Genomic DNA, 68184 nt, shown 5'->3' on the forward strand with positions numbered 1-68184 from the left:
AAGACCCTTTACTTGTCTCTTGTTTCTATCAGTTCCCTGGGAACTTAGGGGAGAGGATATGAACATGGAGAAGAAAAGAGTCACTCGTGGTGCCCCTGGCACCTGATGCCCCTGGTGATAACCGTCTTGTCTACACAGCTCTGGGCTCAGAGATGACTCAGCTCTGTGACAGCCCCGGGGTCTCCTTTCTAGGGAGGACAGAGATGGCTCATTGCTGGTATTTCACAAGTGAAGTATGTGATGAGTTCACGGTGAGTGATCTCTGGCCAGTGTCCAAATGTGAAAGGCAGAATGGAGGTGGAAAGTAGCCATTTATTAAGCTTGATTACCTTGGGGATTTGTAATGGCTATTTCTGGGTCTGGAGTGATCTCCCAGTTCTTTGCATGGCTGGCTCCTTCTAAACATTCAGCATCATCTCAAATGTCTCCCCTCAGGGAGGCCTTTCCTGGCCACTCCAGTCTCCCAGCACAGATTATGATCCACTGATAAGACCATAGACATTGAATTCATTTGCCCACATGTTTTTCATGGGCATCTTGAGAGCTTGAGAGTGTCCCCAACTTATCGATGAGGAAACTGAGGGTTAAATGTCTCCCTGGAGGCCACAGGGCCTGTGAGTAGCTGAGCCAAGAGTTGAATCCAGGTCTGTCCAACTGCTAATTCCAGCTGCTCCTTAGTCCTAGGCTTGGGGGACCAATAAGTGATGCAGAGAAGAGGGTGGGGGATGGAGGGAAAAATTAAGAAAGGATCTCATCTATGAGGAAATATTCATTCTTCTAGTGAATACTTCTTCAAGGTGTTGTAAGCCTAGTGTGGAAAATGTTCGCTGTGTAGACAGAGACTGGAATAAAGGAACACAGTGTGGACTATGCTGGGATCACAGATGCTGGACCCAGGGGAAGGTGGCCCAAAGCCTAGTTCATGATCCTTTGCAGGATCCAGACCTTGGGAGCTTGTCCACCCAGAAGGCCAGCTTTTTTTTTTTTTTTTTTTGGAATAGGCTAGCAGGGGCCTTGTAGTCCAGGAATCAAAATATCAGAAAAGAAATGTGACCAGACTATAAGAGACATGCTCCCAGAGCCCTGGGAAGCCGATGCCTAATGTTGCCTTGGGTAGAAAGTTAGGAAGGCTTCCTGGTGGAGGTGCAACTGAGTTGCATCTCAATAGATCAAAGGACTTTTCTGTGTGGGTGGTGGGGAAGAGGGAATGCCCATCAAAGAGGGAAGCACTGGTGTAGTACTGGACTCCAGGAATTGTCAGTCACCTGGCAAGCTTAGCCCTAAGGGACATATAATATCAGTCAGTCTAAGCAGTATGAGCAGTACTAGCAATGCACAGCTTACAAATAAGAACCTTTAATTTCTCTGGTCGTCCAGTGATTAAGTCTGCGCTGCCACTGCAATGGATGGGGCTGTGATCCCTGGTCAGGGAACTGAGATTCTGCATGCTTCATGGTGGGGACAAAGAAAGAAATCTCTCCATCCATCACAAGTCATTGAGGGCTCTGATTGGACATTTCTTCTCCTAGAGATGTAGAATAATAGAGGCTTCACCATCTGCAGTGTCACACTGGTTGCTGAGGCATGGGGCAGGGCACATGCTAATTCATGCAGTGACTATTGTGAATGAAGTGTTGTCTACTATATCAGTAAACAAAGGATGTTACAGTTATCCCGCTGTCACATTACAGCCACTCCCAATGGTCAGTCCAGAGGCATTCAGGATGGCAAAAGGATGCCCTCCATCAAGTCCTCAGCTACTGAAGTCACTCCACTTCCCCACCAATTGTATATCTAGAAGGGACTCAGGATGAGAAGAAAGTGGATACTTGTCCTAGATAACTAAATGAAGTGAAGTGAAAGTTGCTCAGTTGTGTCCAACTCTTTGCGACCCCATGGATTATACAGTTCATGGAATTCTCCAGGCCAGAGTACCAGAGTGGGTAGCCTTTCCCTTCTCCATGAGATCTTCCCTACCCAGGAATCGAACCGGGGTCTTCTGCATTGACGGCGGATTCTTTACCAAGTGAGCTATGAGGGAAGCCCTGTGGTACATATCAAAGAAATGATTTCAGTGAGGCCAGGCTCTTGCATCTTCCCATACATTGAAACACTCCTAAATTCCTTAACTTGAGATATTTGGCCTCCTTTAATTAAAAGTAATCTTTCGATGTTCCAACTGTCTGGTTTTTATTGGGAAGCTCCTGTATATTCTGGCTCCTCATTTATGTCTTCAGAGAAATCCCTTAGAGCTATCTGAGAGGCTGCTTCTGGGCTTGAAGTCCTCAGAAATTTTATAGAATAAAACAAGATTCTCAGCTTTTATGTTGTGCATTTTTTTCAGTCAATATTATCAAAGCATTTTCCAGCAGTGAGATGTGTCACTGCTCCCTGCATTATGTTGATGTAAACAAGCACAGGGCCACAGTGAATTCTGATGGAGTATGGAAGTGTAAGCCAGCATGAGTTTAGGACGAAGACTTGATAATCTGGACAAGAGCACCAATGATACACAGGACAGTGTAGAAGAGGGGAACCAAGACCAGGTCCCAGGGTGGGTTGGGGTGGGCTTGAAGTTCAAACCCACATTCAGGAGTATGGGTTTTATCCTCCAGGTGATGGGGATCTTTGAGTAGGTGAGTGAGACGTTAGACTGCGAGAATAAAGGAGAACAAAGGACACTGAGGCTAAAGCATAAGAAGGATACAAGCGATTAAAGATGTAAAGGGGAATGAAGTACATTTAAAGAATCTAGAAGCTGTAGAGAGGCTAGAGAAGACCCTTTGGACACTGAGTGAAGGTCCTGACCCCTAGCTTCCAATCATTCCTTTAGACGGGAAGTGGGAATGTGGACTAGTGCGACTGAACTGAACTAACTGAACGGGGACTGTGGACAGATATGTTGGAGGGCTTTTTAACACTGGAAAATCAAGATTTTGGTGGGGGCGTGAGAACCAGTCTTTTGTTGTTGTTTTTGTTGTTGTTATTGTTATTGTTCAGTTGCTCAGTTGGGTCCAACTCTTTGCAACTCCACAGACGGCAGCATGCCAGGCTTCCCTGTCCTTCACCATCTTCCGGAGCTTGCTCAAACTCACGTCCATTGAGTCAGTATTGGCATCCAACCATCTCATTCTCTGTCATCTCTTTCTCCTTCTGTCTTCAATCTTTCCCAGCATCAGAGTTTTCTAATGAGTCGGCTCTTTGCATCAAAAGTTTTTCATGATAAAAAAAAGTACCCTATGGCAAATTTTCAGAGTAGAACAAGGAAAAGGTTAAATGGGATATAGGGAGATTTCACTCCAATTTGATAATAACTTCTGTCATTAACTTACAATTGTTATTAAAATTGTTGCCAACACCTTGCACAGACTGGGCTTTGTGTGTGATATTCAAAAATGTTAATTTCTTTCCTGTTCTCAGGGCCTAGGGAAGAAGGAATAAAAAGGTAATACTGCAGGCTAGGACAGGGTGGTAGTCTAAAGCTGTGTGGCTTTCTCAAACAACCTTGAAGAAAGTGCCCATTCCTGCTGGTGTTTTGAATTCAGTTCAGTCACTCAGTCGTGTCTGACTCTTTGCGACCCCAGCATGCCAGGACTGCAGCATGCCAGGCTTCCCTGTCCATCATCAACTCCCGGAGCTCACTCAAATTCATGTCCATTGAGTTCATCTTCTGTCATCCCCTTCTCCTCCTGCCTTCTATCTTTCCCAAATCATGGTCTTTTCCAATGAATTGGTTCTTCACATCAAGTGGCCAAAGTATTGGAGCTCCAGATTCAGCATCAGTCCCTCCAATGAATATTCAGGATCGATTTCCCTTAGGATTGACTGGGATTATCTCCTTTCAGTCCAAGGGACTCTCAAGAGTCTTCTCCAACTACACAGTTCGAAAGCATTAATTCTTTGGTGCTCAGCCTTCTTTATGGTCCAACTCGTACATTCATACACTACTGGATGCCGCGGCCAGCACAAGCAAGAGTCGTACCTGCACAGGGAGAGAACGGAGCGTCCCCGCTAAGAAAATAAGAGACAGACAAAAGATGGGGTTGAGAGGATCAGACCAAAATGGCTGATACCTTGCTTTATTGTGCTGCGGTATATATAGGGTAAAGTACGTAAGTCTGACTTAAGGCACTCACAAGGTTGTTTTTTAATCTCAGGATACAATCACCAGACCCTTACCATTGTATATAGAACACAATCAGAATATCTATCTTCTATGAAGTATACACAATAAGATAATCTATCTTCTATGAAATGTTGCCGAAACCAAACATCTTGGAGCCTTAAGGGTTACAAAAGTTCTTGAGGGTGGCGGGACAGGGAGCTTAGGCACATGTCCTAGGGCCCGGCATACCTGCCAGGGAGCTCCCAAGACTTAACCCTTCACGGGTCGTCCCCCGCAACTCCCCTCTCTTTATTTTTTTAAAAGCTCCATAAGATGTTGGTGTTGCAACATGTTTTTATGTATTAAAACTCTCATATGTAGAAATTCTTTAACAATACTACGAATAAGGCAAGGAGCTAAACAAATTATGATAAGCACAACAGTCAGAACCGCGCCCATAGCAATTATACTTTGCCACAGTGAATGAAGGCTAGGAAAGTTAGAAAATAAATTTTGTAAAAAATTATCGACGGTATCAGCTATATTCAAAGTAGCCTTTGGAGAATTTTCGATGTCAAGAATTTCATTATGCAATTGTAAAAGATCTAAAGAAACATTAGTATTAAACCAAATTCCTTGCAGATGTTTTTTCACCTTATCCCACGGAAAGTCAGAAGTATTATAAAGCTTTTTTGTAACACAAATCCATTTATAATTAGCATGGCATTGAATTTTCATGCGAAAATTAATGCTGTGAACTTGTTCTCCTAGAACTCTAACTACATCATATAAAGCGGATAATCTATCTTCTATTTTTTTATCTATATCTTCTTGAGTTCCCATTACTTTAGTAACATTATATGACAAGGAATCTACAGTATGAGCAGCTTGAATGGATTGTGCTAAAGATACAGAAGCAGTAACAGCAGTTGCTATAAGGGTGATTAAAGACACTATACCCAGAATAATCAGGCTCAGACCTCTTTTAGGACGGCTAAGAGCCGTATTAATGCGTTGTAACAATTCTAAAGCAGTTTCATCATACCATTCTTCAGTTATTTCAACAGGTAACATTACAAAAGCAGGTTGTTTTACTATTATAACTTGTTCTCCTTTGGCTACACCTCTAATGCAATTAGTAAGTATGCAATTAGAACAATTTAAATGATAAATATTCAATGGCAGTGTTATTTCCATATGGCCTTGTATCAACATGAATGGGTAAGGAACACAAGCTCGGGGATATAAAAATCCTGTAACTCCCACATCACCATATTTGCTTCCACTAATATTGGGCTGTAAATATAGGCTATTGCCATGACCAAAAGCAGCCAAAAGTTTCCACAGTTCAGTTTGAAATATAGGAGCAGTGTTTACAGAGAGAATGGGTGGATGCTGTCCTCGATATTCGGGGAAATCAGGTGTTCCTCCAGGTGCCCAGTCCCATAAAAGGGTGGTATCGGCATTGTTGATGTTGTACACTGATGCGACCCGTGCTCGACATAGAGTCCAAGGAGTGTCTATTCCTATGCCGATGCTTAGATGTTTGTCACAAAACGGAATGTCGAGAGGTCCGGTTCCATTACGGTATGATCTCTTTCCGGTTTTTTCATCAATGCCTGAAATAGTCACTCGAGGATAGGATATATCAGCTGACACCTGTATACAATGAGGATGCTGTGATTGATAAGAAAAGCACATAGGGTATTGAGTAGTAAGACCATAAAAGGAGATATTGGCTTGCTGAGGAGAAATGTGAATATCTGATTTTCCTCCTAAAATACTTGTATCATTAACATATACAGGTACTGTTTCTTTATCCCATCCTAAGGATTGAATCATAGGCGGATCAGGAATGTATGCCCAAAAAGCCGCAGCCGCCCCGTTTTGTATCCGCTGTAACAATAATAATAACATGATCAGTATTTTTGCAGGCGTCACTGGAGGTTGTACATGAGCCTCATTCCAAGCATATCGCATCAGCGCCTCAATTTGCCTCTGAGTAGGCAGCTCACTCGTGGGCTCGCTCAGTGTCATGCGTTGCATTTGATGTGTCAGGGAGTTCCTCTGCCGCGCGTACCAGCCTTTCCGGAATCCAGCGCGGCGCTTCGGCATCCTGTGGAAAAACACAAACATGCCCTCGTCCCCATATTAGTACAGGGTCTGGCCCATACCACAGATTGGTAAGTGGATCCTTCCATCGTACAAGCGGTTTTTTGCATGAGGATCGTTCTCCCCAAAAACGCTGGGCTGCTGAATTGCCTTCTGCGTCTAAAGTTAAAAAATTTAAAACATAAAGAGCATGGTTTAAGGCGTTATGCGGTGAGGGGCTATACAGTTCATTCCCCTTTTTTTGTTTTAATAATTGATGTTTAAGGCGTTGATGGGCTCGTTTCACAATACCTTGTCCCTGTGGATTATAAGGAATTCCTGTTTTATGATGAATTTGGAAAGAAAGACAAAAACGTTGAAAAGAACGGCTAGTATAACCAGGTCCATTATCTGTTTTAAGGGTTTGTGGGATTCCTGAAGTAGAAAAGCAAAACAGCAAATGTTGAATACAGTGACGTGTTGATTCTCCAGTGTGAAGGGAAGCCATGAGAAAATTGGAAAAAGTGTCAATAGAGACATGAACATATTTAAGACGCCCAAATTGAGGAATGTGAGTAACATCTGTTTGCCAGAGGTGATTAGGGCGTAAACCTCGAGGGTTGACACCATATTGAGGAAGAACAAAGAATTGAGGACAAGTAGAGCAAGATTTAACAATTTGCCGTGCAGCTTCACGGGAAATTTTAAATTGCAACCGTAAAGAATGACTATTTTGGTGATGTAAATCATGGGATTTTCGGGCTGCATCAATAGCTGATTGAAAAAACACTTGTTTAGTAAGAACGTCCGCAGTGTGATTGCCTTGTACCAGGGCACCAGGAAGGGTGGAATGTGCACGAATATGTCCAAAGAAACAGAGGTGTTGGCGGCAATGGAGAACCTGTTGAATCAATGTAAATAAGTTAAGAACTTCAGGAGAGGTGGTGCCGATAATTGGAACAGTTTCAATCATCTGTAAGGCACCGACCACATAGGAGCTGTCTGTAAATAAATTGAAGGAAGTAGGTACAGTTAGCAACGCTTGGTGGACTGCAAATAATTCCACAACTTGAGCAGAAGAAAAACTGGTTTGTGCGTAATAGGTTTGATGGTTAATGATTAAAGCTGCAGTTCCATTAGAAGATCCATCTGTAAATATAAGTGTTGCTTCGGGAACAGGTTGTCGGCGAACTATTTTTGGAAAAATAAAGGCATGAGAGCTAGCAAACTGTAACAATTTATCAGAAGGGTAATGATGAGTAATCTTTCCCGGGTAATTTGCAAAAGCTATAGACCAATTATCTGAAAATTGAAAAAGCCAATCTTGTTGTTCTAAAGCATAAGGAACACAAATGAAGGGGGGTTCCATACCAAAATATTGGATGGCCTCGTGACGTCCCTTTGCTACAATTTTTGCAACAAGTTCATAGTAAGGGAGCAGATGTTTAGTTGGAGTAGCAGACAAATATATCCATCGCAAAGGTTTATCTTGATAGAGAACCCCTGTGGGTGCTCGGGGGGTAGGAAGTATATACAAACCCCATGATCGTTGGTAATCACAATAAGTAATCTGTTGTTGTCTAATAGCTTCTTCTATTGATTGTAAAGCAGTTCGTCCTTCTAAAGAAAGTGTTCGGGGTGACGCAGGATCAGAGTCACCTTTAAGGATGTCAAATAATGGCTGCAAGGTATAAGTGGGTAATTTTAAATAAGGACGTATCCAATTAATGTCTCCTAAAAGTTTTTGAAAGTCATTTAGAGTCTTTAAATGGTCAGTCTGTAATTTTACTAATTGGGTATTATAAACGCGAGGGTATAAGGAGAAACCCAAATAATTATAAGGAAAATGAGTCTGAATTTTTTCATCAGCAATAACAAGACCATTAAGGCTTAAATGTTGTTTTAGAATCGAAAAAGCTTGATACAATAGATGTTCGTCAGCATGAGCTAGTAATATATCATCCATATAATGAACCAAATATAGCTGAGGAAAACGTTGACGAACCGGAGCTATTGCTGTAGCAACAAATTTTTGGCACAGCGTAGGGCTATTAGTCATTCCTTGCGGGAGAACTCTCCATTGATAGCGTTGCATAGGCTCTTTAAAATTAACAGAGGGTAAACTGAAAGCAAATCTTTTGCAATCTTGGGGTGCAAGAGGAATAGTGTAAAAACAATCTTTTAAATCTATAACAATGATATAGGATTTATCAGGTATAGCAGAAGGAGTGGGCAACCCAGGCGGCAATGGTGAATGGAGCGGTAGGACCGTAATGTGAGCAAGCAATCTTTAACTCTTTCAGTTGTTTAAAAGGCAGTGATTTATAATAACGCTGGTTGTTATTTTCAAAGACAGGAAAAGCAAGAGAAAAATCAGAGACAACCTCACCAAGTCGCTGTGCCTGTCTCAATGCCTTTTGCAGCGGAGACATGTTCTCAGACGGTGGAGGGGGCCCTGGAGGGGGATGGAGACCAGCCACAACAGAAGGAGCATAAGCAGGGGGAAGAGGCGGAGCAGAAGGAGATTTGGCATTGTTACTAGGAAGCTTGATTCCTGCGTTCTGTAAAGCAATAGTGAGGTTTTTAAAACATTCAACCAATTCATCTTTAGATGTTAACGCCCCTTTTTCTTGTGCTAAAAAACCCCAATCTTCTTGATGGTATTTAGCAGCTTCTTCGTCTAATTCTGCCTCATCTGTGGATGAAAGTAAATCATCATTATCCGAAGGACGCAATAAGTTAGAAAACGGAGGGTCGCTTTCAACCCCCTCGGGAACAGCATACCTGGGTTCCGAATCAGGAACATGGAGAGGATCTTCTTCCTGTTTTAATAAATTTCCTAAACGTTTTAATTCATCATTATCAAAGTCCAGGCAGTCACGAATTAGTGTCCAAAAGGATAAAGTTTCGACAGGGATTTTTTCAGGGCCATGTAACGTATAATGAGTCCGAATTTGTTCCCCTACCTTCTTCCATGTCTCTAAATTTACTGTACCTTCTCTGGGGAACCAAGGGCAAACTTCCTTGATGAATGAAAGAAAATTGATTAATTTAGGTTTAGAAACAGTAATTCCCCTATGTTTTAACATTACAGATAACATATGCACAAACAACTGACGACTATGCGTCTGTCCCATATTTATACTCTCAACTATATACCTTACTACTCCTCCTCAAATTAATTCACTTGTTTACTCATATACTTACTCTTTTCATTTAATAAGAGTAGTGGCGAGGAAAACTGTCGAGCTCGAGCCCCACGTTGGGTGCCACCTGCCGCAGCCAGCACAAGCAAGAGTCGCACCTGCACAGGGAGAGAACGGAGCGTCCCCGCTAAGAAAATAAGAGAGAGACAAAAGATGGGGTTGAGAGGATCAGACCAAAATGGCTGATACCTTGCTTTATTGTGCTGCGGTATATATAGGGTAAAGTACGTGACTTAAGGCACTCACAAGGTTGTTTTTTAATCTCAGGATACAATCACCAGACCCTTACCATTGTATATAGAACACAATCAGAATATCTATCTTCTATGAAGTATACACAATAAGATAATCTATCTTCTATGAAATGTTGCCGAAACCAAACATCTTGGAGCCTTAAGGGTTACAAAAGTTCTTGAGGGTGGCGGGACAGGGAGCTTAGGCACATGTCCTAGGGCCCGGCATACCTGCCAGGGAGCTCCCAAGACTTAACCCTTCACGGGTCGTCCCCCGCAACTGGAAAAACCATAGGTTTGACAAGATGGACTTTTGTCTGCAAAGCGATGTCTCTGCTTTTTAATATGCCGTCTAGATTGGCCATAGATTTTCTTCCAACTAGCAAGCATCTTTTAATTTCAAGGCTACAGTCACCATCTGCCGTGATTTGGGAGCCCAAGAAAAGAAAGTCTGTCACTGTTTCCATTGTTTCCCCATCTATTTGCCATGCAGTGATGGGACTGGATGCCAGGATCTTAGTTGTTCAAATGTTGAGTTTTAAGCCAGCTTTTACACTCTCTTCTTTCACTTTCATCAAGAGACTCTTCAGATTTTCTTTGCTTTCTGCCATAAAGGTGGTGTCATCTGCATATGTGAGGTTATTGGTATTCTCCCAGCAATCTTGATCTCAGCTTGTGCTTCATCCAACCTGGCATTTCACATGATGTACTCTGCATATAAGTTAAATAAGCAGGGTGACAATACACAGCCTTGATGTACTCCTTTTCCAATTTGAAACCAGTCTCTTGTTCCATGTCTGGTTTAACTGTTGCTTCTTGACCTGCATATAGATTTCTCAGGAGGCTGGTAAAGTGGTCTGGTATTCCATCTGTGTTTCCAAGGCAAAGTTAAATGAAGTTAAAAGGAGAGATGGACAAAGGAGTAAGTGCCTGGATGGGAAGGAGGAGGAACCTCTCTCTAGGAAAAGAAGGGTGGTCCCGGCTGAGGCTGGTTCTCCTTTTCTCACATCTGCATGAAGGAGCAGAATTTCTGACTGCAGGTCAGTTGTACTGTAATGTGATCACTGAACATGAGGCCTTCAGAGGATCTAGGGTGGTTCCCTAGGGTTGATCTTACTCCACTTGGGTCTTGGGAGGGGAAACTCCCAAGAGGGCACTGGCATGTCATCAGTGGGCAGTGCGAGGATATGAGGGTGACTCCACAGTGTCTGCACAAGCAACACCCCCTTTCATTTTCCTTTTGACACCACAGTAGTCAAAATCTCAAAGGATACTATCGAGGAGTATAAAGAGTGGGATGTAAGTTTTTCCTGGCTTTGAAGGAAGACAATATTGAACTTAAAGACAAAGGTAGGTGATACTTATGTAAGAGACAGGTGGGCTCCGGGTTAGACATTTACAATCAGCCTCCTGTTTTCCCTCTGAAATGGGAGTAATAACAGAAACGGAGTAAAGAGCCAGTGTTTGTCTCTCGTAAACACCTGAAGATAATAGTCATGGCAAGGGCAAACAGGGGCAAAATGCTGTTTGAGTAAAGGATTAAGGGATCTCCCTCCCCAATCTTTTGGGACAAGGGAGACACTACACATGGGCATAACATTTCCTTGTGGGTCAAAAGTTAGGGATAATGCTGTTACTGAGTCCAAGCTCGCTCTGCTCACCACACATCAGGTCAATGAATCTGAAAGACATTGTGTTGAGACAAGGAAAGTGACTTTATTCAGAAAGCCAGCTGACCAAGATGGCAGACTAGCATCTTAAAATAACCATGGTATCAGGGTCTGGATGCTGATCAGATAAGAGAGAAAGAAGCAATGGGGAACTAAAGTCAAAAAGCAGAATAGAGAGGGAGAGGCAGTGGGGAAGTAAAGTGAAAGGGTCTTCAGTGTTGCAAAGCATTTCCAAAAGAATGGCCAGCCTTTGGAAGACTCCTTCCAAAGAGGTCTTAATCTTAATCTTAATCCAAAGGGGTGTGTTAATCTTTTCTATTCATAGGTATGTATGCATGCATGCTAAATCACTTCAGTCGTGTCCAACTCTGTGGACTGTAGCCTGCCAGGCTCCTCTGTCCATGGGGATTCTCCAGGCAAGATACTGGAGTGGGTTGCCATTCCCTTCTCCAGGGCATCTTCCCAACCCAGATATTGAACCTTCATCTTTTATATCTCCTGCATTGGTAGACGGGTTCTTTACCACTAGCGCCACCTGGGGGAGTCATTCACAAGTGGGTAGGAAAAAATTATCTCTCTATGAGCTGAACAAAGGCACTTTAGTTTACAGTCGAGCAGAGGGGCAGGGTCCTCTGGCTCAAGCTATTAAGTATGATTATAATAACAAAAGCAACGAAAAGCAAGTCAAAGAAACAGTTTCCAACATGGAGTCAGAATTGGCTTCCTTCCTGCAGCAATGCCTCACATGCTAGCAAAGTAATGTTTAAAATTCTCCAAGCCAGGCTTCAACAGTATGTGAACCAAGAACTTACAGATGTTCAAGCTGGATTTAGAAAAGGCAGAGGAATCAGAGATCAAACTGCCAACATCTGTTGGATCATAAGAAAAGCAAGAGAGTTCCAGAAAAACATCTACTTCTGCTTTATTGAGTACGCCAAAGCCTTTAACTGTGTGTACCAAAACAATCTGTGGAAAATTCTTCAAGAGATGAGAATACCAGACCACCTTACCTGCCTCCTGAGAAATCTGTATGCAGGTCAAGAAGCAACAGTTAGAACCAGACATGGAAAAACGGACCGGGTCCAAATTGGGAAAGGAGTATGTAAAGGCTGTGTATTGTCACCCTGCTTATTTAACTTCTATGCAGAGTACATCATGCAAAATGCCAGGCTGGATGAAGCACAAGCTGGAATCAAGATTGCCAGGAGAATATCAATAACCTCAGATACGCAGGTGACACTCCCCTTATGGCAGGAAGTGAAGAGGAACTGAAGAGCCTCTTGATGAAAGGATAGTGAAAAACTTGATGAGAGGAGAGTGAAAAAAACTGGCTTAAAGCTCAACATTCAGAAAACTAAAATCACGGCATCCAGTCCCATCACTTTGAAAGGCTGTTGTTGAATTATGACGCCAGGATTCTTGGCCCCTGGAGTAGAAGAATTTATCCGGGGCCAGAGATGAGGCTTGATCGCTCAGAGCTTTTGTGTAATAAAGTTTTATTAAAGTATAAAGGAGATAGAGAAAGCTTCTGACATAGGCATCAGAAAGGGGCAGAAAGAGTACCCCCCGCTAGTCTTCAGCTGGATGTTATATAGTCACCAGCAGTCTGTTAATGAAAGAAAGGAATGTCTCAAAACTCAGAATGGCACCAGGCCCCTCACCCATAAGATGTATTTTCGGATAATCTTGGCACCAAATGGTTTATCTTGGGCCATAAAAGGATTAACTTGAATCTTGAAGAAGGGCAGAGTACCATACAAATAGTTTCATTTACATAGATTAGAGGAACAATACCTGAGTATAACATACTGATTTATCAAGTAGATTCTGAGCCCAAAAGGGAACCGACTTGAAGACAGAGTTTGGGGTAAATGCATAGTACATTAGCATAACTTAAGATAAACATTTCCATAAGAAAAAGGTAATGGTTAACTTCAAGTGAAACCAGGGGTCATTATAGCAACACAGAATTTTAAGAGAAACCTCCTTTTAAATCTGTATAGAGAAGGAAAAAACATCGCTAGTTTGTCTCCTCCTGCCACTTAAGAGAGATAAAAATGTCTGACATTTGCAGACTATTTCCTCGGTTTGGAGACCCCTGGCCTTCCTGCCTGTTACCCTCTCAACTTCATGGCAAATAAATGGGGAAACAATGGAAATGTTGGGGGAGTATGTAGTTTCCTTGGTTCTGTCTTGTCATAACAAAGATTTGAAATGGCAGACAGTGTTATAGCTCAGTTTCAGTTCAGTTTCATTTGGCAAATAAAGGACAGTGTACCCTTAAGCTGCGAGGGCAGGCTGACCCCAAAGAAAGGCCTCAATCCGTCTTGGCTTCCTCCTTTTGTACATTTGTCTCCTCCCCACCTTGAGCCTGCCCAGTGAAAATTGGGCTAGCCAAGAAGGGAGAGTATTTGTTTCACCTGAAGTTCTCACTCCAGTCCACAGATTTTCTTTTGTTCCTTTTTGTGGGCTTTTCCTTTTATTTGTCTTTTAGCCAGCCTTATTTTGGACTCCTTTTTCCTATTCTAACTACCTAACACTCCCCCCTCAAGAGATAGGAGGCCCAATTCTTTGGAAATAGGGACATCGAGGTCTCTCCCTGGCTACTTCCTGCTGAGCTGGGATGGCGAGGGGCACTGGGCCTCCCCCTCTTGCTAGTCTCAAGCCTCAGAGTCCTTATAGTGGTATCCATCTAAAGGTGATTGATATTTTCCAGGATTGGGTGTAGTTTTATATATCCTTGTTGAACCGGCACTGCATGTTGTAGCTTGTTGACCTGGGAAGAGACAAAATGGGTTAGACAAACGATAATACATGGAACAATCATAAGCAGCATCAATATGGTAATAACAGGGATTAGTAGGGGCATTCAGTTCAGTTCAGTTCAGTTCAGTCACTCAGTCGTGTCCGACTCTGTGCGACCGCATGAATTGCAGCAGGCTAGGCCTCCCTGTCCATCACCAACTCCCGGAGTTCACTCAAACTCACGTCCATCGAGTCGGTGATGCCATCCAGCCATCTCATCCTCTGTCATCCCCTTCTCCTCCTGCCCCCAATCCCTCCCAGCATTAGAGTTTTTCCAGTGAGTCAACTCTTCACATGAGATGGCCAAAGTATTGGAGCTTCAGCTTTAGCATCATTCCTTCCAAAGAAAACCCAGGGCTGATCTCCTTTAGGATGGACTGGTTGGATCTCCTTGCAGCCCAAGGGACTCTCAAGAGTCTTCTCCAACACCACAGTTCAAAAGCATCAATTCTTCTGCACTCAGGTTTCTTCACAGCCCATTTCTCACATCCATATATGAGTACTGGAAAAACTATAGCCTTGACTAGACGGACCTTTTTTGGCAAAATAGTGTCTCTGCTTTTGAATATGCTGTCTAGGTTGGTCATAACTTTTCTTCCTAGGAGTAAGTGTCTTCTAATTTCATGGCTGCAATCACATCTTCAGTGATTTTGGAGCATTAGACAACTCTAAATCCCTCCTTGCCAAGAGAAAGATTACAGCCACCCCAAGAACTCTCAAGCTCATTTTGTGAAATCATGTAGCATATTGATGTTTTTCTTGAGGACTGTGAAACTTTCTTTAACTTGACTGGAGGTATTTACCCAGAAACAACACATCTCATTCAAGATGGCTCAAGTCCCTCCTTGTTCGGGGATCAGGGGATCTATCGCCTGTCTATTTTGGAGTACAATCCCTGCCAAGCTGTGTTGGCTCTTTAGAGCTATCCTGAGAAATTTTATCCCTGGAAACTTAATTTTGGGGGTGTTCATTAAAATAGCACTCATTTATAGTCCTGAATAGGTAGCTGAGGTCCCCTAGGGCTCACAGATGTATTGAGTGTACTCTTCTGTTTTCTTCTATGCTTGACTCATGAGTAGTGAATCCAGGAGTCATGTCCTTGTAGCTTGACTGCTGTGAGGATAGAAAGTATTACAGTATATAAAGTATTCCCTGTGGGCTGGAGTTGAGCCTATGGGAACCCATATTTCCAGGCTTTAATTAGGACTTGAGTCCCTGGAGCATACAATGGTGGCTCTTTAGAATCTTTTAGGTCCTGGTTGACAGTCCACAAGCATATATCTTGTTGGAATTGCCCAATGGCCATGGTATAAGACTAGAGGGTCTGAGGGGTGGTCCTAAGATGGCAGTGAAATAGGACTGGGAGACGACTTTCTCCCCTACAAATTCATTGAAAGAACGTTTGAACGCTGAGAAAATTCCACAAAACAACTTCTTATTGCTGGCAGAGGACATCAGGCACACAGAAAGGCAGCCCATTGTCTTCAAAAGGAGGTAGGAAAAAATATAAAAGATAAAAAGAGAGACAAAAGAGGTAGGGATGGAGATCCGTCCTGGAAAGGGAGTCTTAAAACAGAGAGAAGTTTCCAAACACCTGGAAACACTCTCACTGGTGGGTCTGTGGCGAGCTTTGGAACCTCAGAGGGCAACATAACCACGAGGAAAAATAAATAAATAATTGATTAATTAAAAACCACAGATTACATGCCTAACAGCAACTCCCAGCTGAGAAGCAGCTCAGATGCTCTCACTGTCACTAGTAAGCGGGGACTGGACAGGGAGGCGCGAACTCCATTGCTTAGGGTAAGGACCAGGCCTGAATGCCCCAAGGGCAATCTGAGGGAACTACCTTGAGATAGCAAACCAGATTGTGGGATAGCTATCCTGCAAAAAGCCCTAACCTAAGAAACTTGCAGGCCCACTCACAGAACAAAGGACTGAGCAGAGCTAGCCGCTGCAGATTGACCCATCCCCCACGGAAGACAGGCAGGTGAGGGCAGCCAGAGCTGGAAGGGGGCAATCGTAGCCCCAGAGAGGCATCCTCTACCAAACTTCAAGCAGGCTTCATTGCTAACCAAGACTCCTTATGGTGGAAATAAATGAAGCAGAGAGGAAAACATAATTAAAACAAATGAGGACAACTTCAGAGACCTCTGAGTCAATGTTAAATGCCCCAACATTCGAATCATAGGAGTCCCAGAAGCAGAATACAAAAAGAAAGGCCATGAGAAAATACTTGAGGAGATAATAGTTGAAAACTTCCCTAAAATGGGGAAAGAAATAGTGACCCAAGTCCAAGAAACCCAGAGTTTCCCAACCAAACAGGATAAACCAAAGGTGAAACACCCCAAGACACATATTAATCAAATTAACAAAGAACAAATATTAAAAGCAGCAAGGGAAAAACAACAAATAACACACAAAGGATTCCCATAAGGAAAACAGCTGATCTTTCAATAGAAACTCTTCAGGCCAGAAAGAAATGGCTGCTGCTGCTGGCAAGTCACTTCAGCTTCAGTCACATCCGATTCTGTGCTACCCCATAGATGGCAGCCCAACAGGCTCCCCCATCCCTGGGATTCTCCATGCAAGAACACTGGAGTGGGTTACCATTTCCTCCTCCAATGCATGAAAGTGAAAAGTGAAAGTGAAGTCATTCAGTCCTGTCTGACTCTTAGCGACCCCATGGACTCCAGCCTACCAGTCTCTTCTGGCCATGGGATTTTCCAGGCAAGAGAACTGGAGTAGAGTGCCATTGCCTTCTCCAGAAGGGAATGGCAGGACATGCTTAAAGTGATGAAAGAAAAAAACCTACAGTGCAGATTACTGTACCTAGCAAGGATCTCATTCAAATATGAAGGAGAAATCAAAAGCTTTACAGACAAGCAAAAGCTGAGAGGATTCATCACCACCAAACCAGATCTTCGACAAACGCGAAAGGATCTTCTCTAGACAGGAAACACAGAAAGGGTGTATAAACTCAAACCCAAAACAACAAATTAAATGGCAACAGAATCATACTTATCAATAATTACCTTAAATGTAAATGGGTTGAATGCCCCAACCAAAAGACAAAGACTGGCTGAATGGATATAAAAACTAGACCCCTATATATGTTGTCTACAAGAGACCCACCTCGAAACAAGGACACATTCAGATTGAAAGTTAAGGGCTGGGAAAAGATATTCCATGCAAATAGAGACTGAAAGAAGCAGGAGTAGCAATACTCATGTCAGATAAAATAGACTTTAAAATAAAGGGCATGAAAAAAGACAAAGAAGAACAATACATAGTGATCAAAGGATCAATCCAAGAAGAACATACAAAATTTTTAAATATTATACACCCAAGATAACAGAAGCAGAAGATATTAAGAAGAGGTGGCAAGAATACATGGAAGAACTGTACAAAAAAGATCTTCACGACCCAGATAATCATGATGATGTGATCACTAATCTAGAGCCAGACATCTTAGAATGTGAAGTCAAGTGGGCCTTAGAAAGCATCACTGAGAACAAAGCTAGTGGAGGTGATGGAATTCCAGTTGAGCTGTTTCAAATCCTGAAATATGATGCTGTGAAAGTGCTGCAATCAATAGGCCAGCAAGTTTGGAAAACTCAGCAGTGGCCACAGGACTGGAAAAGGTCAGTTTTCATTCCAATCCCAAAGAAAGGCAATGCCGAAGAACGCTCAAACTACCACACAATTGCACTCATCTTACATGCTAGTAAAGTAATGCTCAAAATTCTCCAAGCCAGACTTCAGCAATACGTGACTGTGAACTCCATGATGTTCAAGCTGGTTTTAGAAAAGGCAGAGGAACCAGAGATCAAATTGCCAACATCCACTGGATCATGGAAAAAGCAAGAGAGTTCCAGAAAACATCTATTTCTGCTTTATTGACTATGCCAAAGTCTTTGACTGTGTGGATCACAATAAACTGTGGAAAATTCTGAAAGAGATGGGAACACCAGACCACCTGACCTGCTTCTTGAGAAATCTGTATGCAGCTCAGGAAGCAACAGTTAGACCTGGCATGGAACAACAGACTGGTTCCAAATAGGAAAAGGAGTACGTCAAGGCTGTATATTGTCACCCTGCTTATTTAACTTCTATGCAGAGTACATCATGTGAAACGCTGGACTGGAAGAAACACAAGCTGGAATCAAGATTGCCAGGAGAAATATCAATCACCTCAGATATGCAGATGACACCACCCTTATGGCAGAAAGTGAAGAGGAACTCAAAAGCCTCTTGATGAAAGTGAAAGAGAAGAGTGAAAAAGTTGACTTAAAGCTCAACATTCAGAAAACAAAGATCATGGCATCTGGTCCCATCACTTCATGGGAAATAGATGGAGAAACAGTAGAAACAGTGTGAGACTTTATTTTTCTGGGCTCCAAAATCACTGCAGATGGTGACTGCAGCCATGAAATTAAAAGACGCTTACTCCTTGGAAGAAAAGTTATGACCAACCTAGATAGTATATTCAAAAGCAGAGACGTTACTTTGCTGACTAAGGTCCGTCTAGTCAAGGCTATGGTTTTTCCTGTGGTGATGTATGGATGTGAGAGTTGGACTGTGAAGAAGGCTGAGCGCTGAAGAATTGATCCTTTTGAACTGTGATGTAGGAGAAGACTCTTGAGAGTCCCTTGGACTGCAAGGAGATCTAACCAGTCCATTCTGAAGATCAGCCCTGGGATTTCTTTGGAAGGAATGATGCTAAAGCTGAAGCTTCAGTACTTTGGCCACCTCATGCAAAGAGTTGACTCATTGGAAAAGACTCTGATGCTGGAGGGATTGGGGGCAGGAGGAGAAGGGGACGACCCAGGATGAGATGGCTGGATGGCATCACGGACTAGATGGACATGAGTCTGAGTGAACTCCGGGAGTTGGTGATGGACAGGGAGGCCTGGCATGCTGCGATTCATGGGGTTGCAAAGAGTTGGACACGACTGAGCGACTGAACTGAACTTAAAATAGGAGCACCGTAATATGTAAGACAAATGCGAACAAGTATGAAAGGGGAAATTAACAATAACACAGTAATAGTGGGAGACTTTAATACCCCACTCACATCTATGGATAGATCAACTAAACAGAAAATTAACAAGGAAACACAAACTTTAAATGATAAAATAGACCAGTTAGACCTAATTGATATCTATAGGACATTTCACCCCAGAAGAATGAATTTCACCTTTTTCTCAAGTGCACACGGAACCTTCTCCAGGACAGATCACATCCTGGGGCATAAATCTAGCTTTGGTAAATTCAAAAAAATTGAAATCTTTCCGAGCATCTTTTCTGACCACAATGCAGTAAGATTAGATCTCAATTACAGGAGAAAAACTATTAAAAATTGCAACATATGGAGGCTGAACAACATGCTGCTGAATAATCAACAAATCACAGAAGAAATCAAGAAAGAAATCAAAATATGCATAGAAATGAATGAAAATGAAAACACAACAACCCCAATCCTATGGGACACTGTAAAAGCAGTGCTAAGGGGAAAGTTCATAGCATTACATGCTTACCTCAAGAAACAAGAAAAAGTCAAATAAATAACTTAACTCTACACCCAAAGCAACTAGAAAAGGAAGAAAATAAGAACCCCAGGGTTATTAGAAGGGAAAAATCTTAAAATTTTGGGCACAAATAAATGCAAAAGAAACAAAAGAGACCATAGCAAAAATCAACAAAGCCAAAAGCTGGTTCTTTAAGAAGATAAATAAAATCGACAAACCATTAGCCAGACTCATCAAGAAACAAAGGGAGAAGAACCAAATCAACAAAATTAGAAATGGAAAGATGACAACAGACAACACAGAAATACAAAGGATCGTAAGAGACTACTATCAGCAAATATAAGTCAATAAAGTGGACAACTTGGAAGAAACGGACAAATTCTTAGAAAAGTACAACTTTCCAAAACTGAACCAGGAAGAAATAGAAAATCTTAACACACCCATCACAAGCACGGAAATTGAAACTATAATCAGAAATCTTCCAGCAAACAAAAGCCCAGGTCCAGATGGCTTCACAGCTGAATTCTACCAAAAATTTAGAGAAGAGCTAACACCTATCCTACTCAAACTCTTCCAGAAATTTGCAGAGGAAGGTAGACTTCCAAACTCATTCTATGAGGCCACCATCACCCTAATACCAACACCTTACAAAGATGCCACGAAAAAGGAAAACTACAGGCCAATATCACTGATGAACATAGATGCAAAAATCCTTAACCAAATTCTAGCAAACAGAATCCAGCAACATATTTAAAACTCATACATCATGACCAAGTGGGCTTTATCCTAAGGATGCAAAGGTCCTTCAATATCTGCAAATCAATCAATGTAATACACAACATTAACAGATTGAAAGATTAAAAACTATATGATTATCTCAATAGATGCAGAGAAAGCCTTTGACAAAATTCAATATCCATTTATGATAAAACCCTCAACATAATCAAAACTTTATATGACAAATCCACAGCAAACATTGTCCTCAATGGTGAAAAATTGAATTCATTTCCCCTAAAGTCAGGAACAAGACAAGGGTGCCCACTCTCACCACTACTGTTCAACATAGTTTTGGAAGTTTGGGCTACAGCAATCAGAGCAGAAAAAATAAAAGGAATCCAGACTGGAAAAGAAGAAGTAAAGCTCTCACTGTTTGCAGATGACATGATCCTCTACATAGAAAACCTTGAAGACTCCACCAGAAAATTACTAGAGGTAACCAATGAATATAGCAAAGTGAAAGTGAAAGTGAAGTCGCTCAGTCCTCTTCAACTCTTTGCGACCCCGTGGACTGTAGCCCTCCAGGCTCCTCTATCCATGAGATTCTCCAGGCAAGAACACTGGAGTGGGTTGCCATTTCCTTCTCCAAGTTGCAGGATATAAAATTAACACAGAGAAATCCCTTTCATTCCTATACACTAACAATGAGAAAACAGAAAGAGAAATTAAGGAAACAATTCCATTCACCATTGCAATGAAAAGAAACAAAAGACCTATGTATAGAAAACTATAAAACACTGATGAAAGAAATCAAAGAGGACACAAAAAGATGAAGAAATACACCATGTTCATGGATCAGAAGAATCAATATAGTTAAAATGAGTATACTACCCAAAGCAATCTATAGATTCAATGCAATCCCTATCAAGCTACCAACAGTATTTTTCACAGAGCTAGAACAAATAATTTCCGAATTTGTATGGAAATACAAAAACATCTCGAATAGCCAAAGTAATCTTGAGAAAGAAGAATGGAACTGGAGGAATTAACCTGCCTGACTTCAGGCTCTACTACAAAGCTACAGTCAAGACAGTATGACACTGCCACAAAGACAGAAATATAGATCAATAGAACAAAATAGAAAGCCCAGAGATAAATCCATGCACCTATGGAAACCTTATCTTTGACAAAGGAGGCAAGAATATACAATGGAGAAAAGACCGTCTCTTTAACAAGTGGTGCTGGGAAAACTGGTCAACCACTTGTAAAAGAATGAAACTAGAACACTTTCTAACACCATACACAAAAATAAACTCAAAATGGATTAAAGATCTAAATGTAAGACCAGAAACTATAAAACTCCTAGAGGAAAACATAGGCAAAACACTCTCCAACATAAGTCATAGCAGGAGCCTCTATGATCCACCTCCCAGAGTGTTGGAAATAAAAGCAAAAATAAACAAATGGAACCTAATAAAAATTAAAAGCTTTTACACAACGAAGGAAACTATAAGCAAAGTGAAAAGATAGCCTTCATAATGGAAGGAAATAATAGCAAATGAAGCAACTGACAAACAACTAATCTCAAAAATATACAAACTGCTACTCCAGCTCAATTCCAGAAAAATAAACTACCTAATCAAAAAATGGGCCCAAAAATTAAACAGACATTTCTCCAAAGAAGACATACAGATGGCTAACAAACACATGAAAAGATGCTAAACATCACTCATTATCAGAGAAATGCAAATCAAAACCACAATGAGGTACCATTTCATGCCAGTCAGAATGGCTGCTATCCAAAAGTCTACAAGCAGTATATGCTGGAGAGGTTGTGGAGAAAGGGAACCCTCTTACACTGTTGGTGGGAATGCAACCTAGTACAGCCACTATGGAGAACAGTGTGGAGATTCCTTTAAAAACTGGAAATAGAACTGCCATACGACCCAGCAATCCCACTGCTTGGCATACACACCAAGGAAACCAGAATTGAAAGAGACACATGTACCCCAATGTTCATCACAGCACTGTTTACAGTAGCTAGGACATGGAAGCAACCTAGATGTCCATTGGAGACGAATGGATAAGAAAGCTATGGTACTTATACACAATGGAATATTACTCAGCTATTGAAAAGAATGAACTTGAATCAGCTCTAATGAGGTGGATGAAACTGGAGCCAATTATACAGAGTAAAGTATTTCAGAAAGAAAAACACCAATATAAGGCATATATATGGAATTTAGAAAGACGGTAACAACGACCCTATATTTGAGACAGCAAAAGAGAGACAGATGTAAAGAACAGACTTTTGGACTCTGTGGGAGAAGGCGAGGGTGGGATGATTTGAGAGAATTGCACTGAAACATGTATATTACCATATGTGAAGTAGATCGCCAGTCCAGGTTTGGTGCATGAGACAGGGTGCTCAGGGCCAGTGCACTGGGATGACCCTGAGGGATGGTGTGGGAAGAGAGGTGGGAGGGGTTTTTAGGATGGGGAACATATGTACACCCATGACTGATTCATGTCAATGTATGGCAAAAACCACTACAATATTGTAAACTAATTAACCTCCAATTAAAATAAATAAATGTAAAATGTTTTAAATCTGCTGTTGTATTTTAGTTCTTCTGTTCTTGTCCTTTTTTACCCCCTACACACTATATTTCTTTTATTACTTGTTTTAAATGACTGAATTATGATGTGTCTGGTGTAGTTTTCATATTTCTTGTGCTTTAGTTGGTTGAGTTTTTCTATATGTGGGTTTAAAGCTTTCATCAATTTTGGAAACTTTTCAGCCAATAGTTCCTCAGCTATTTTCTCTGTTCTCTTGTCTCTCACTTCTTTGGGGACTTCAGTTACATAAATTGTAGTAATCTTAAAGTTACCAGACCACCTGACCTGCCTCTTGAGAAATCTGTATGCAGGTCAGGAAGCAACAGTTAGAACTGGACATGGAACAACAAACTGGTTCCAAATAGGAAAAGGAGTACGTCAAGGCTGTATATTATCACCCTGCTTATTTAACTTCTATGCAGAGTACATCATGAGAAACACTGGACTGGAAGAAACAAAAGCTGGAATCAAGATTGCCAGGAGAAATATCAATAACCTCAGATATGCAGATGACACCACCCTTTTGGCAGAAAGTGAAGAGGAACTAAAAAGACTCTTGATGAAAGTGAAAGTAGAGAGTGAAAAAGTTGGCCTTAAGCTCAACATTCAGAAAACGAAGATCATGGCATCTGGTCCCATCACTTCATGGGAAATAGATGGGAAACAGTAGAAACAGTGTCAGACTTTATTTTTGGCGGCTCCAAAATCACTGCAGATGGTGACTGCAGCCATGAAATTAAAAGATGCTTACTCCTTGGAAGAAAAGTTATGACCAATCTAGAGAGCATATTCAAAAGTAGAGACATTACTTTGCCGACTAAGGTCCGTCTAGTCAAGGCTATGGTTTTTCGAGTGGTCATGTATGGATGTGAGAGTTGGACTGTGAAGAAAGCTGAGCGCTGAAGAATTGATGCTTTTGAACTGTGGTGTTAGAGAAGACTCTTGAGAGTCCCTTGGACTGCAAGGAGATCCAACCAGTCCGTTCTGAAGGAGATCAGCCCTGGGATTTCTTTTGGAAGGAATGATGCTAAAGCTGAAGCTCCAGTACTTTGGACACCTCATGCGAACAGTTCTCATTGGAAAAGACTGATGCTGGGAGGGATTGGGGGCAGGAGGAGAAGGGGACGACCCAGGATGAGATGGCTGGATGGCATCACCGACTCGAAGGACGTGAGTCTGAGTGAACTCCAGCAGTTGGTGATGGACAGAGAGGCCTGGCGTGGTGCGATTCATGGGGTCGCAAAGAGTCAGACACTACTGAGCGACTGAACTGAACTGAACTGAAAGTTGCTTCAAAGCTCTCTGATGCTGTTTATTTTTTCCCCCACAGTTTATTTTCTTTTTTTTTAAGTTATGAGTGTTTTGCATAGTTTCAGTTGCTATTTCTTCAATTTCACTGATTTTTTTTTCTTTTGTTGTATCTAATTTACTATTATATCCATCCAATATACCTTTTATCCATTTCTAGGTGTTTGATGTGGATCCTTTTATATTTTCCATGACTTTACTTAACATGCTCAATATTCTTTAGCTTCTTGAGTATATCCGCCGTGGTTGTAGTAACCATTTCAAAGTCTTTGCCTGTTAATTCTGTCATCTGTTTTTGTGTGTGTGTTTCTACTGATTGATTTTTCCCCCTCACTGTGGAACATATTTTCCTGCTTCTTTGTACATCTGGAAATTTTTAATTGAATGTAGATTCTTAACTGTCTGAGCCACCAGGGAAGCCAAATTGGATGTCTGATGCTGTAAATTTAACCCTGTTGAGTGCTGAATATTTTTATATTTTTTAAAATATTCTTGCATTGTTTTGGGACATTGTTAAGTTACTTGAAAGCAGTTTGATCCTTTGAAGCCTTGCTGTTCAGCTTTGTTAGCTGAGATCATATCAGCCTTTAGGCCATAGTTCATTTTCCGCACTACCACAGCAGTACCCTCTTCAATGCCCTATTCATGTCATCTGAATTAGGAGGTAACTCTACTCCAGTAGGTGAGGACACAAATTAATCTTGGCTCAGTTTGAAGGTCAAGCATTGTTCTCTAAACCTGATCAGTATTGTCAACATTCAGCAGAAACTTGGAGGGGGTTGTCATGAAGATTTCCAGAGTTCTCTCTGTGTAGCTCTACCCTGTGACCTCTGGCTACCCAGGCCCAACTCTCTCTTCCCAACTTGGGAAGACTGTTGGGCTCTGGTTGGATACCCTGTCCCTATGCCATGTCCTGGAAATTCTGTCTAGAGTTGAAACAATCATAGAATTCACCTACAATAGGATCCCCTACACACACACCAGAAATTAATCTTCTACTGCCTGATGTCCAATGTCTGAACACTGCTTCATTTATTGTGTCTTGTTTGCAGTTGTTTGAGGCAGGAGAGTAAATCTGGTTCCTGCTCCTCTAAGTATGCTAAAACATGAAGGTCCCCCTTGCTGTCAGCACTCGCTGAGCACCTCATGCATACTAGGCATTGACCTCAGTGCAAGGATGCTGACATACATGAGACATGCACTGGGTCCCTGGGGATTCCTCAGTCTTGCTGGAGAAATACAATGATTCCTATGTAGTAATTTTCACGTGGTGCTTACAGAGCACCATTGAAGAGGAGGATGAAGACTTTCAGAGAAGGAGCAAGTAACACTTTCCAGATATCTGACAATAGGGTCAGTAGGCATTTTTCAGGTTGGAGAAGGTGTGGGGAAGAAATTGTAGCCCAGGTAGAAGAAATGGTAAGAGCAAAAACAGAGCAGCAGAGTGGTGAGCTCCCAGAGGGCAGGATCCCCATTATATTGATCTTCATAGATGTGAAATATTTGTCAGGTGATTGGAAGTATGTTGTTTGTTCTGGGAATCAGTAGAACAGAGTGCTGGTGGAGTCCACAGCTCATAGGAGAGTGAAGGGAGATTTCCATGAAAGAATCGGCTCTAGGTACACTGCTGCAGAGTTTTGAATGTCAAACCAAGGAATACAAGATTGAATGTGATACTAAACACTGGGTTTTTTTAAAAATATTTTTCAGCAGTGTATGAGAGCTCTGACTGACTGTGGTCTCTGGATATTTCTGAGGAGTGTGGAAGAGGGCTGGAGAAGGCTGAATCTGATAAAAGCAAGTGGGCAGCTGCTGGAGAGCCTGGCTTCTGGTGGATATTCTGCACTAGGAGTCCAGAGGTCACTTCAGCTCTAATACAGAACTACCCCCTCTCACCTGTGTGGTAAGGGCCTTTGTAGATTTCTGCCTAAGTCATGAGATTTGAGGAGGTTCTGCTCTGGTTTTCTCCTTTTCTGTGGCTACACTGTTGCCCCAACATGCCCACTTCTCCTGTACCTACAAGTTTATAGGGTCAGACATTACTAGCAGGTGTAGGATCTGGAGCTGCCCCCACTCTATAGCAGCCTAGGATGACCCCAGGTCAGCAAGAAGAGCAGTCTCATGATCCTGAACTTTGAACAGATACACTTGAGTGACCCTATACAGACTCCTGTTATTTGTCCTGACTGTGTCTTTAACTCGACCTTTGTATTGATTTTTCCTTAAGGAAGGTTGAATCTGTTTCCTCAACTTGGTCTGCAGATGAGAAAGTATGGTGTGGGGTGGAGACTGCCAGCTGCAGAGTGATATCCTTTTTGAGTCATCTCAACAGTTGGGATGGAATAAAAAGAAATGAAAGTTCCACATGTAATAGCTTAAGATGGTTTTCAAGTCAGAGTCAGAGGCCAGACAATGAAGAGACTTCTCTTAAGTGGTGGAATTGCATTTTGCTCTCAGGAAGTTTCAGGGAGGGCTACATGTTAGAGGACCTGTTTCTTGGCCTCTGTAGTGATTAAAGCTGAATGCTATGGATCTGAGTTCCATCCAGCCATCTGAGTTCTGTCATTCTCTTGACTGATGTGGTCTCTGGAGGAATCTGAAGTTTTCTCTCTTTAATGTCCATGTGAGAAGGGCTTGAGTTGCAGAGGTAGGAATGGACTGAGTGTGGAAGCTCAGCCATGGTGATGAAAATCGTGACCCTTTATTGAGTCTGGCCTGAGAGCAGGGCATTTGTCTTCCCCAGAACTAACTCATTTCCTCCTTATAAACCCCCTACCAAAGAGAGTGAGGGAAAAAAAAGAGAGAGAGAGAGGTATGCATAGAAGAAGTAAGCTACTTCTGTACTTCCTTGCTCCCTCTCCCAAAGACTCCTTCTGCCCTCCCAGGTTCTCTGTAAGGACCACATAGCATTTACCATGCAGAGCCCTCCCTCCATCCCTCTGTGCCCTGCAGGTGAGGCATCAAAACTGCAGATGAAGAATCCTAGCTGGAGTCAGCAGAGGTGAAGGATTAGGGCATTGGGTTTCCAACTGCTCTCAGGAAAGGTCCCTTGGGAGCTCCCTTGTGGTCAAAGGAAAGACTGAGCTGGGAGAGAAGGGCTCTCCCTCTTCCCAGCTCTCCCTCCTCCTCCCCCTAGAGCATGGCCTCTGTGATGTGTCCTGAGTGCTGAGGGGTTGAAAAGTTTGGAAAACAACAAGAGTGGGCACAGCAGGCACGTTGGAAAAGAGGATGGAGGGGCAGATCCCGACAGCACGTCAGGCTGTGCTTAGACAGCTCCCAGGTGGAAAGTGAAGGGAGTTTTAAGCAGAAGATGGAGGGAGGAGATGGTGAGCTTCAGGAAAGGGTGGAGATGTGCCCTGCTTAGTTGCTTAGTCATGGCCAACGCTTTGCAATCCCTTGGACTGTAGCCCCCCAGGCTCCTTTGTCCATGGAATTCTCTAGGGAAGAATACTGGAGTGGGTTGCCATTCCCTACTCCAGGGCCTCTTCCTCACCCAGGAATCAAACCTGGATCTCCTGTATTGCAGGTGGATTCTTTACCAGCTGAGCTACCAGGGAGTTAGCTGGAAGTAATTTTTTTTTTTATTAATCCTAAGTTTAGTGATTGCAGCCATGAAATTTAAAAATGCTTACTCCTTGGAAGGAAAGTTATGACCAACCTAGACAGCATATTCAAAGGCAGAGACATTACTTTGCCAACAAAGGTCTGTTTAGTCAAGGCTGTGGTTTTTCCAGTGGTCATGTATGGATGTGAGAGTTGGACTGTGAAGAAAGCTGAGCACCAAAGAATTGATGGTTTTGAAGTGTGGGGTTGGAGAAGACTCTTGAGAGTCCCTTGGACTGTAAGGAGATCCAACAAATCCATTCTAAAGGAGATCAGTCCTGGGTGTTCTTTGGAAGGACTGATGCTAAAGCTGAAACTCTAATACTTTGGCCACCTCATGCGAAGAGTTGACTTATTGGAAAAGACCCTGATGCTGGGAGGGATTGGGGGCAGGAGGAGATGACTGAATGGCATCACTCACTCGATGGATGTGAGTTTGGATGAACTCCAGGAGTTGGTGATGGACAGGAAGGCCTGGAGTGCTGAGATTCATGGGGTCGCAAAGAGTCAGACATGACTGAGTGACTGAACTGAGCTGAACTGAAGTTACCTGGATATTGCAGATATGAAGACTCATTTGGAGTTTACAGAAGGGCAGCGAAGGATGCATAATAGTTACCAAACCACAAGTCCATGTGCCCGATGTTCAGTGAGGCCAAACAATACCAAAACATCAGAGCTTAGAGCAGAGAAAGATTTACTTCATGGCCCTGCAAGAAAATGGATGGCTCATGCCTTAAAAACCCCAAACTCCCACAAAGCTTTCAGGAAAGCCCTTTCATAGGAAAAGGGAGGGAGGGCCTTGGTTAATTGTTGCAAACTTCTTGATGTCAGATCATTTGTTCTTGAGGTCAGGGCATAATGACGTTCCTGTAAATCTCTTCCAAAATAATGTCATTATCTGTTCTGACAAGAAAGGGCAAGGTCCCAAGGTACCATTTTCTCCCTCTCCAGTCCCAGTCCTGGCTGGAGACAGATCTCAGTTGGCAGCTTCTTTATGGCCAGGTTCTCAGACCCAGCCCAGCTGTTATTGCTGACAGAGGCAGGTGCCCAGGACCTAACTGGCCCTCAGGCTCCTCAGCCCACCAAAATGAAGATGATGGGGAGGTGGGGGGAGGGATGTGTGACTGGCATCCTTCAGACTGTGACCCAGGCTGGCTACTGCTGCCATTAGGCTGAAGAGACAGGAATGGGGAGAGCTTCACCATCGGCTGAAGGTCTAGCCCAAGGCTACTGGGAGACCTTGGCGAGGGCTCTGGAGCCCTGAGGGATAGAGCACTTAACCTGTTCCCTGGGCTGCCAGCTCATCTGCTGGCCTGAAGCTGGGGAGCCAGAGGACCCCATGTAGAACTCCAAGATCTGCCTCATACCTCACTTCAGTCTGAGGACCACACTTGGGCAACTGTTGGCTGAATGGTCACTCACTGACAGTTGCTTGCTCAAGGGAGGGGCCCACTGTGGTGCCAACCAGTGGCTGAGCAGAACCCCTAATGGTCCAGGGGTAACTGGTGCCTGATAACTACCTGAGGGGCAATTACTTACAGCAATGCCACCTGCTAAGGACTGTACTTCACAGCATTCTGTTACAAAATTAGTCCCGTTTTACCATCAAGAAGCAAAATTAAGAGGCTGAATAATTTGCCCAAAGTCACAGAGCCAGTAAAAGGTCAAGCTAGGATTTAAATCTAGAATCAGATTTAAATTAAATTTAAATCCCAATTTAACTGTTCTTTAAATTGGGCTCTGAAGCCCTGAACTCTTTCCACTGTCTTTCAGACTGTCTTAACTATTTAGCACTGGGGAGTGTGAAGGAATCTCCAATTTTAATCACAACTCCGGAAATTTGTAGAAAGGAAGAAAGCTAAAAAAATTCTCCCTACTGAGGTGTACTGGGCAACTTTTCAGATTGGCGAGGCAAGTCAGTTGCATGGTGTTTGGGGGCAAGGGAAAAAGCACATGATGGGTGGCTTGCTTTTGCCAAGTCCTGTGGAAAGTTAGGTTACTGAATGTTAGGTTACATTTTCTTAAACTTTTACTTATGTGTCTATTTTGGCTGTGCTGGGTCTTTGTTGCTGCTTGGGCTTTTCTCTAGTTGTGCAGATGAGGTCTACTCTCTACTTGTGGTGCACAGGCTTCTCATTGTGGTTGCTTTTTGTCGTGGAGCATGGGTTCTAGGGCACGTGAGCATCAATGATTGTGGCTCCCAGGCTCTAGAGCACAGGTTCAATAGTTGTGATGCCTGGGCTTAGTTGCTACACATCATGTGGGACCTTCCCAGATCAGAGATGGAACCCATGTCTTGTGCACTGGCAGGTGGATTCTTCACCACTGAGCCACCAGGGAATCCCCATCTCTGGTTATTTGACTGCATATTTGGAATCATCCTTGGAGGAAAAAAAGGCTAGATCAGGTCAACACATATCGTCCTTAAGCAGGAGGCTTATGAAGGTTTCTAAGACAGCAGTGAATGCTTTCAACATAAAGGGCAGAATGAGGTCAGTTCCATATAACACTTGGAGATTGAACTGTGCAGGTTCCCATGGTAACAGCTTGTGCTACTCTAAGGAGATGTGGGAAACTGACAAGAAACCAAAGCCTTTACAACTCTCCTTACTGTGTGATTTCTGGCTTGAAGTACTTGGCAAGGAAAGGTACTTGGCTGGTAAGGGTGAGGAGGGGAGTAGTAGGAGCCAGTGTTTTAGCTCCTGGTGGAGTCAGGAAAACGGAAGCATCGGCTCAGTCAGAGGTCTGGTTATAGTTCAAAAATAGCAGTCACTATGCTTGACTCAGTATTGAGGACTGGGGATGTCAGGGGTTATCTGTAATCACCACATTGACTCTGAGGAGGCAGAATAATTAATATTTGTTCTGGACTCAGGAGCTCAAAAAGCCCTCTCAGGGTCTTTTGCTCCTCCCAGGCACACACCTCCCCATGGTGGGATTATCGTCATGGTGCCCATTTTCCAGATGAGGAAACTGATCATAATGACATAGCTAAAAAGCTGAGGAGCCAAAGTGCAAACCCGAGATACCAGTCCCCATGTTGTGTGTTTCTGCTATGCACTCAGTATGGGGGGAGAGCTGGCATTAACGGGTTATACAGAAGCGAGGGAGGAGGGACATCACCAGCCATCTCTAGTGCTACACACCTTACTCTGATCTGAGGGCCCTCATGCTTAGAAAATTCTGTGTTTTGCTTTCAGTCTTTCCTTTTTTCCCCCCTGAGTTTATGGTTGCAGGATCTGATATCAGTTGAAACTATTTGTTGTTGAGCTGAATAGTCCCAGGATAGATCCTTGTTGAGCAGGAGCCGTCAGTACCTTGATTTTCACCCCAGTGATATCATATATGGAGAGTTATACTGAGCTGAGCCCTCACCAGCAGCCCCTTCCCCTCTGGGATATTCTGCAGCCTCCCCTTTGAGAGTGGTGACCAAGGGCACCACACTGACCTCCATTCACCAGGGGTAGTATAGTCTCCTCTGAGCCTCACCATCGTCCTCTAGATTGAGTTTCCTGTGTTCAAGGAATGTGAGCTGGGTTTCATCAAGAGAGAAAGTAGTGGAAAGAAGTTGAGGGCAAGAGACAAAAGTGGCAGGGGCCAGTGGCTGTATACTCCTCACGCCCTCCCCCATGAAGTGGGGCTCAGCAAGGGCCAGGGGCCACCTCTTGGTTCCAACTGGCACTGCTCCAGCTTTGTGAGCCCCCACACAGGGCCCTGTGACAGAAGCTGGATGTCGGTCTCCCCACCCCATCCCCCCTCACCCCCTCCTCCCACAGACTCTGTCCTCCTCGCACGTGTCTCGCATGGTGACAAACCACAGCTCACCCTGTGGTTCAGACGACTTTGAACTGGTTGCTGAAATTTAAAAATGGGGCGACATCACGGCAATATGGGTTTCTAGCCTCCCTTGGAGACCAGGCAGGTCTGGCCACGCTGAGTCCACCTCCTACCTGCAGAAGGTACCCGAGTTGGGATGGAGCTTTCAGAGGACATGGTTTCTGACCCTGTGTCCCTGTGTGGCCTGTGTAGGCGTCTGGGTTTGAGAACTCTGTGGAGGTGAAAGCTCAGAGGAGACATCAAAACAGTGGAAAGAAGGAAATAATGAGGGAAGGAGGAAAGAAAGAAAGAAAGAAAACGTTTTTGTCCCTGGGTTTGTCAGTGAGATAACAGTGATGCATCATCTCTACTCGGTGGAGGGAATGCAGATCCGCACCTGTTCCTTTCCCGCCTTGGTCCCAGTCTGATCTCCTTAGAGTGGGGGGCATCACCCCCAAAAGAGCTCCTGTGGATGCTGTGTGAGCGCCTCCCCACTGCCCAGCCCTCCCAACCCTGTCTCGGGCCTCGTGGGTCTGCAGTGGCTCCTGTGGTGGCCTTGCTGTCACCTCTGACCCTCTGACTCTTGTGCTGGGATTTGAACCCAGAGAGAAAACCTTCAGCATATACATGCCTGGCAAGGATGGGTCACTGTCTTCCATGTGCTCTGCAAACCTAGGATCATGCTATTTTGTATTCTGTTCTTTGCTCTCAATGCCCTATTGTAACAATTTCTTTTAACACTAAATACAATTTTCAGGTGGTTGGTTGCATGATGGCCTGTCTTTGCTGTGGACACTTTATGTTGAATGGGCCTTGGGATGTCCCCAGATTTTCACTTTTGTAGGAGACTCTGAGGACTACATCCTTGCTTATTCATGTTTGTGGGTGCTTCTGATCATAGCATTAGCATAAAACTTAGAAGCAAAATTACTGGAACCAAGACTATACATTTATTTAGGACAAATCACCTCCAGAAGATTGTACTAATTTGCACCCTTACAAGAAGAATTCAAGATCTTTTTCCTGTTTTTTCCACCTTTCTTTCTCACTAAAGGCTATAAAGCTCTGGCTTACAATTTGCAAAGGATAAAAGTGGAAGGTAGGGGAAGATTGTTGCTTTAAAGATTAGAGTTTATCCTCATGTTGTTGACATAGGCTACAAATATGGAGCCTCAAGACTTGAGGGAGGGGGCCCTATTAATAGACTCCAGCTCCAGCCCCAGCCTTGGGCTGGTCTAGGGGAATAAAGCCTGAAGTTTTCCAGTTCATATGATGGCAGTAGCTGTGCTGAGACCATGCATGTCTCCCAACATGAATGCAGCAGTGTGTTCTAAGGGAGGCATCTGCTAATTCACGCATTAATTTACTCAACATGTATTTCTTGAAGGCCTACTATGTGTCTGTTACCAGTGCTGGAGCCAGAAGTTCAGGGGAGACCTTTCACCCATATAGTGGGGGGTCATGCCTTGCCGGGGGTCATGCCTTGCCAGGTTTCGTGGGGAGACAGAGAGATAGCATATGTAGTCAAGCAAAGAAATTACTCTTACTCTTATTGGTGTTTCCTCACCAACAGAAACATTATGGTTCCATGAAGACCAATGGGAAAATAAGTTTGAGATAATGTTCAGTTGAGTCTCCACTTAGCCCACTTCAAGATATATTTTTTAATATTTTGCATTTCATAAACATTCTAAACATCACTGATGCATTAATATATTATTGACTTGTTCCACAATAACAATTTATCAAGCCTCTTGTAATTCTTCTTTTTCATTGCAGCTCTGATGAAGAAATTTAGACATACGTCACTTCCGATATTTACTGTTGAAAAAAAGAATCAGTTACTCCTACTGTCCCCTTGCCCCCTATATCAACTCTGCAATGGGTCCTCTTCCAGTTTCCTGAAACTGCTCATAATCCAGTGCCATCCCAAAGGGGCCAGGCACACGTAACCACACCGATGTTGCTGATTTGCACATGGATGGTAACTGCAGGGTGTAGCGATATGTTTCAGGGTGGGGTGGCAAGAATGAAGTCAGTTCCCCTCCAACAGGCCTATGCCAGCCTTTCCTCATCTCCCTGAAGAGGAAACCCCTCACTCCTTTGGCCTCCCGCCCACATCTCTGTTGTTTTCTCCATCTGGGCCTGTCCTTTGGGGGTGGTCTCTTTATTGATCTCCATGGCTTGGTGGTGGGTTCCTAAACCAGCCCTCTGTCTTGTGGGTCCACCACAGCACCTGGCATATAGTAAGTGCCCAGGAAATTTGTACTGAATGAAATAGATGAGGAAGGAAAGAAAGAGACATTTCTTTTGCTGATGTATGTCTTGCCTGAGTAAAGGCCCATAGTATGTGGTGTGTTGGGCTGTGTTTTCCACCTTATTCATTCATTCCTGCTCCTTTTCTCATCTGGGCCTGCCTTCACCTCTCATTCCTGCTATACCCAGCCTAGGCCTCTGTCTAGGGTCTCCAAGTGAGAACCTGTGATGCTTCCACTCTCCAAGTGCCAAACCATGGCAGCTCAAACCAAATGGTTTATACCTCTGCCCCTGGAGGAAGCCCAGAAAGGATGAAGGCTCTGTGCACCCTGGATCACCCTTTATATGAGTGGCATCCTCCCCAGCAGCATTGGAAAGGGTGCTATATGCCAGGTGCTGTGGTGGGCCCACAGGATAGAGGGCTGATTTAGGAACCCACCACCGAGTCATGGAGATCGATAAAGAGACCACTCCAAAAGAGGGAAGGGAAGGGGCGTGCTGGTCCCTGGAGGAGAGGGATGGCTCAGGAATCCACACAGGGCTGCCACATGGGGAATGGAGCTGGAAAGGACACAGTGGATGTGGGTGGAAGAGAGCTGACAACTGGGATGGGGGACAAAGGGAACCATCTCAGTGCGAAACTCTTCAATCAGAGCCCCCCGAGAGCAGAAGGGCACTGCCAATGTGCCTCTGAGTTGAAAGGAAGAGAATCTATTTTATTACCCTAATGAGGAGGTGGTGGAGTTGGTGGGGTAGTCATAAACTCTCCCATGGTCTAGAACATCCCTCAGCCACTACCTTTGTGGACATTTCTCTCTGATTTCAAGATCATGATTCTGGAGTAAACTAGAAATCACATTGCCTGTGGGGAAGGGCCAAATGACAGTATAAAGCCTATGCCCTATGCCCTCCCCAGGATGGTTGGTCCAGGGCTGGACACAAGATCTGAGGTAGACCAACCAGAGACCTCCAAGGTAAACTAATGTTTTCTGAACTTCTTTCCTTCCTGGTTAAATGCCCTAGAGATATAAAACCCTGGGACAGGATCCTGCCTGGTTATGATGCACCTCCCAGACCCAAAGAGAGGCACCCATTCGCATCAACACCACTGAGATAAAATCCTTTATTCTTTACTGAGAATAAGGTTTTGCAGAGCAACAAACACAGTTCCTCAGCATTCCTGGGAGGGAGTGCCTTACATGTGAGTGAGTGTGTGTTTGGAGTGGGCCTGACTGATTTCTGTAGCAGCCCAGCATTTACACTGCATGAGCCAGGCCAATTCTGTTGTTTCTTCGATCGAAAACCAAGAAATACTGCTTCAGGAAGGCATCACCCAGTATCCAGGTCTCTGATTTGCTCACTTTCTCTGTGCCTCCTAGAAAAGCACTGAAGCAGAGGCTGGAAGTAATCTAGGGGAGATAGAAATGCACACCAGTCAGCTGGAGCCCTTACATACTGCCCCCCTCAATATGCAGAGCTGGTAGGTTCTCCGTTTTATTTCCCTCCTTTGGTAAGAATCAGGTGGCTTTCTCCACAGCTGCAGAAGAGGGAGTACATCCAAGACTAAGAAGGGTCAATACCTGTGATTGTCCTGAGGGAAGGGAGTGGAAGAGGGGAGGATTGGGAGTTTGGGATTATCAGATGCAAACTGATAAAGTGAGGATGGATAAACAATAAAGTCCTACTGTATAGCACAGGAAACTGTATTCAGTATCTCACAATAAATTGTCATGGGAAATAGGAAAAGTGTATATATACACACATATATGTGTATGTGTGTGTGTAACTGAGTCATTTCTCTGTATGGCAAAAACTAACATATCACTGTAAATCAACTATACTTCATTAAAATTTTTTTTTAAAGAACAAGAATGGTCTGTGGTTCCCCTTACACTGCTGTTTTCCTTCTGTCTTCTTTCCTTCTGACACCGGCTAGATGTTTTCTCTGCACAGAATGCCGTTTCTTCTCCCCTTTCCCCACAACCCTTTTCTTTTAAGACTGTGCTCAGGCCCTCTTGGAGAAGGCAATGGCACCCCACTCCAGTACTCTTGTCTGGAAAATCACATGGACGGAGGAGCCTGGTAGGCTGCAGTCCATGGGGTGGCTAAGAGTCGGACACGACTGAGCGACTTCACTTTCACTTTTCACTTTGATGCATTGGAGAAGCAAATGGCAACCCACTCCAGTGTTCTTGCCTGGAGAATCCCAAGGACGGCGGAGACTGGTGGGCTGCCACCTATGGGGTCACACAGGGTCGGACACGACTGAAGCGACTTAGCAGCAGCAGCAGCAGACCCTCTAGGAAGCCTTCCTGAGCCCACAATCACTATCCTTGGCCACTCCAGGCTGGGTTGGGTGACTTACCCTGGTGCTCCCCTAGTCTCTAGGCTTCATCACCCCTAATCTGTTCCTGTCCCACCTTTGCACAGCCCTTAGGGGTGCCACGTGCATGGAATCCAGCATAAAATTGTCTCAACACAAGCAGGCTTCCTCATTCCTCCCTGAGGCTGATGGTTTAGAATTACTGCATTTCCCTCTCTTCCTCAAAGCCTTCTTTGAGCCCATCAGCCTGCTCTGAACTCCCGCAGGGAGCTGATGTGAAGCCTCCACCCTGTGCTGGGGCTGAACAGTCACTGTGCACCCTTTATTCACCTTAGCATCCATCCTCCCCATAGAGGGGTTGGTACCACAGCTCACAGAGGAGGCCCTGGGGCTTAGCGAGGGGAAGTTGCAGCCAAGCATTAAGGCAATCATGTAATTTGTCATCCCAATCTGGACACTTTCGAGATAGGAAGGGAGACTGCTAAACACTATGGTGGGCTAGCACACTGGGACTGTCCTCAGCCAACCCCCCTTGTCACACAGTCTATTTCAGGGATTGCTAGAGTTGACTTTCCATGTTTCTGCATCTGAGTTCTCTGGTTGAACTGAAGGTCTGTGAGAGCAGAGACCCTTAGTGTTCTCCTCTCCTGTAACTCCCACCATGCCAGCTGGTGTCTCTACATTTATTTCAGAAGGAGAGAGTCCCAGACTGCCCCTTACTCTCACGTGGTTGGTTTTGAGGGAAGCACTGGCCCAACCACAGGGCTCAGCAGCATCTGTAATGATGCAACTGGGCCTGCAGAGGCCGCTGTCCTCTCGGCAGCAGCCCAAGGATTCCTGCAAGTCCCAGATTTGAAAACTGGCCCCTAGGGTTGGCTCCTCACCGACACGATGTAGTCTTCAGTGCGCATTGGGTAGTCAATGCCATTGATGGTGAAGACGACACGAGGGATTCCAATACTGCCGCGACACGAAATCGAGGAGTACTGTGAGAGAAAGAGGGAGAGGGGTCAGCCCAGCAAATCCTTGTTGTGTGGGCAGCCCTGGAGTGAACCTGTGGCATGATCCTTTACCTGGTAACCGTGGTAAGGCCTGGCCCCGATGAGTCTCTGAATGTTGGTGATCAGTCTTATCGGGCCATGCACGAATGCGGTCCCAGTGTCCAGAGTGGCCTGACATCTACTGGAACAGCCAATCACCTTCCCATTCACGGAGATGCTGGGAGGCAGTGGGACAAAGCAGGTTTCACTCTGAAGCCTCCCCCAGGAATGCCCCCTCTTTGACTATCTCCAGAACAGTCCTTCAGCTCTTGCCTTGACTGTTTTCCTTTGCTCTGCTCACATCACTTTCTTTGACTTCCTTTCAGTTCTTGCATGCACCAGGCTCTTCCTACCTCAGGTCGTGGGCTTGTGCTGGTGCCATTCCTAGAAGATCCCCATTACCTTTGTATAGCTCATCTGTCCTCATCTTCCAGGTTCCACCTTAACTGTCCCATTCTCAAGGAAGCCTTCGCTCTGAACTAGATCAGGCTCTGGTCTTGCTCAGTCTCTGTGGACTCTTCCTCATGTCTAGCACGTACCAAAATGGTAAATCCTTATGTATGTGAGTCATTTCATGTATGTTTGCCTTACTAGATGTAGGTCAAATTGTATCCTCAGTGCCTCCCTCAAGAACCTGGCATTTGTGGAATAAATAAATGAAAAATTGCAACTGGATACAGAGATCTGTATCTGGCCAATAATGGGTCAACTCACACATTGAAGATAGAGGTTCCCCCGGGTAGCAGATGCTCAGACTGGTGATGGGGGAGACCAGACTGTCCTGGGAGTGAGTATCTCCAGCACCACCCCTTTACCCAACTCAGACACTGAGGGCCCTGCCAGGCAATGCCTGAGTTAACTCAGGGGACCTCCAAAGGGTACCTAAGATTTTATCTGAGGATATCACCCAGAGTCCCATCATTATTGCCACTTGTTCTCATGCCACTCTTGGATCTCAGCTTCCTGATTCTCTCAGCCCCTGCCCCATTGTGTGCCCAGGGTTGGGGATAGGTAGGTGGTTTGTTTCTTTCTGTGAGTTGCTTTTAGGTCTCAAGAATGCAGACAGGGACTTCCCTAACCACTAATTCTAGTGGTTAGGAATTGCCCTTCCAAAGCAGGGGACACGGGTTGTTGGGGAACTAAGATCTCATATACCACCAGGCAACTAAGCTCAAATAGCCCAAAAAGAGCCTGCGTGCTGCAACGGCTGAGCCCAAGGCCTGCAAACAGCAAGCTCAGGCCCTTTACAGCCACAGTCCACGACAGCTGAAGCCCCTGCACTGCAACTAGGGAAGCCTCCACGCGCCACAGCCAGAGAAAGCCTGTGCGCTGGAAAATGCAGCCAAAATAAAACACACAAGGGAGCCAACCTCCCTTGTGGAGAGCAGCCAACCTCTCTCCACTGCTAGGTAGCTTCTCCCTAAAGAGACTAGTTTTCCCGGGTTTGTCCAGAACTTTGTTTCTGAAAATGAAAATGAAAGTGAAAGTCGCTCAGTCGTGTCCAACTCTTTGCGACCCTATGGACTGTATAGTCCATGGCTAAAACAGCAATTTTGTGTACTGAGAATCCCTTCGGTCTCAGATAGCTACAGGCATCTTATCACAACCCTGTTCAGGCTGGTGAAATTCTCCTTAATTCTCTGTTCACTGCACATTAGGGTCCTCAAACCATGCTCCCCACCTCACAGCATGGTAGATACACCCCTCCCAGGGCTACACACATCTACCTGGATCCTGTTCAGGACCCTGGTTAGAGCCCTGGTCACGAGGCCTGGGGCAGTTATGGGTGGTGTGTGTACCTGTGCATTTGTGTGTGTCTGCCTGAGTCTGTGTGTGCATGTGGTAACATCACTTGGGGTGGCCCTTAGAGGGAGAGACTTACCGATCCACAGTTATCTGCCAGTAGCGACATTTGGGCACTGGTACCCAGTTGAGATCTCCCTTGTAATAGGAATGGTCCACCCCACCAAGCATTACGACGCTGCCATACCCCTTCTTGCTGGAGAAAGAACGGGGAGTGTCATTGGAGGAAAGTAATGCCAGGCAATGACTGAGGGCTGTGCTTATCCACACATCAGAGGCACTACTACTGTTCCCATTTTACAGATGCAAAAATTGAAGCATGTAGGGACTGAGAACCTGACCAAGGGTTGGTCACGGGCTAATCAGAGGCACAGAAGTGGTTAGAAGCTGGGAAGCCTGGCCAGGCTTTGATCACCCAGCCTTCTGAAGAGAGCCTGGCCCCCTCTAGTGCGATGGGTGCTCAAAGATACCGTCAGAAGACTCCCTGCAGGAACGATCTAGCTTCCCCTTGTCTAAACTATCATTCTTCAAAAGAGCTCAGGCCAGGAGGTGCTAAAGGCGTGGGTTCAGGCTCACCCAGGGTTGGGTTCACTGGCCTGTGACCTGTGCCATCCATGGGGCCCACACTCACAGATCCCACATTTCGTTTTTCACTGGTTCCTGAAAATTGTAGCTAGTCCTTGGCTCCTGGTGAAATGTTATGAATGGGGAAACATTCCTGCCATCCCTCTCCTTTTTCCACATCAAATCTATCAGCAAATCCTGTTGCCTTTTTCTCCAACCCATTTCCTGACACCTTCCATTTCTCTCCCTCTTCTCTCCATCTCCCTGGACCAAGCTGCTGCCCTTGAGCCAATGAGCACATCTCTGTTCCAATAAAACTTTATTTACAAAAAAACCAGTGTTGGGGATAGGTGAGGCCCTAAGGACATAGTTCTCCTGGGCCAGACTATCAGGAAACCTCTGAGTCAGGTGGTCTATAATCATTTATGCAACTGCAAGTATCTTAAAACTAATCTGAAGAGAGGTCTTGTCCAGTTAAGACTTACTTGTTCAAGTAGAAGGCAAACACGGGCTCAGAAATGACTTTTTGTAGCATCAGGCTGTCAAACACAGGGATGATCCCAGTGGTGGCGAGGCTGGGGTAGCCCAAACCAAGGACTCCCTCAAAAGGTAAGAGTGGCAGGATCTTGCTAGCCTGCCTGTAGGTCAGGGCAAAAGTCTGGTTCATGATGACAAGGTCCCCAATCTGTGGGAGAGGAGAGTTTACCCACATAAAGTATTGGGAAGTAGGGCTGGGGAGGAGATGCCATTAGCACTGCAGAGAAGAACTGAGGCCTGGCTGTGTCTTGGGTTGATCTCAGATTGTTAGACCAATCTGGGACAGGAACTCGGTTTCCATTGGTGTCGGGATGTGGATTTTAACAACACATGCTTGTCCTGCAAACACCATCTGAGTGAGTCAAACTGGCCTCATGCCTTCTGTACAGTTGGGGCAACCTAGACTCAGGACAAGACCAAATGGTTCCCACCTGAGGAAAAAGTGGGTAGAGAGCAGGGTAGTCTTCTCTTTGGCATCACTGTGATCTGATAACAGAAATGGACTGAATTCATTGCAATGCATCATGGATTCTGCATCTGCCCAGGAAGACGTAAGCCCATTATACAAGGTTGCTGGCTAGGTTCTTATGAAAACTCTGCTTGGAAAACAGGCTTTGGGGGATGTGGGTGTATGTGTATGTGTATGAGTAAGAGAGAGCAAGCTAGAGAGGAAAAATACTCAGGCACTTTGGTGGAAGAGGGCCATAGTTTTTGTTTGACTCTCAAAGGCCCCCTAGAGTGAAGAACCCTAACAGGCTCCTCCAATATGTGTGCCCACCTGCTTTCTCTGCCTGGATACCTGAAGCCCTCAGCTGCCCCTAGGGGCTCCAGGTCAGTTTTATCCTCTCCCCAAATATCCAACACATGCTTGAATCCTGACTGGCCAGCCCAGCTCCACCACCTACCACATGTGCGAACTTTGCAAGGCCCTTGCTTTCTGCACCTTAGTTCCCCTACCTGTATCATGAAAATAATAAAAGTACCTGCTGCATGGTGTTGCTGCAGGGTTAAATAACTATTACCATGAAAGTGCCCGGCACATTCTTAGAAGATAAAAGTGATGATCTTCCCCCATCTCTCCCTGCTCCCAGCAAAATAAACCTTGAGCTTCTCAAGGGCAAAGTAGCTGCAAGTCCACACCCCAAGCTACTCTCTGTGTTAGCCACTCTGGAAGATTCTGTTAGCTAGGATGCTCTCTCCCTAGGGACAGGGTCATTTTGTATGGGCCTCAAATATCTAAGAGACTTTGGGGAGGATGGGCCCTGTCATCTAGCCCTGCGTCTGTTTTATAAGCAGCAGTTGCTCCTAGGGCCAGTCCTGACTCTCCTTCTGTTTCCACTTTACCTGAACAATGTCACGGCCAAAAAACCCAACGATCTGCCCAAGCTCATTGCAAAAGTACATGTGACGGTCTGTCATCTGGAAAGTGGTAGACCCACGAGGGTTGAAGAGTCTGTGTTTACCTGCAGACACAAAGGATGAGGGCCTGTCATGTGCCAAGAACCAAGAAGGAAGTGAAAAGGGGAGTACGAATGGGCAAGGGGAGGGAAATGGTACTCACCACAGCCTGGATCGAGGCAGAAGACAGAGGACACCCAGAGGTCAGAGGAGCCGGTATCAAAGAGGACCCTGAACTGTTGAGGGGGTGTTCCGATGCTGATGTTTCCAAAGTAGAATATCTACAGGGACCAAGGAGGGAAGGTTAGGGCAGGCCTGGCTGCGGTGTCCACCCCCGATTCTCAGACACTCTAACCCTCTGTGTGTTCCTTGTCTCCTGACATCATGTTATCATGTTCCAAACACCCCACATCACAGCCTCTGCTCAGACTGGAGCCTTCACTTTAGAAGCTCTCCAGTCTCCTCTTTGAATCCAATATGAACACCTCCTTCTTCAAGTGACCCTCCTAGGTCACCCCAGACCACTCACTCTAATCGCAGACCATGTCCAATCAACAGCATGCAGGTGACCCTTTCATTTGATGTGTGTTTACTCTTTGCCTCCCTCTTGCGCATTCTTGAAGAAGAGATGATACCTCTTTTTCAAATCAGTAACAGTAACTATAGTGTTAGATTTTTATGGCATCACATGCCATGGGGGCTCAGTAACTTTTTACCGCTATCCTTCTTGGATCCATGGAGGCTGAACATCCTCTGCCTAGGGTTTCACACTTGATTGATCTTCTGATCAGCCATGATTGAGCCTTCATCTGTAACTCAATGGCTCACTTCATTCAGAAAGAAAAATCTACTTAAACTAATATCTTTAGCACAGAACTGGGGGTTTAATGGTCACCTGGTCATTGCTGGGTCCAGTCACCACAGACCAAGAGTTGAGGATGAGAATGCCTTCTCCTCTGAGGATGGGGTCCCTGTTTCCACAGTGTTTCTGCCTCCTGTAGGAGCCCCAACCCCAATATCCTACCTGGTACCTCCAGATGAGCCCCAGTGCTAGGCCAGAGCACCAGGGGGGCTGGAGAGCACCATCCTCCCAATACACTCACATTCTTAAAGTTGCTCAGGGGATGTGTAGAGAATTTCTGGTCATTAGCAGAATGCTGGGACAGGCTATAAGCGTGTTCTTCCAGGAAACTGTTCATCAAGTTTTTTCCCTTGAGAGTTTTTTGCATGGTGCTCATCTTCATTAGTGGGATTCTTTCACAGAGCAGTGAGGAAGAGAAAACAAAGAAGAGGCAGCAGTCAGATGTCCATGTTAGAGTATAACTGTCATACCCGGCTTTGTAATGACACTGGGTATTTTCCAAGCGTTTTTGTGAGTGTCATGCTATTATCGAGATGCCATGGAAATACCATGGCAAAGACCTAGGTCTGAACACAGGTTCTGTCATGTAATCTTGGATAAGGCATATGACTAGTAGGAGTCTCAGTTTCCTCATTGGTAAAAAGGTAGAATGTAATAATCCCCACCCCCCCATATAGAATGTTTTCTGTATTAACTGAAATTATATGATAAATATACCTCTTATATAGATGGATACAATGTACTTGATATATAGGATGTCTCAACAGTGACAGTCATTGGCATTGTTGTGGCCATCCCAGTGTATCTTTCTCAAAAATATCTCTTGAGAGGGAGGCAGAAGAGGGATCATTATCCTCTTTTTACAGGCTAGAATCTGAAATGCAGGGAGTTTGTGACTTGGCTGTGATCACACCACTTGTTGGAAGTAAAACAGCTTAGGAATAATCTTGCTGATCTTCCTTCCTCCAGGGTTCAAGCAGAAGAGTGGGTTGAGAGAAGACGCCAGGAGATGGAGAACAAATTAAGGAAGTTAAGAGGCTAGAGAAGGAAGGAAGAATCAAAATAGAAAAGAATAAAAGAAAAGAAAAAACGCAGAGTTCTGCATGCACAGAGACATCCAAAGAGATGGAGAGATAAAAGAGAGAGATACGGAGATGAAGAAACAGACACATACATGCACAAGTAGAGAGAAAGCAGAGAGAAGACCGAGAATCAAATGCAAGAGAAATGCTAGTACACGGGACCACACATACAGTTGCACAAGTTGTCCACTGAACAATTCCAAGGAGTGCCATTTTCATCTAGGTCATGATGTGACTGAACCCCTTTAGTTGCTAAACCCTGCAGGCTTACCCTAAAACCCTTGGGCCCCATGGTGCCCATGGCAAGGTACTCATCAATAAGTGAGAATTGAACTTTAAGACTGTCAGGAAAAAATAAACAGAAAAGAAACAAGAAGTACTGTCAGGGATTGATTTCATTCCCTTCTAACCCTGAGTGGAAGAGGAAGACAAGAAAAATCCAAGGAAGAGAGATGATGCCACATAAGATCCCTGTACTTACATGACTATGCACTCTGAGAGGGCCACCAGCCCAAGGATCCCAAGCCACCTCATGCTTCCTTCTTGGGTCCAAGCACTCAGAAAACAGCAGGTTCTAAACAGGCAGTGGTGGTGATGATCACCTAGTTTTACATACTCTAACCTGTTGGCAGAGTCTCTATATGATACGAAAATAAAACCCTTGATAAAATCTTTACCTCCCTCAGTGTCTGTAAATTATGGACTTGGAACATTCTTAGAATACAAGGGTTGTCACTGTAATCTCTTCCTACGTGCTGGACTGAAAAACCAAATTGAGCTGCATAGACTAGGAATGTGGAGACTCTTGCCATCTGGAGACAAAAAAGAATTCAATAAAAATTAATTATAGGGGCCGTGCTAAACATTTGTGATCTCATGTGGTTTTCCTAGCAACTTCATGAGATGAGATGTGCATTACTGTCCTTATTTGGAGAGGAGATTGCAAGAGGGAAAGAGGTTACATGGCAAAGTGAAGACTTTTGGGGCAGCGCAATGACTTACAAGTGGCTTTAGGTAGTGGGGCACTGGCACAGATCAGGGGCACATTTGATGTCAGTCTGTGTCAAAGTTCTAGCCTGGAGCATTATTACAATTGCACGGTTTCAGTATTGGGAGTAATGTGATGTTGGCATTCACAAATACTTTATATCATCCAACAAACATATACAAAGGCTGGGGTCTAGGTTCAGTTCAGTCAGTTCAATTGCTCAGCCACGTCCGACTCTTTGAGACCCTATAGACTGCATGACGCCAGGCTTCTCTGTCCATCACCAACTCCTGGAGCTTACTCAAACTCGGGTCCATCGAGTTGGTGATATCATCCAACCATCTTATCCTCTGTCATCCCCTTTTTTCCTGCCTTCAATCTTTCCCAGCATCAGGGTCTTTTCCAATGAGTCAGTTCCTCCCATCAGGTAGCCAAAATATTGGAGCTTCAGCTTCAGCATCAGTCCTTCCAATGAATATTCAGGACTGATTTCCTTTAGGATAGACTAGATGGATCTTCTTGCAGTCCAAGGGACTTTCAAGAGTCTTCTCCAACACCACAGTTCAAAAGCATCAATTCTTTGGTGCTCAGCTTTAGGTTCCAACTCTCACATCCATACATGACTACCAGAAAAACCATAGCTTTGAATAGATGGACCTTTGTCAGCAAAGTAATGTCTCTGCTTTTTTTTTAATATAAATTTATCTATTTTAATTGGAGGCTAATTACATTACAATATTGTATTGGTTTTGCCATACATCATCATGAATCTGCAACAGGTATACACGTGTTCCCCATCCTGAACCCCCCTCTCTCCTCCCTCCCTGTACCATCCCTCTGGGCCATCCCAGTGCACCAGCCCCAAGCATCCAGTATCATGCATCAAACCTGGACTGGTGATTCGTTTCATATATGATATTATACATGTTTCAATGCCATTCTCCCAAATCATCCTACCCTTTCCCTCTCCCACAGAGTCCAAAATCCTGTTCTATGCATCTGTGTCTCTTTTGCTGTCTGGCATACAGGGTTATCATTACCATCTTTCTAAATTCCATATATATGCATTAGTACACTGTTGCTGTCTAGGCTGGTCATAGCTTTTCTTCCAAGGAGCAAGCATCTTTTACTTTCATGGCTGCAGCCACCATCTGCAGTGATTTTGGAGCCCTCCAAAACTATCTTTCACTGTTTCCAGTGTTTCCCCATCTGTTTGCCATGAAGTGATGGGACTGGATGCTATGATCTTAGTTTTTTTAATGTTGAGTTTTGAGCCAGCTTTTTCACTCTCCTCTTTCATTTTCATCAAGAAGCTCTTTAGTTCTTCTTGGTTTCTACCATAAGGGTGGTGTCATCTGCATATCTGAGGTTGTTGATATTTCTCCCGGCAATCTTGATTTCAGTTTGTGCTTCATCCAGCCCAGCATTTCACATGATGTACTCTGCATAGAAGTTAAATAAGCACGGTGACAATATGTATCCTTGAAGTACTCCTTTCCCAATTTGGAACCAGTCCATTGTTCCATCTGGTCCTGTTAGAACTGGGGTCTAGGTTAGATGCTCGAAAGTCAAAGTCCAGTAAGACACAGTTGGCCCTTATCTTCAGGGAGTTAGCAGTCTAGGGGAGTTCTCAAAAACTTATGACCCAGGAGGCAAGAGAAATGATGGGAGGGCTGGGCAGGCGTCCCGCACACAGGACAGCACAGACCCTACCACTTAGGGCAGCCTCTCCTCAGCTCTAACCAGAGGCTGCCATGCTGGAAAGCAGGCTAGTTGGCCAAGTTTCCAAAAGAAATCAGAAGTCTGGATATTTACATAAAATCCCCTGATTTTAAATTTTAGTAAGGATTACTAAATTGGTTTTTTTGTTTGTTTGTGTTTTTCAAAAACCGTAGTGTGAGCCAAACTATTGCAGCCAAGCTCCAACACCTGTGTGATGGATTCATTCACCCTGCAGGCTGTGCAGGTTTTTATTTATGGCTTAGAAGTAAGAATAGAGAGCAGACAGAGAGGGATTCAATTCATGTGAGTTGACTGAAAAGAGACTGAATGCATCGTAACTATTTATTTTTCCATCCATTTGTGAAAGATCACCAGGGCCATAGAAACCAACAAATTTATTGATGTTCATTGGCTGAGCATCTGATATATTCCTCAATAAGATCAATGCCTTGAAACATCTTGGCTGCCAAACTAAACCTACAAAGAAGTCATTTTGGAGTGTGTTACCTATCAAAGAAGACAATGAAGACTTTTAGAGCTTCTTCTCAGCCTTAGATGAACAGGGCTACCTGCTGCTGCTAAGTCGCTTCAGTTGTATCCAACTCTGTGCGACCTCATAGACGGCAGCTCACCAGGCTCCCCCGTCCCTGGGATTCTCCAGGCAAGAATACTGGAGTGGTTTGCCATTTCCTTCTCCAATGCATGAAAGTAAAAAGCGAAAGTGAAGTCACTCAGTCCTTAGCGACCCCATGGACTGCACCCTACCAGGCTCCTCTGTCCATGGGATTTGCCTATTAAGCTGTTATTCCAGCCAAAGTACATAGAGTAGAGTTTCAAGGCTCCTTCCAGGATTCCCAGGGCCTGGGTGCTCCTGCATAAGATCCAGCCAGGCCTGTCCCCTGGGTAGACCATCAGGAGACTTCATGGTCACCAGTTGCGTATAGATGAGATACTGGGTCTTATCTTTCACTTTGCACATTGTTAAAATTCTGTTTTGGTGGTTCAATCCCTATAGAAGGTGTTTGAAGTGTCCTTTAGTTGTGCAATGTCAGTTTTAGAGATCTGTCTCAAAGATACAATGAAAAGAATGCAAAAAGCCGGATGTACAAGCTGTTAGAGGCAACATGGTTTGTAAATGCAAAAGATTAGAAACCTATCTGAAGTGACCAAGTGACCAAGACAGGGGAGTCCTGAATAAGGCATAGGGCATCCAAACAACAGGAAATAATGCACACTGAAGGAGGAGTGGAAGAGAGGGGTAGATCTTCAGGGTACCCTGCTTAATTTTTAAAAGAAGGACCAGAAGTCTACCTATAGCTGTTGCTCTTGCACACACACATATATATTCTTTTTAAAAATTATTTATTTATTTATTTGACTGCCTCTGGTCTGAGGTGTAGCACATGAAATCTTCCTTGGATCATGCAGGATCTTTCGTTGTGATGCACAGACTCTCCAGCTGTAGTGGGTGAACTCAGTAGTTGCTCAGTGGCATGTGGAAACTTAATTCCCCAACTAGGGATTGAACCTGCATTCTTTGCCTTCAAGGTTGATTCTTAACCAGTGTACCACCAGGGAAGTCCCAGTATATGTCTAGGACACCAACTCAACATTCTGGGCACTGAGAAAGGGAAATAATCATCAATATTTATGCTCTTTTTGTTTGCATGAGGAATATTTCACATAACTATGAGTATTTGATGAAAGTATGTTCTTTTAATTAAATAATTCCAGGAATTAAATTCAGAAGGATTCTGAATTTAGGAATTCAGGAAAGTACTGTTTTGCAACAACATCATGAAACAACGAATCTAGGCAAAAATCATCACTGGATGATAACACCATAACATGAAAGGTCAAAGGGGAAGTTGATAATGGAACTATGTTTGGCAACATCAGCACCTGCAATCAGTCTCTATCAAATAGCAGCAGCTGTCAAAGCGGGACAGCTAGACATCATGAGTGTCTTGAAGGGGTGCCATAAGAAATCTATGAAACTACGTGTGAAATATTCCAATAATAAATTTGGGACTCATATCTAGATCTAACTAATTTTCAGGAAAAAACCAGTTTCCAGGAAATATATAAAGGAACAGAGAAGCCATAATCTCAACCGAATATTTGGGACAATCTTTAGGACAAATGATCCCATCTCCTCTCATTTTTTTAAACAAATACATGTGACAAGAAAGGTGGGTGAGACTTATTTATTCAAAATCTTAAAACACAGCATACAACATATGAGTACATGCTCTAGATCCTGATTTGAATAAGTAAACTGTTAAAATACATGTTTTAGAGCATCAGGGAAATTTTAACTGTGGATATTAGAGGTTAATTTTATTTGGAACAAAATAGCATTGTGGTTATATATGTATGTATATATTGTGACCTGGTAGTCTCTCCCTTAAAATACTCCAGTAAAAATGAATAAACAGACAAAAAACTTTAAATGAGGGTCTAGATTTTTTTTTTTGAGCCCATTTGTATAGTTGTTACGATTTGAATTGTATCCATCCTCAAATTTAGGTCAAGAATCCCTAACTCCAAATATGATGGTATATTGTCTTTGGGAGGTAATTTGCCGAGATGAGATTTTAGGGTGGGGTTTTACCTCTTCAGAGCAGCCCCTTGGAACTATCTAAGAGAGTGTACCCCTGGCTTAGAGTCAATTCTCAACTTACAGATTGTGCATTTTTTTCAGACAACATTATCAAAGCATTTTCGTAGAGTAAACTGTGCCACTGCTATCCACACTATGTGACTGTAAACAAGCCACAGGGCCACAGTGAAGTTTGAGGAAGTGTGGGAGTATAATCCAGAGTGACTTTAGGACAAAGACTTCTATAGTGGACAACAGCACTATAGAACCACAGGGCAATGTAGAAAAAGGAGGACCAAGACCAACTCTAAGGGGAGGTGGGGGAGGCTCAAATATCACATTTAAAAGCTTGGGATTTATTCTGTGTGTGATGGAGATCTGTGAGTAGGTGGCTGAGATATTAGTCTGTGGAGGATGGAGGAGAAAAAAGGAAAGTAAGGCTAAAACATCACATGGGTACAAGAGATGAAAGATATTAAGAGGAGGGAAGTACCCGAAATTGTAGAAATCAGGCCAAGGGAGCCTTTGGACACAGAGGGAAGGTCAGGGCCACTAGCTCTCAACTCTTCATTTTGTTGGAAAGTAGGATCATGAACACATAGATATTTTGGAGGATTTTTTACACTGGAGAATTAAGACTTTGGGGGAGCATAAGAAACTACCTCACAGTCTCTTAAAGTTTTTCATGAAAATAAATGTCTAGACTTATTCTATGGAAAATTGTCAGAGCATAACAAGGACATAGTTTAAATGGGAGGAAGGCAAATTTCACTTTAAACTGATAGCAACTACTGTCATTAACATCAGTTCTGTTCAGTTCAGTTCAGTCGCTCAGTCGTGTCCGACTCTTTGCGATCCCATGGACTGCAGCACGCCAGGCCTCCCTGTCCACCGCCAACTCCCAGAGTTTACTCAAACTCATGTCCATTGAGTCAGTGATGCCATCCAACCATCTCACCCTCTGTCATCCCCTTCTCCTCCTGCCTTCAATCTTTCCCAGCATCAGGGTCTTTTCCAATGGGTCAGTTCTTCTCATCAGGTGGCCAAAGTATTGGAGTTTCAGCTTCGGCTTCAGTCCTTCCAATGAATATTCAGGACTGATTTCCTTTAGGATGGACTGGTTGGATCTCCTTGCAGTCTAAGGGACTCTCAAGAGTCTTCTCCAATGCCACAGTTCAAAATCATCATCATTGTCACTGACATGATAGTTATTCACACTGCAAGCAGGGATATGTGTGATATTTGGAAATTTTAATTTACTAGCTGTGTGTCCTTGGGCAAGTTACTTACCCTATCTGCTCTTCATGTTCCCCATTTTTAAACAGGGGTTAATAACCCAAGTACCCCATATTAAATGTGTAGGGTGCTTCTATTCATGGTAAATGCTATATTCATTTTATTAAAAGTTGTCGAGTGAAAAAACAAACAAACAAACAATGTGTGAGTTGGGAGTTACATTCTATTTGGGACAAACAAGCACTATAGCCTGGGAGACAACCTCTAGATTAGATGTCTAGATTAATGACTTTAGTGCTTTTCTAGATATGAGAAGAAGCAAGAAGTAGGGTTCATTAAATATTTTAAAAATATTTCTTTGAAGGCTTGTTCTATCAGTTTCTCCAGAGCACAGAGTGCTGCATTCCTGACCTCCACCCTGAATTCTTTGCAGGATGTGTTGGAAGTCAGTGACATCAATGTTTAGTGACTCTATCCAGGTAGTGTCAGGTGGTGAGGAATAATGTGTAGTTAGCAAAGTTAATCAGGTGTTTTGGACTCAAATTCATGCCTGTTCCACCTGCTGTATGTGAGGAACTTGTCTAGGCCTTGGGAGTTGCCTTGGGATCATGTCATGATGTGAGGGACCATCTGGTTCCATCTCTTGTTTTCAGATGAAGAATCAAGACCAAGAGAGCAGAAGAGGCTTGGCCAGCGTTGCTATAGACCAAGGGAATATAGTGACAAGTCGGGGCCTGGAACTCAGGCAAGTTGGAGTTGGCGTATCAGTCCCTCAGCAGTTGTGTGATTGCTGTGTGAGGCTGTCCAGCTGTGGAATGAATCCTTGTGGGCCTCCAAGCCTGAGCTGGGTGAGTGGAGGCTTTCTGAACTCCAGCTGCTCTAGGAGCTGCTATGGCACTGCTGCCTTGAGGAGAGGCAGTTTGTTCCATCTGACATGTAGCTGGCCCGAGGGTTTGAGGAGGTTCATTTGACCTCCTGGAGTCTTATTACAGCTGATGCCAAGGTCAATGGGGATGAAAGTGTGAGGGGCTAAAGTGTGACACCAAAGGGGACCCAAACTTGAGTTGGAGCATGGCCTGAGAAGTTTAGAAACAATCACACCAGTCCTTGCATCTTCCTGATAACAATGTGTCTGTGTGTAATGCTATGGTGAAATGCTCTCCATTGGGCTGAAATGCATCCCACTCCAAGGAGTGGCCTGTCCAGGTTCATCAGAAATGCTTTCTTCAAAAGAAAGACAGATTCACGGACTTTAGAAACAAATTTATGGTTTCTAAAGGGGAAAAGTAGAGATCAGTTGAGAGTTTGGGATTAACTTCAATTGCCATTTCCTTTTCCAGGGGATCTTCCCAACCCAGGAATCAAACCAGTGTCTCTTAGTTCTCCTGCAATGCAGGTGGGTTCCTTACCACTAGCACCACCTGGGAAGCCCCAAAATATACACACTACTAAATATAAAATGGGGCTTCCCTGGTGGCTTCCCCAGTTTACTGGCTTCCACAGTAAAAAATTTGCCTGCAATGCCAGAGACCCAGGTTCAATCCCTTGGTCAGGAAGATCCCCTGGAGAAGGAAATGGCAACCCACTTCAGTATTCTTGCCTGGAAAATCCCATGGACAGAGGAGCCTGACAGGCTATGGACAGCCATGGACAGGAGCCTGACAGGAATCTGACAGTCCATGGGGTCTCAAACAGTTGGACACAACTGAGCAAATAACGCACGCGCACACACACACACACACACACACACACACACACACACACACATATAATAAATAATCAACAAAGACCTACTGCCTAGCACAAGGAACTATGCTCAATTTTCTGAAATAATCTATAAAGGAAAAGAATCTTTATGGATACAAGTATATGTACAACTGAATCACTTTATACCTGAAACTGAAAAAAATGATCATAACTCAACTATACTCCTATATAAAACTAAAATTAAAAAAGAATGCTCTAGAAACCAGAAGGAGCTCTTTTTTTCTGGGATTCTGATATGATGCTGGAGAAGGCAAAGGGGGTGTAGAGCGCCTTGATGTTATCTGAGGTTGCATTTTCCAAGGCTTTGGTGTGCTTAGGCTCTAGTATCACTTTTGATTTGTCTTTGGAGGATCTAACACAGGGCCCATAGATACCAGGTGGCCATTAGTTGAAGGCTGACAGGTAAGTGCTGGTGGGAGTGTAGAAGCCCAGCTCCCCCACCTTGGGTTAGGGCACTTTTGAGGCACAAAGTATGTTCCAGAGTTGCCTGTGGGAACAGGCTGAAGCTTCCCTCTCCAAGACTTGCATGAAATCACACCCCAGGTTGTGTTAAAATGACCAACTGTCCAGGGCTACCCAGAGTCAAGGGTGTTCTCAGTACACAGAACAGCCAGTTTAAAAACAAGGAAAGTCCAAAACAAACCAGGAAAACTGGTCTCCTTAAGGAGAAGCTACCCAGCAGTGGAGACAGGTTGACTGCAGTCTTGAGACCTGAAAGCAACTCCTAAGAAGAAACATTCCCCTAACCATCATTACCCACCCCCCATCCTGGACACACAGTGGGGCAGGGACTGTGATTGAGAGAATCCAGAAGCTGGGATCCAGGAGTGGCTTGAGAATAAGGAACAATAATTGAGGGGATTGTGTGTGATACCCTCAGAAAAAAGCTTACCTGTCCTTTAGAGTCCCATGAACTAGCTCATGCTCCCCCTACTGGGGCCTCAGTGTCTGAGCCAGATGAGGGGACGATGCTGGGAGACACCCTCTCCCATGGCAGCCTGTGTCTCCCCCACCACCATTCTGAGCATCTGCTGCCCCAGGGAACCTCCCTCCTTATTGTGTGGGTTGACCTATTATTGGTCACATGACAGACACAGGTCTCTGGGTGTTTCTCATTCATTCATTCAACAAACATACACTCTCATCCCCTGTGTGCTGGGCACTTGAGGGAGGCACTGAGGATACAAACTGCCCTCACATCTAGTAAGGCAGACGTACATGAAACAACTCACACACATAGTGAATTATCACTTTGTTACATGCTAGACATAAGGAAGTACCTACAGAGAGAGAGCAAGACAGGAGCCTGAGCTAGTCTTGGGTGAAGAATTCCCTGACAAAGTGACAATTAAGCTGGAACCTTGAAGATGAAAACAAAGTAACTAGACAAAAGGCGGGGTCTTTTAGGAAGGACAACTATCATGTGTCAAGGCCCTGAGGCACAAATAAGCCTTGTGCATTCAAGAACTGCAAGGAATTCAAGGAAGGAGATGTAACTGAGCAAAGGAAAACAGAGCAAGAGCTGAAGGGCTGTTCTGGAGATAGTCAGAAAGGGGGCAGTCATGGGGGAGACTTCAGGGTGACCCTGCTGCGTTTTGTTTTTAATATAAATTTATTTATTCTAATTGGAGGCTAATTACTTTACAATATTGTAGTTGTTTTTCCATACATTGACATGAATCCGCCACGGGTGTACATGTGTTCACCATCCTGAATCCCCCTCCTACCTCCCTCCCCATCCCAACCCTTTGGGTCATCCCAGTGCACCAGCCCCAAGCATCCTGAATCATGTATCGAACCTGGACTGGCGATTCCTTTCACATATGATAATATACATGTTTCAGTGCCGTTCTCCAAAATCATCTCACCCTCGCCCTCTCCCACAGAACCAAAACACTGTTCTATACATCTGTGTCTCTTTTGCTGTCAAGCATACAGGATTATTGTTACCATTTTTTAAATCCCATATATATGCGTTAGTATACTGTATTGGTGTTTTTCTTTCAGGCTTACTTCACTCTGTATAATAGGCTGCAGTCTCATCCACCTCATTAGAACTGATTCAAATGTATTCTTTTTAATGGCTGGGTAATACTCCATTGTATGTATGTACCACAGCTTTCTTATTCACTCGTCTCCTGATGGACATCTAGGTTGCTTCCATGTCCTGGCTATTATAAACAGTGCTTTGATGAACATTGGGGTACACATGTTTCTTTCAATTCTGGTTTCCTCGGTGTGTATGCCCAGCAGTGGGATTGCTGGGTTGTATGGCAGTTCTAGTTCCAGTTTTTTAAGGAATCTCCACACTGTTCTCCATAGTGGTTGTACTAGGTTGCTGCCGGGAGCCAGCATGGGAGATCCCACCCATGCCAAGGTCATGCCGAAAAGAACCGTTAAGCAAGGCTTCAGGACTCGAGGGTCTCCCGGGGCCTTCTCGAGCATCTACCCCAAGACCAGAATCTGTCTGTCTTACTATCTTGTGTCTTTCATCAACCTTCCTGACGTACAGGGGGCTATCCCTGACCACCTTTTTCTGGAAAAATTTAACTTAGAGCTCCAGTTTACATTCTCCTGCATATAAAAGGAGTGTCTCAAATCAAACCCCCTCTGCTAGCATTCCAGCTTGCATGGCAGGTTTATCCAGACTCTTGCAGCTACGCGTATGATTATTTACAGCCTCCCAACTGTGAGAGGCACGGAAAGCCTAAACCATAGAGCCTTTCAAAGAGTTAAAAGTTATTAGAGTAGTGCTGGTGTAGGATTTCATTATTGGGCCAATGCTTGTTGCTAAGTTCCCATATCTCTTATCCACTGTGCACCTGGGAGTACATTAGTTAACATAGTTGCAATGTACGAAAAACAAGTGTAGCCTTGAATTTAACCACATCAGATCTTTGAGCTAATTGGTTCTTTCTTGTAACTCACTGCACCTTTGCTCTGTGAAAAATGTAACTCTGTTTGGCATTTTCTGAGGCTGACGTAGATTAGAAATATAAAGAAAAAACACTTTGAGGGAAAATAAGTTTTCTGGTTGAGCAGCCTTTATCAAAAGAGGGTCATAAAATGTTCACAGGCCTCCAAGGCCAGAAGATACTGTACACAACATCATTTGTGGGAAAGGTATGCAGAAAAAATCCTGGTTTTGATAAGGGCAAAACTGCTGGAATGTTTGGGCTGACTCTGTATGAACTTGCATCTTTCATTTCCCTCTATGTATAAGGCAAGGTATAAAAGTACCTTTTAAAAATAAAGCTATTGGGCCTTGCTCACCAAAGAAGCTTGGTCACCCTGTGTTTTTTCTTTTTTTCTCTCTCTTTCTTTCTCTCACTCACTTTCTTTTTCAGGCTGATCCCTTGGAGCAGGGAGGCTCCCTGCGTTCACTTATCTGCCCAGGTTTCTAAGACCAGAATGGGAAGACGTTCTGTGTCTTCACTCCCTCGGGAGACCAGGAGGGCACCTGTGGCCTCCGTGAACAGGGCAAACTTCTTATCTTGGAGTTTTACTGGCTTTCTATGTAAACAAAGGAATATTAGCCTCTTTCTCTCCTCTATTTTCTTATCTACAATATTCTTTCCTTATCTCTCTTGAAATCAATTGCCAACACTGTTTCTTCTTCGGGTTTCCCTGGATCCTGCGGGGGCTGGACCCCAACAGGTTGCATTCCCACCAACAGTGTAAGAGGGTTCCCTTTTCTCCACATCCTCTCCAGCATTTACTGCTTATAGACATTTGATATCAGCCATTCTGACTGGCATGAAATGGTACCTCATTGTGGTTTTTATTTGCATTTCTATGATAATGAGTGACCTCATGCGAAGAGTTGACTCATTGGAAAAGACTCTGATGCTGGGAGGGATTGGGGGCAGCAGGAAAGGGGGACGACAGAGGATAAAATGGCTGGATGGCATCACGGACTCGATGGATGTTAGTTTGAGTGAACTCCGGGAGTTAGCGATGGACAGGGAGGCCTGGGATGCTGCAGTTCGTGGGGTCGCAAGACTGAACTGAACTGAACTGATAATCAGTGATGTTGAGCATCTTTTCATGTGTTTGTTAGCCATCTGTATGTCTTCTTTGAGGAAATGTCTGTTTAGTTTTTTGGCCCATTTTTTGATTGGGTCATGTATTTTTCTGGAATTGAGCTGCAGGAGTTGCTTGTATATTTTTGAGATTAATTCTTTGTCAGTCGCTTCATTTGCTATTATTTTCTCCCATTCTGAAGGCTGTCTTTTCACCTTGCTTATCGTTTCCTTTGTTGTGCAGATGCTTTCAATTTTAATTAGGTCTTATTTATTTTTGCTTTTATTTCAATATTCTGGAAGGTGGGTCATAGAGGATCCTGCTGTGATTTATGTTGGAGAGGGTTTTGCCTATCTTCTCCTCTAGGATTTTTATAGTTTCTGGTCTTATATTTAGATCTTTAATCCATTTTGAGTTTATTTTTGTGTATGATGTTAGAAAGCATTCTAGTTTCATTCTTTTACAAGTGGTTGACCAGTTTTCCCAGCACCACTTGTTAAAGAGATTGTCTTTTCTCCATTGTATATTCTTGCCTCCTTTGTCAAAGAGGTGTCCATAGGGGCATAGCATAGATTTATCTCTGGGCTTTCTATTTTGTTCCATTGATCTATATTTCTGTCTTTGTGGCAGTATCATACTGTCTTGATGACAGTAGCTTTGTAGTAGAGCCTGAAGTCGGGCAGGTTGATTCCTCCAGTTCCATTCTTCTTTCTCAAGATTGCTTTGGCTATTCGAGGTTTTTTGTATTTCCATACAAATTCGGAAATTATTTGTTCTAGCTCTTTGAAAAATACCATTGGTAGCTTGATAGGGATTGCACTGAATCTATAGGTTGCTTTGGGTAATATACTCATTTTCTCTATATTGATTCTTCTGATTCATGAACATGGTATATTTCTCCATCTATTAGTGTCCTCTTTGATTTCTTTCACCAGTATTTTATAGTTTTCTATATATAGGTCTTTTGTCTCTTTATGTAAATATAGTCCTAAGTATTTTATTCTTTTCATTGCAATGGTGAATGGAACTGTTTCCTTAATTTCTCTTTCTATTTTCTCATAGAAATGCAGGGGATTTCTCTGTGTTGACTTTTTATATCCTGCAACTCTACTATATTCATTGATTAGCTCTAGTAATTTTCTGGTGGAGTATTTAGGGTTTTCTATGTAGAGGATCATATCATCTGCAAACAGTCAGAGTTTTACTTCTTCTTTCCCAATTTGGATTCCTTTTATTTCCTTTACTGCTATGATTGCTGTGGCCAAAACTTCCAAAACTATGTTGAATAGTAGAGGTGAGAGTGGGCACCCTTGTCTTGTTCCTGACTTTAGGGGATATGCTTTCAATTTTTCACCATTGAGGATAATGTTTGCTGTAGGTTTGTCATATATAGCTTTGATTATGTTGAGGTATGTTCCTTCTATTCCTGCTTTCTGGAGGGTTTTTTTTTTTTTTAATCATAAATGAATGTTGAATTTTGTCAAAGGCTTTCTCTGCATCTATTGAGATAATCATATGGTTTTTATTTTTCAATTTGTTAATATGGTGGATTACACTGATTGACTTGTGGATATTGAAGAATCCTTGCATCCCTGGGATAAAGCCCACTTTGTCATGATGTATGATCTTTTTAATATGTTGCTGGATTCTGTTTGCTAGAATTTTGTTAAGGATTTTTGCATCTATGTTCATCAGTGATATCAGCCTGTAGTTTTCTTTTTTTTTTTTTTTTTTTTGTGGCAGGCATCTTTGCCAGGTTTTGGTATTAGGGTGATGGTTGCCTCATAGAATGAGTTTGGACATTTACCTTCCTCTGCAATTTTCTGGAAAATTTTGAGTAGGATAGGTGTTAGCTCTTTTCTAAATTTTTGGTAGAATTCAGCCCATCTGGACCTGGGCTTTTGTTTGCTGGAAGATTTCTGATTACAGTTTCAATTTCCATGCTTGTGATGGGTCTGTTAAGATTTTCTATTTCTTCCTGGTTCAGTTTTGGAAAGTTGTACTTTTCTAAGAATTTGTCCATTTCTTCCAAGTTGTCCATTTTATTGGCATATAGTTGCTGTTAGTAGTCTCATGATCTTTTGTATTTCTGTGTTGTCTGTTGTAATTTTTCCATTTTCATTTCTAATTTTGTTGATTTGATTCTTCTCCCTTTGTTTCTCAATGAGTCTGGCTAATGGTTTGTCAATTTTATCTTCTCAAAGAACAAGCTTTTGGCTTTGTTGATTTTTCCTATGGTCTCTTTTGTTTCTTCTGCATTTATTTGTGCCCAAATTTTTAAGATTTATTTCCTTCTACTAACCCTGAGGTTCTTCATTTCTCCCTTTTCTAGTTGCTTTAGGTGTAGAGTTAGGTTATTTGTTTGATTGTTTTCTTATTTCTTGAGGTATGCCTGTACTGCTATGAACCTTCCCCTTAGCTCTGCTTTTACAGTGTCCCATAGGATTGGGGTTGTTGTGTTTTCATTTTCATTCATTTCTATGCATATTTTGATTTCTTTTTTCATTTCTTCTGTGATTTGTTGGTTATTCAGCAGCATGTTGTTCAGTGTCCATATGTTGGAATTTTTAATAGATTTTTTCCTGTGCTGCTGCTGCTAAGTCACTTCAGTCGTGTCCGACTCTGTGCGACCCCAGGACAGCAGCTCACCAGGTTCCTCTGTCCATGGGATTTGCCAGGCAAGAATACTGGAGTGGGGTGCCATTGCCTTCTCCTTTTAATCTTACCGCATTGTGGTCAGAAAAGATGGTCAGAATGATTTCAATTTTTTTTTACTTTACCAAGGCTAGATTTATGGCCCAGGATGTGATCTGTCTTGGAGAAGGTTCCATGTGCACTTGAGAAAAAGGTGAAATACATTTTGGGGGGTGAAATGTCCTATAGATATCAATTATTATATCATTTAAAGTTTGTATTTCCTTGTTAATTTTCTGCTATTTGATCTATCCATAAGTGTGAGTAGGGTATTAAAGTCTCCCACTATTATTGTGTTATTGTTAACTTCCCCTTTCATACTGGTTAGCATTTATCTTACATACTACGGTACTCCTATGTTGGGTGCATATATATTTTAAATTTTTATATGTTCTTCTTAGATTGATCCTTTGATCATTATGCAATGTCCTTCTTTGACTCTTTTCATGGCCTTTATTCTAAAGTCTATTTTATCTGATATGAGTATTGAGACTCCTGCTTCTTTCAGTCTCTATTTGCATGGAATATCTTTTTCCTGCCCTTCACTTTCACTTTCAAGGTGGGTCTCTTGTCAGTTCAGTTCAGTTCAGTCACTCAGTCGTGTCTGACTCTTTGCGACCCCATGAATTGCAGCACACCAGGCCTTCCTTCCAACACCAACACCGGCAGTTCACCCAAATTCACGTCCATCGAGTCAGTGATGCCATCCAGCCATCTCATCCTCTGTTGTCCCCTTCTCCTCCTGCCCCCAATCCCTCCCAACATCAGGGGCTTTTCCAATGAGTCAACCCTTCGCATGAGGTGACCAAAGTATTGGAGTTTCAGCTTCAGCATCAATCCTTCCAATGAACAACCAAGACTGGTGTCCTTTAGAATGGACTGGTTGGATCTCCTTGCAGTCCAAGGGACTCTCAAGAGTCTTCTCCAACACCACAGTTCAAAAGCATCAATTCTTTGGCACTCAGCTTTCTTTACAGTCCAGCTCTCACATTCATACATGACCACTGGAAAAACCATAGCCTTGACTAGACAGACGTTTGTTAGCAAAGTAATATCTCTGCTTTTGAATATGCTATCTAGGTTGGTCATAACTTTCCTTCCAAGAAGTAAATGTCCTTTAATTTCATGGCTGCAGTCACCATCTGTTGTGATTTTGGAACCCCCAAAAATAAAGTCTGACACTGTTTCTACTGTTTCCCCATCTATTTCCCATGAAGTGATGGGACCAGATGCCATGATCTTCATTTTCTGAATGTTGAGCTTTAAGCCAACTTTTTCACTCTCCTCTTTCACTTTCATCAAGAGGCTTTTGAGTTCCTCTTCACTTTCTGCCATAAGGGTGGTGTCATCTGCATATCTGAGGTGATTGATATTTCTCCCAGCAATCTTGACTCCAGCTTGTACTTCTTCCAGCCCAGTGTTTCTCATGATGCATTCTACATATAAGTTAAATAAGCAGGGTGACAATATACAGCCTTGACATACTCCTTCCCCTATTTGGAACCAGTCTGTTTTTCCATGTCCAGTTCTAACTATTGCTTCCTAATCTGCATACAGGTTTCTCAAGAGGCAGGTCAGGTGGTCTGGTATTCCCATCTCTTTCAGAATTTTCCACAGTTTATTGTGATCTACACAGTCAAAAGCTTTGGCATAGTCAACAAAGCAGAAATACATGTTTTTCTGGAACTCTCTTGCTTTTTCCATGATCCAGCGGATGTTGGCAATTTGATCTCTGGTTCCTCTGCCTTTTCTAAAACCAGCTTGAACATCTGGAAGTTCGCGGTTCACGTATTGCTGAAGCCTGGTTTGGAGAATTTTGAGCATTACTTTTCTAGCGTGTGAGATGAGTGCAATTGTGCAGTAGTTTGAGCATTCTTTGGCACTGTCTTTCTTTGGGACTGGAATGAAAACGGACCTTTCCCAGCCCTGTGGCCACTGCTGAGTTTTCCAAATTTGCTGGCATACTGAATGCAGCACTTTCACAGCATCATCTTTCAGGATTTGAAATAGCTCAACTGGAATTCCATCACCTCCACTAGCTTTGTTCATAGTGATGCTTTCTGAGGCCCACTTGATGTCACATTCCAGGATGTCTGGCTCTAGGTGAGTGATCACACCATCATGATTATTTTGGTTGTGAAGCTCTTTTTTGTACAGTTCTTCTGTGCATTCTTGCCACCTATTCTTAATATCTTCTGCTTTTGTGCAGTCCATACCATTTCTGTCCTTTTTTGAGCCCATCTTTGCATGAAGTGTTCCCTTGGTATCTCTAACTTTTTTGAAGAGATCTCTGGTCTTTCCCATTCTGTTCTTTTCCTCTATTTCTTTGCATTGATTGCTGAGGAATGCTTTCTTATCTCTCCTTGCTGTTCTTTGGAATTCTACATTTAGATGCTTATCTTTCCTTTTCTCCTTTGCCTTTCGCCTCTCTTCTTTTCACAGCTATTTGTAAGGTCTTTTCAGAAAGCCATTTTGCTTTTTTGCATTTCTTTTCCATGGGGATGGTCTTGATCCCTGTCTCCTATACAATGTCACGAACCTCTGTCCATAGTTCATCAAGCACTATGTCCATCAGATCTAATCCCTTGAATCTATTTCTCACTTCCACTGTATAATCATAAGGGATTTGATTCAGGTCATACCTGAATGGTCTAATGGTTTTCCCCACTTTCTTCAATTTAAGTCGGAATTTGAATAAGGAGTTCATGATCTGAGTCACAGTCAGCTCCCAGTCTCTTATAGACAACATATATAAGGGTCTTGTTTTTGTATCCATTCAGCCAGTTTGTCTTTTGGTTGAGGCATTCAACCCATTTACATTTAAGGTAATTATTGATAAGTATGATCCTGTTGCCATTTACTTTATTGTTTTGGGTTCGAGTTTATACACCCTTGCTGTGTTTCCTGTCTAGAGAAGATCCTTTAGATTTGTTGGATAGCTGGTTTGGTGGTGCTGAATTCTCTCAGCTTTTGCTTGTCTGTAAAGCTTTTGATTTCTCCTTCATATTTGAATGAGATCCTTGCTGGGTACAGTAATCTGGGCTGTAGGTTATTTTCTTTCATCACTTTAAGTATGTCCTGCCATTGCCCCCTGGCCTGAAGAGTTTCTATTGAAAGATCAGCTGTTATCCTTATGGGAATCCCCTTGTGTGTTGTTTGTTGTTTTTCCCTTGCTGCTTTTAATATTTGTTCTTTGTGTTTGATCTTTGTTAATTTGATTAATATGTGTCTTGGGATGTTTCACCTTGTGTTTTTCCTGTTTGGGACTCTCTGGGTTTCTTGGGGAGAAAGCAATGGCAACCCACTCCAATACTACTTGTGTGATTATTTCCTTCCCCATTTTAGGGAAGTTTTCAACTATTATCTCCTCAAGTGTTTTCTCATGGTCTTTCTTTTTGTCCTCTTCTTCTGAGACTCCTCTGATTCGAATGTTGGGGTGTTTAACATTGTCCCAGACGTCTCTGAGATTGTCCTCATTTCTTTTAACTTGTTCCCCCCCCCCCATTTCATTTATTTCTACCATTCTATCTTCTACCTCACTTATCCTATCTTCTGCCTCCTTCATTCTACTGTTGTTTCCCTCCAGAGTGTTTTTTATGTGATTTATTGCATTATTCATTATATATTGACTCTTTTTTATTTCTTCTAGGTCCTTGTTAAACCTTTCTTGCATCTTCTTAATCCTTATCTCCAGGCTGTTTATCTATAACTCCATTTTGTTTTCAAGATTTTGGATCATTTTCACTATCATTATTTGGAATTCTTTATCAGATTGATTCCCTATCTCTTCCTCTTTTGTTTGGTTTGGTGGGCATTTATCTTGTTCCTTTACCTGCTGGATATTTCTCTGCCTTTTCATCTTCTTCATATTGCTGTGTTTGGGGTTGCCTTTCTGTATTCTGGCAGTTTGTGGAGTTTCTTTATTGTGGAGTTTCCTCACTGTGGGTGGGTTTAGACAGGTGGCTTGTCAAGGTTTAGCGAAGCTTGTGTTGGTGTTCTGGTGGGTGGAGCTGGATTTCTTCTGTCTGGAGTGCAATGAAGTGCCCAGTAATAATTTATGAGATGTCAGTGGATTTGGTGTGACTTTAGGCAGCCTGTATATTGAAGCTCAGGGCTATGTTCCTGTGTTGTTGGAGAATTTGCATGGTATGTCTTGCTCTGGAACTTGTTGGCCCTTGGGTGGTGCTTGGTTTCAGTGTAGGTATGGAGGCATTTGATAAGCTCCTGTCAATTAATGTTCCCTGGAGTCAGGAGTTCTCTGGTGTTCTCAGGATTTAGACTTAAGCCTCCTGCCTCTGGTTTTCAGTCTTATTCTTACAGTATCCTCAAGACTTCTCCATGTATACAGCATCAATGATAAAACATCTAGGTTAATGATGAAAAGTTTCTCCACAGTGAGGGACACCCAGAGAGGTTCACAGAGTTACATGGAGAAGAGAAGAGGGAGGAGGGAGATAGATACAGATGACCAGGAGAAGAGGGGGAATCAATAGGGGAGAGAGCAAGCTAGCCAGTAATCACTTCCCTATGTGCTCTCCACAATCTGGACTGCTCAGAGATGTTCAAGGAGTTATACAGAGGAGAAAAGAGGGAGGAAGGAGACAGAGGTGGCCAGGGGGATAAAGAGGGGAATCAAAAGGAGAGAGACAGATCCAGCCAGTAATCAGTTCCCTAAGTGTTCTCCACAGTCCAGAACACAGAAAGAGATTGACAGAGTTGAGTAGGGAAAAGAAGGGGGAGGGAGGAGATAGAGGCGACCTGGTAGAGAAAAAGGAGAGTCCAAAGGGGGAGAGAGCAATCAGGCCAGTGATCTCGCTCCCAAGTAAAAATGAGTACTGAAGATTGGGTTCTTAAAGGTACAAAATTGATAACAAATACTAAAAAGCAAAGATTAAAAATCTAGAGTAGAGGTTGGATTCTCAAAAATACAATATTAAAGAAAAAAACAAAGTCACAAAAATTATAATATATATATGAAGTTTGCTTTTAAAAATAGGATCTTTTTTGCAACGTAGTAGTAGGTTATAAAAATGAAAATTAAAGGAGTAATAGAGGACTTAAATTTTTTTTAATTTTTTTAATTTAAAAAATGATATTAGTAAAAACATATCTAGGACTTTCTCTGTTGTTGTGGATTGTGTGGGGTCAGTTCATTTTCAGATAGTTCCTTGATCCGGCTTTTACTTCTCAAGGCCCTTTCCTATGTAGTCAGTGCTAACTACAGGGTTTTAATCTATTGTACCTGTCACTTACAAGGCGATTCCCTCTTGTTTGTTTTAGCTTCTTCTGTTTGCTGGTCTCTTCAGTGTCTAATTTCCACCCTGACCCAAGGGGGTGGTGGTGGACACTTTTTTAGGCTCCCTTGTTCAGTCATGCTGTGGGGAGGGAGAAACTGCAAAAAAATAACACTGGCTTGTGCTCACAGTGACTCAGCCACACTGGGTTTGCCCCTACGCACAGCGTGTGTGCTTTCCCTGTCTACGCTTCTTAGGCTCTATGTTGCTCGGCCAGGAACTGTCAGGCAGGCCCTGGGTTTTATGCACTTCCCAGGTCTAAGCTGCTCAGGTTCAGGTACTCCTCAAAGGTGCAAACTCGGTTGGGCCTGCGTTTTGTGCCCTTCAAAGGTCCAAGCAGCTCAGGTGACCAGGGGCTTGGTGAGCGCAGTCTCTGAGACTTATCATCTCCCCGTCCCTGCCGATCAGTTTTCTGGGTGTACAACTGGTGCACCTTCTCAGGTGTGCCGTGTGTCTCTTCTGGGTAGCTGATCTCTGGCTGCGACCCTCCTAGCAGATGTCTACCGTCCAGAATCTCAAGAAGTCTTGGTTAGCAATGAAGCTTGCTTGCAGTTTGGTAGATGATGCCTCTCTGGGGCCGCGGTTGCCCCCTTCCTGCTCTGGCTGCCCTCACCTGCCTGTCTCCTGCGGGGGATAAGCCGGTCTGCAGCTGACTAGCTCTGCTCAGTTCTTTGTTCTGTGAGTGGGCCTGGAGGTGTCTTAGGTTAGGGTCTTTCACGGGATAGCTATCCCATGATCTGGTTTGCTACCTCGAGCTAGTTCCCTCGATTGCCCTAGGGGCATTCAGGCCCAGTCCTTACTCTAAGCAGTGCAGCCCGCACCTCCCTGCCCAGCCCCTGCTTGCTAGTGGTGGATGCGGTCATCTGGGCTGCTTCTCCACTGGGAGTTACCGTTGGGCAGGTAATCTTTGGGTTTTAATTATTTATTTATTTTTCCTCCCACTTATGTTGCCCTCTGAGGTTTCAAGGCTCACCACAGACTTGCCAGTTAGAGTGTTTCCTGGTGTTTGAAACTTCTCTCTTTTCTAAGACTCCCTCCCTGGGACAGATCTCCATCCCTACCTCTTTTCTCTCTCTTTTTATCTTTTATATTTTTTCCTACCTCCTCTCGAAGACAATGGGCTGCTTTTCTGGGTGCCTGATGTCATCTACCAGCATTCAGAAGTTGTTTTGCGGAATGTACTCAGCATTCAAATGTTCTTTTGATGAATTTGTGGGGGGGAAAGTGATCTCCCCGTCCTATTCCTCCACCATCTTATATGCACTGGTGCCTGTTTTGTTCACTGTCTCTCAGCATCTCTATGAATGGGATGGTTATTTTTTGTTTCAGTGGATGTCAGGCCATTGTGAATATTGGGACCTCGTTGCTGCTTGGCCCAAGTAACCTGGTCACCAACATCCAGAGGTTCATTAATGCCTGGTCCTCCCAGGCTGTCAAGGTGAAGGGTCATGCCACAGGGTCACTCTGGGGCTCTCCACACACCGAGGATCAGCTAGGCCAACCTCTCTCCCTCTTTCTCTAACAGCTCTCAGTTTCATGTAACACCACCAGGACCTTGCCTCCTGTCATCTTTAACATCCATGGCATCAACTACCCTGTGCCCACTCAAGCCTGCTTCCAGGAGGTGAGAAGCCAACTCTGGTGTGTGTGTGTGTGTGTGTGTGTGTGTGTGTGTGTGTGTGTGTGCACTCAGTCATGTTGGACTTTTTGTGACCCCATGGCCTTTAGCTTGTCAGACTCCTCTGTCCATGGGATTTTCCAGGCAAAAATACTGGAGTAGATGGTCATTTCCTCCTCCAGGAAATCTTCCGAACCCAGGGATCAAACCTATGTCTCCTGAGTCTCCAGCATTAGCAGGTGGATTCTTTACCAATGTGCCACCTACCTGGTTCTCAGATCTGGGACTTGCAGGAACCCTTGGGCAGCTGCTGGGAGGGGGGCACCCTCTGCAGACCAAGTCACACCACTGCAAATGCTGCTGAGCCCCTGAGGCTGGGCCAGTGCCTCCCACGAAACCAACCACTTGAGAGTAATGGGCAGTCTGGGACATCCATTCTCCTGAAATAAATGTGGAAACACTACCCCATGCTGGCATGGTGGGAGCAACAGGAAAGGGGAACACTAAGGGCCTCAGCCCTCCAGAGCTTCAGTTCAACCAGAACCCTCAGATGGATAAAAATGAAAAGCCATTTCTAGCAGTCCCTGAAAAGGGCCAAATGACAAAGGATGTGGCTGGTGAGAATCCCAGTGTGCTGTTCCACCCTAGAGATTAGCAGTCTCCATCAAGTAAAGATGTGAGAATTGGACTGTGAAGGAAACTGAACACCGAAGAATTGATGCTTTTGAACTGTGGTGTTGGAGAAGACTCTTGAGAGTCCCTTGGACTGCAAGGAGATTCAACCAGTCCATTATAAAGGAGATCAGTCCTGAGTGTTCTTTGGACGAACTGATGCTAAGAACTAATGCCAATACTTGGGCCACCTCATGAGAAGAGTTGACTCATTGGAAAAGACTCTGATGCTGGGAGGGATTGGGGGCAGGAGGAGAAGGGATGACAGAGGATGAGATGGCTGGATGGCAACACCGACTCGATGGACATGAGTTTGGGTGAACTTTGGGAGTTAGTGATGGACAGGGAGGCCTGGAGTGCTACAGTTCATGGGGTCATACAGAGTCGGACACGACTGAGCAACTGAACTGAACTGAACTGATTCCCATTTCAAAAGTGTCCAGGTTCGAATGATGAATTACATTGTTACCGTAGGCCTCGGCTGCAACTTCCCCTTGCTAAGCCCCAGCGCCCTCTCTGAGATTTGGGGTACCTGACCCCTTCGTGGGTAAGTTGGATGCTAAGGTGAATAAAGGGTGCACAGTGACTGCACAGCCCTGGCATAGGGTGGAGGCTTCATGTCAGCTCCCTGTGGGAGTTCAGAGCAAGCTGATGGGCTCGAAGAAGGCTTTGAGGAAAAGAAAAAACTTCAGTAAGTCTAAACCCCCAGACTGATGGAGGCCTGCTTGGATCAAGGCAAATCTATACTGTATTTCATGCAAATAGCACCCTTGGGGACTGTGAAAAGGGGTTCCGGGGTCAGATTAGGGGTGATGAGGGCTACATACTGGAGGAGAACCAGGGTAAATTGCCGAACCCAGCCAGGAGTGGCCAGGAAGGTTATAACAGGTTCAGGAAGTTTTCCTAGAGGGCCTGAGCATGGTAGAAAGAATGGGTTGTGGGCAGTGCTGTTTAAAATGAGTAATAAACAATGACCTATTGTGTAGCACTGGGCACTCTGTTCAATGTTATGTGGCATCCTGGATAGGAGGGGGACTTTAGGAGAGAATGGATACATGTGTATGTATGGCTGAGTCCCTTTGCTTTCCACCTGAAATTATCACAATATTGTTAATCAGCTATACTCCAATAAAAAATTCAACTTACAAAAAGAACAGGTTGTGGATAAGGGGGAGAACAGGCTTTCTCTGCAGAGAAAACAGAAAGCAGGCATCAGAGAGAAAGAAACAGCAGAGTGTGAGGGGAACCACCAACCATTCTTGTTCTTAAAAAAAATTTAGGTGGAGGTTACTGTGTGTAAGCCGTGGCACCAGCTGGTGGCTGTGGTGTCTAGCTACTTTGAAAGATAAGCCACTGGTCAGGGAATGTTCCCACTGGTTGTTTGATTACCCCAGGCCAGCCCCTGCCTCTCATGCATACAGAGTTTGAATTCTTTCTGGAGGTCTGACAGACCCAGGGCTGGTGTAGTTGTGAGCTTAAGTTTTAAAGTCTCGTTTCCTGCCCAAACCAAATGTTCAGAATCTGCACCTTTCAAAGCATGGTATAATGGCTTTGCAATTATCCCAAAGTTTGGTATCCATAGCAACAAAATCCAGGCTTCCCGAGGAAACTTCAGAGTTGTCAGAGGCCTTTTGGAATGTCCAGTTTACACGTAGTCTGCTTTCAGTTGGCTAACAAGCTCTGGATCTCTTTTTGTAACTGGAATCCTAAGTAAGTCACTTGTCGTTGGCAGATTTGAGCTTTTACTACAATAAAGACCTCATAGCTGCAGCAGGCCAGGTGATCAAACACTGTGATAGTGTTAGACAAGCAGTGCTCTAAATCCAAGTTTACTATTAATAAATCATCCACATATATAAGGAAGACTCCTTGGTTTAAATGTAGTCCCTGTAAGTCTTTGGCTAGAATTTCATTGAAAATAGTTTGTTGTTGTTGTTCAGTCGCTCAGTCATGTCTGATGTTATGCTAATAATCACAGTAAATGTAAACAGTCTAA

At 43.7% G+C, this 68184-nt stretch overlaps 2 protein-coding genes across 4 annotated transcripts; both read right to left on the reverse strand.

The window, feature by feature from the left end:
• Window positions 1-4038: 4038 nt before the first annotated feature.
• Window positions 4039-8653, reverse strand: LOC121817495 (endogenous retrovirus group K member 9 Env polyprotein-like). 3 transcript variants are annotated; one of them, XM_042237828.2, is made up of 2 exons: window positions 8586-8653; window positions 4039-6001 (listed from the first exon to the last, which is right to left on the reverse strand). In XM_042237828.2, exon 2 carries the CDS (start codon window positions 5945-5947, stop codon window positions 4415-4417), a length of 1533 nt encoding a protein of 510 aa, XP_042093762.1. In that variant the 5' UTR covers window positions 5948-6001; window positions 8586-8653; the 3' UTR covers window positions 4039-4414. The 3 variants fall into 3 exon arrangements, with proteins under 3 accessions (XP_042093762.1, XP_060260284.1, XP_060260285.1); XM_060404301.1 differs by having other exon boundaries at window positions 4039-6221; XM_060404302.1 differs by having other exon boundaries at window positions 4039-6221; window positions 8581-8653.
• Window positions 8654-35072: 26419 nt separating this feature from the next.
• Window positions 35073-44203, reverse strand: LOC101107832 (pregnancy-associated glycoprotein 2-like). The gene is made up of 9 exons (XM_027959624.3): window positions 44054-44203; window positions 42732-42882; window positions 41792-41909; window positions 41575-41693; window positions 40179-40378; window positions 39209-39325; window positions 37360-37504; window positions 37171-37272; window positions 35073-35372 (listed from the first exon to the last, which is right to left on the reverse strand). Exons 1-9 carry the CDS (start codon window positions 44104-44106, stop codon window positions 35220-35222), a joined length of 1158 nt encoding a protein of 385 aa, XP_027815425.2. The 5' UTR covers window positions 44107-44203; the 3' UTR covers window positions 35073-35219.
• Window positions 44204-68184: the final 23981 nt, after the last annotated feature.

Source organism: Ovis aries, chromosome 21 (genome assembly GCF_016772045.2).
Source record: "Ovis aries strain OAR_USU_Benz2616 breed Rambouillet chromosome 21, ARS-UI_Ramb_v3.0, whole genome shotgun sequence".
Lineage (NCBI taxonomy): Eukaryota > Metazoa > Chordata > Mammalia > Artiodactyla > Bovidae > Ovis > Ovis aries.

Excerpts from the sequence above, each read along its gene's own strand:
- LOC121817495 (XM_060404301.1), bottom strand. The coding sequence starts at position 6,220 with ATGCCGAAGCGCCGCGCTGGATTCCGGAAAGGCTGGTACGCGCGGCAG.
- LOC101107832 (XM_027959624.3), bottom strand. The coding sequence starts at position 44,106 with ATGAGGTGGCTTGGGATCCTTGGGCTGGTGGCCCTCTCAGAGTGCATA. Across the intron at positions 41,694-41,791 it reads CTGCCTCGATCCAGGCTGTG|GTAAACACAGACTCTTCAAC; the intron begins GTGAGTACCATT and ends TTGTGTCTGCAG. Across the intron at positions 37,505-39,208 it reads TGGCAGATAACTGTGGATCG|CATCTCCGTGAATGGGAAGG; the intron begins GTAAGTCTCTCC and ends ACTGCCTCCCAG.